Here is a 71,043-nt window from a genome sequence, read left to right as displayed (position 1 = left end):
CTTTTCACTCGTTGGCTTCAGTGTCACATTTGCATGGGCCGTACTACTGGAATTCGTGATTGGTTGACAGCAAATTTCAAATATTAAATGGAACGATAAAATAACGTTATTAACTGGTTAATGGCCATTTCAAATTTTCGATTATGTTCGGAACTATAACATTTTATTTCGTTTCTGTTTCTGTCAAAATTTCGTTAGTTTCCGGTTTTCGTTTTCGTTCCTTGAACCGGTTCAAAGCCCTGATTTACATTCATGTTACTATTTTGTTGCAAAGCAACTTTGCCGTGTAAGTGTCTCTTGAAACTTCCTAAACTGCATTAGCAGCATGACTGAAAGGATTTGAACCGATACAAGATCTTCTCTTGCAGGTCACACACAGCCTGATTTCTGTGTAAGTTTATCAGTGTGAAATCCAAGTGTGAGAAACTGAACTTTCCGTTGGTTTCACAATATATAGACCTGTTCATGCATGTAACAGCATTTTAATGGATTTAACTACAACAACCCTGGTACAAAGCATTTACACTTTCAGAACATAAGTTGAGGTCAAAAGTTTACATGCACCTTAAAGAATCTGAAAAATGTTAGATAATTATTTTACCAAAATAAGACGGGTCATACAAAATGCATGTTTTTTTTTAATTTAGTACTGACCTGAATAAGATATTTCAGATGTTTACATATAGTCCACAAAATAAAATAATAGTTGAATTTATAAAAAAATAACCCGTTCAAAAGTTTGCATACGCTTGATACTTAATACTGTGTTATTTGTATGATCCACAGCTGTTTTATTTTTCTATTGTTTTTTATGTTTTGTGATAGTTGTTCATGAGTCCCTTGTTTGTCCTGAACAGTTAAACTGACCGCTGTTCTCCAGAAAATCCTTCCGGTCCAACAAATTCTTTGGTTTTTCAACATTTTTGTTTATCTGAACCCTTTCCAACAATGATTGATTTTGAGATCCATCTTTTCACACTTAAGAAAAACGATGCATTAAGAGCCAGGGGTGAAAACTTTTAAACAGAATGATGATGTTTCTTATTTTGCCTAAATATCTTTTTTTTTTCAGAAAGCTTCAGAAGCTACAGAAGACACTTACATGTTTCCCAGAAGAAAAAAAAAGTTCAATTTACCCTGATCTTCAAATTCAAAACGTTTTGACCTGAAACACTTGACCTGAATGGTTCTCCTATTCAGAGTCTGATGATTAACACTAAGTCAACTGTGTTATTAAACAAGATTTTTGATGAAGCAAAATGGATAAATCATTTGTATTCACTATTATGGCTTCATAAAGAATTCAAACCATCAATGATTAGAAAAGTGCACAATGAGTCTGATAATGATTAAAACATACAGAGAAACAATGTCCAAACAACTCAAAGTCCAAAAAGTTGCCCTTAAAGGGGTCATATGATGCGATTTCAATTTTTCCTTGCTCTTTGGAGAGTTACAAGCTCTTGGTGCATGAAGAAGATCTGTGAAGTTGCAAAGACTAAAGTCTCAACTCCAAAGAGATATTCTTTATCAAAGTTAAGACTCTGCCACGCCCCCCTAAAACGTCTCATTCAAACATGCCCCCACATCTCTACGTCACTATGTGGAAACAATTTCATAAAGACACCCAAATTTTCAAACAAAAAAAAAAAGCACTTTATTCAGCAATCCGACTTAGTGTTGAAGCAGCCATGTCAGGGAGATGCTGTGTGTTTCTAGGCGAAAGCAAAAGCACTTTATTTGGCCTTCCGACAGTAGATGCATTTAGGAATCTTTAAGATTACTTACAACAGAATAGCAGAGGCATCACATTTCCGATCAGTGCTTGCAATGTTCGGCCAATCACAATGCACAGGTCAGTTTTGGCAATCAGAGCAGACTGCGCTTGTCGAAACGACGCGTTTGAGAGAGGTGGGGCATAGAGGACCTACAATAACGTACAGTATTTGAAAAATAATGTGTTTTTTGAACATTAATGTCAACATATTCTGTTACTCCAAATACACAAAATAATGATCTTTAAAATGCATCATATGACCCCTTTAAAATAATGTACTGTACAGAAAAGAGCAAAGGAAGAAATCAAGTCAATAGCACTTCCATTTTTTCTTAATGACTAATGGAATGATAGCTACGGTGAGCAGTACATTTCCTAGACTGAATGCGATAAGATGACAACTAATTGTTATTTCAAAAGTCACTGTACAGTTATGTTCTGATATCAGAAGTGGCATGGCGAATTCCTGTCGTCTGGCTTCTGAGGAAATAATGATGATGATATTTCCTGAAAAGTTATCCCTCAATTCTGACTGGTTTAATGGAATTTAGTTTGAGGATCAACAAGAATGTTGATCCTGGAACATGTTGTACTTGGTGAAATCACGATCACCATTTTATTAGCACCTGGCAAAAAATAAAAATTGTACTGTCATTACTCTATTAATCTAATAAAAATATATAAAGTACTTAATTGGTTTCATTCCTAAGGAATTTCTAAAAAGAAAACCTACACCAGCACAGAGACTCATATCATAGCATGTGCATGCCTTAAAAATAAATTAATTTGCCTTTATTGCTAAACTTGTATTTGCCTTTATTGCTACATTTAAAATGAGTCCACTACACAATTATCATTGCAATTAGGCAATATAACAAGATTCCATTGACAAACATTGCTTGAACGTTGCACTTCCCTAATTTGAAACAGCTACAGTCAAACTCAGGCCCTCAATGGCAGAAATAGCACACAAGTACAGCTCAGAAAAACATACAAGTTTAAAATTAAGAGGTTAAGGCCTTATTTGACATCTTTAAAAATAACCATCCTATATTGCACCATTAAATTAAATGCACTCCAACTCATGAGAGCAGCCTCCCCTTGATGACTTGGGTTACCAGCTATACATACGAGTAGGGGTGCACGATATATATTGGCCGATGATTAATGCGCATCTCATCAGTTAAGCCGGTTCTCTAATCAGCGGTGTAGAGATTTACCGCTGATTACGAATTTTGACAGCCACCATTTAAATTTTTATATTTAAAAAATACGAATTGAAGTAGAAATATTATTATGCAATTGTAACTTTATTATATTAAAAACTTCTTTTTGCAATTTTAACAGTTGTATGCTATATCTTATAAATAAGTCAGTTTTAACCTTTAGTATTATTATAATGTAGTACCAAATGACAAATATTTTACAGCATTAGTCGAGGCATTTTTTTTTCTTGAAAAAATTTGGCAAGTACTGTACCTGATATATATCCAATAATCCAAAATAATCGATATTGAATCAAATTGAATTGGTAATTAGATTAGATTAGATTAGATTAGATTCAACTTTATTGTCACTGCACATGTAAGGTACAAGGCAGCGAAATGCAGTTAGCATCTAACCAGAAGTGCAATAAGCAGTAAGTACAGAATATACAAGGTCTACAATATGTACAATAACTATACAGATAAGTATTATGGACAAAATTTACAGATTTTAAATACTATCAGCATGATATACAGATAGGTGTACTATGAACATATTATACAGATGAATATGTGAAGTGTATGTACACTATAGGCAGAAACTATGAACATATGAACAATTTTTAAACTATTGCAATGGAAAGTAAAGTGCATAGAAAATATTTCAGTGTGCAATGGATTATTCAGTGTTCCTGGATGAACAGACAGTAGTGCAAGTAATAGCAAGTTTGTTGTTTTTGCTTGTTGTAAATAAATAAATAAATAAATCAGTCAGATGTAGTGATGAAGTGGGGGAGGAGTCTGTGTGTATGGGTGGTGGTGTGTCAGAGGGCAGAGTTCAGCAAGGAGACAGCTGTAGGGAAAAAGCTGTTCCTGGATCTGCTGGTCCTTGTCCGGAGGCTCCTGAAGCGCCTCCCGGAGGGCAGGAGGTTAAACAGTCTATGGTCAGGGTGAGAGGAGTCCTTAAGAATGCTGCGAGCTCGACGTACACAGCGTTTCCTCTGGATGTCCTCAATAGCAGGAAGTGGTGTCCCTGTGATGCGTTGGGCAGTTTTCACCACCCTCTGCAGTGCTTTGCGGTCAGCCACCGTGCAGTTCCCATACCAGACTGTGATGCAGCTGGTCAGGATGCTCTCGATCGCACACCGGTAAAAGTTCACCACTATGGCTGAAGACAGCTGGTTCTTCTTCATTGTTCTGAGGAAGAAGAGGCGTTGGTGAGCCTTCTTGACCATGCTGGAGGTGTTTGTGGTCCAGGACAGGTCCTCCGTGATGGTGGTTCCCAGGAACTTGAAGCTGGAGACACGTTCAACAACCATCCCGTTAATGTGGATGGGGTCATGCGTGCTTCCTTTCTTCTTCCTGAAGTCCACAATGAGCTCCTTTGTTTTACTGGTGTTAAGGAGCAGGTTATTGTCAGCGCACCATGTGGCCAGGTGCTGTACCTCTTCCCTGTAGGCAGTCTCATCGTTGTCACTGATGAGGCCAATCACCGTGGTGTCGTCTGCAAACTTAATGATGGAGTTGCATCCATGCACAGGCTTGCAGTCATGGGTGTAGAGGGAGTAGAGAAATGGGCTCAGCACACAGCCCTGTGGTACGCCAATGTTAAGTGTGATGGTGGAGGAGCAGGTGTGGCCAGACCTAACATGCTGAGGCCTGTTGGTCAGAAAGTCCATGATCCAGTTGCAGAGGGAGGTGTTAATGTCCAGGTCTCCAAGTTTTGTGGTCAGCTTGGAGGGAATGACGGTGTTAAATGCTGAACTGAAGTCAACAAACAACATCCGTACATATGTGTTGTTACTGTCCAGGTGTGTGAGTGCAGAGTGCAGCACTGTGCATACTGCATCCTCTGTGCTCCTGTTTCTGCGGTAGGCAAATTGATGTGGGTCCAGTGTGGCGTGGGAGGCAGTCTTTGAGGTGTGCTAGGACCAATCGCTCAAAGCACTTCATAATGATGGGTGTGAGTGCTACAGGGCGGTAGTCATTTAAGCACATCAGGGAGGAGTGTTTCGGTACTGGCACAATGGATGTGGACTTAAAACATGTTGGCACAGTTGCTTGGGTGAGGGACAGGTTGAAAATGTCTGTGAAGACCCCTGCAAGCTGCTCTGCACATGCTCTAAGCACACGTCCAGGAATGCCATCCGGGCCGGCAGCCTTGTGTGCATTGATCCGGCTCAATGCAGTGTGGACATCTGAGGAGGTGAGTTTGAGAGGTTGGTGGTCTGCTGAGTGTGTGGTTTTGGTGGCCGTCTCCTTGCTGTCGCTGTTGAAGCGAGCATAATCTAATCTAATCAAAAGCTTGTGAATGAGAATCGAATCGAATTGTGAAATTTGTGTCAAAATCCAGCCCTAATGCAAACATGTCATTGGCGTGTACGTTTTTTACTGTGAGTGAAGAAGACTTTTCTATTCTATTTGCTATTTGTGAAACTTGTAAGGCTAAAATAAACCATGGGGGAACCACTTGCCATTAATGCAAGTATGCAGTATACATCTGCTGGCAACATTTATTACCCACTTATTGCACTATTATTATTTGAAAGAGTATTGTACACTTCAGTTTTGTTCATTCATAGGGTCTTTTGACTTTTGTAAGACAAGAAAAAAAGAGAAAAGGTCAATTTATAAAGTTGTTTTGTTTTATAAAGCAACTCATTTTCAGTTAATTGTTATTTCTATTTCTTTCCCGTCACAGAGCATTTTTCTTTTTTGAGAGTTGTTTAAGTGAGAGAAGATCCTGTAACTTGGGAAATTGTAATGTTTAATAATTTCCACAACAATAAAAATAAAAATAAACATAAAAAAAAAGTACAGTTTTGTTTGCATATGCTGTCAATTAAGGCCCGTTCACACCAAGAACGATAACTATAAAGATAACTATAAAGATAACGATATTAGCGTCCACACCAGCGAACGATATCTTCTGTTTATTCTAAGTGCACGCTCATCTGGCGCTTTAAATTCTCGAGCACGTTACAGCAGGATGGATTCTGATTGGCTGTCAATTTTTTAAATCGTTTTGAAAGTGATTCCAACGATATCGTTTTTCTTTGTCTTTATCGTTATAGTTGTGGTGTGGACTCTGCTGTTCTTTAATGCTGAAAACGATTTTTAGAACTATATCTTTATCGTTATCTTTATAGTTATCGTCCTTGGTGTGAACGGGCCTTTACAGTTCTTCGAAAGAAAATCAAAATCGACAAAAATCGGTATCGGCAGATCACACTTACAAACATTCGGAAATCGGAATCAGCCTAGAAAATTGCAATCGGTGCATCTTTAATTAATTACATATTAAAATTACCAGAAATATAGTGTGGTGGTATTTTTATTGCGCTATTGCGCGCCTCCCTGCATCTCCCCTCACACTGACAGAACTTCATGTGAAATGTTCACGCGATATTACCATAATTTTAGATTCCGAAAAGCATTCACGTCCTCATCCTTTTAATGAGCCGGTATCTGAAGCCTTCTTGCTTCACAAGAGGGTCACCAACAAATCACATAATCTCGCTCTTTAATTGTGCTCTGCGCTAGTATCATGTTAAAGGGATACTCCACGCCAAAATGAAAAGAAGAGCATACGCAGTTTGCGTTCAGCAGGTGTTTTCCAAAATGGCGTTAGGGTTATGTGGAGTGACACAGAAGAGACAAATTGTGTATAAAGTCATTATTTTTGTTTTATTTGGATACAAAAAGTATTCTTGTCACTTCATAACGTTACGGTTGAACCACTGATGGCAGATGGAGTATTCTGACAATGCTTTTCATACTTTCCTGGACCTTGACACTGTTATTTATTTGGCAGTCTATGGGACAGTCACAAGCCTCCCGGTTTTCATCCAAAATATCTTAAATTGTGTTCCAAAGACAAACGAAGCTTTTACAGGTTTGGAACGACATGGGGGTAAGTGATTAATGACAAAATTGTCATTTTGGGGTGGAGTATCCCTTTAATTCCTAAACTAAAATCACAAAAGCACAAATATATATTGGTTCTCACATAACTATGCCTTCATTCATTTGTATGTCCATCTACAGTATACAAGTGTTTGGGTTGTTTAATATTAGGATTTTGTCTAAAATCCCCCACCGTGGACCCGCCCTGCAACATCAAGCCCCCCCACTCCCAGAAAAAATATGTTCCCACAGCTGTGTTCATACCATAGACTGTATAAAAACATGGACCGTGATATTACCAATAGACTCCTGAAGAGTGTTTTTGAAGCTCAAAGTGTGCAGAGCGGGTCGTCGCCATCTCGGCAGCGTGTCACCGCAGATAATTGAAAATTGGCAAAAAGGCGGCAGCTGGTTGCTGAAGCCACGCCCACCTACCTCGACGGCATTGTCAGCAGCGGCAATCCACCTGTCACTCAAGTGGCCACGCCCTTAATTATGCAGAACTTTAAGGCTTAATATAATTTAAACGGATGAGTTATAAAAAAAAAAAAAATCACCCCCTCACAGTTGTCATGAAGGGCAAAAATAGCTATATAGACCAAAAGCATTTTTTGAACCAGGCTGTAAACATGTTTTTTTCTGCTGTAAAGTTGGGCACTTTAACATGGGAGTCTAAGAGACTGACTCCCTTTTGCAGCCAGCCTCTAGCGGCCAGTCGATGAATTACAGGTTTAGTCACTTCCATGTTGGCTTCATGAGAGAGAGCAGGAGGTTGCCGCTCGGTTCATACACAAAACAGCTGCGTAGTTTCATATATCCTAAGGCACAGCTTTGCTCGATTCTTTTGACATTTTTGCAACTATAAACAAACCAGCACACTATTAGTATAAATGAACACATTAATATTTCAGCCATAACATAATGTGATGGAAAGCCACATGCCCAGCATTTATTTGCCAAAAACCAAATTTACAATAAATAGAAACGAGTTAGCTACTTAAATTATGGTCAAAAATCACAATGATTACCACAATGTTCACCTTTTTATGTTTGTTTAGGAGTAAGAAAATCACATGACACGAGGTTCCTTACATAGAAATGCACTGACAAAGCAAATAACGGAAACTTAAGGCGTTGCCTTACTAACAAAACCACTGAACAACACAACACCACAGGCTTTCAGCTGATCTGGGTTATGTTGCTAGCGGCGGTGACATTAAAATAAATTTTCTAATTTCTGTTTGGAAGCGTTAAACACCTCAAACCACAAACTTTAACAACAAACACCAGCAAATGTTAACCAGGAATAAACGTACCGTATTTTGGCTTCTCTTCCATATCCATTTCAGCTTAGCGTGTATTTACCAACAGTGGTGAACTATACTGGGCACTTCAGTCCACAACAAACTGCAGACTGAGCACGCCACTGAATCCATAAGCATGAGAAACGAAACAGGGAGTGCTTTGATTGACAGGTCTTTTAACCAATCACTTTGGCATTCTCGTCTCTGGGAGGAGGACCAGCAGAACGCTGTTCTGTATCCTGCGTGTCACTAACTATTCAAAAATATTAAAGGAAAGAAACCGTTATAGAATTCCATAACAGCGTAAGACTGATTATGACGAATCGGTTCGGTCAGAGCTCGTTCTTGTGATTTTACAAACGCTTTGAGAATCGGTTTGAACAAATCAATACAACGGAAAAGATCCGGTTGAGGAGAAAAGTGAGAGATGGTAAAATCGTCCCTTTTTATTAAAGGATAAAGATTTTTATTTAAGGGTAAAGATTTTACTCCTACTGAGAAAAGTTCGAGGTAAATTAAATGTATGCCCGGTTGCTTAAAATGTCTTTACTCGGCCTAAGGGTGTAACGTTAACCACAGAGGGGTTAATATTTTCTGTTTTGTTGATGGACACAAACTATCCTGGTGTTTTTAAATTTCTCTTTTATTAAAATTTTATTTCCCCCCCTCGTTTTAGCCCAACCCCGTATACATTAAAAGCGCGTGCGCAAAAATAACAAGGTGAGGAATGCACGATTTTAGTAGTTGTTATGCTTATATATCTTTTTGTTGATTTTGTTAAGTAACAAAGAAAGTTGTCAGTATAGGATTTGTTTAAATAGTTGAGGGGATATTAATGTTGTTACTTACAAAAAATATTATCATTTATTCTAATACTTAATATAATAGGCTACTTAATGATTTAGGCTAATTGTGCCCTTCAGGAATTGTGACTAGTGAAGTGTATGTGAATACTGACATTTATTGTATAGACTTGCTGCATATTCTAATTATCGGTCTTCATTGTTTTTATCTTTTTCATTCGATTTTCTGTGCGTAAGACTTGCACACGGTGGCAAAACAGATTGCAATTCTGAAAACAAAATAACAAATTACAAACGCAAATGCAAATCTAAAAAACAAAATAACAATTCAGAAAACACAACAACAATTCAGAAAACATAATAACAAGTCAGAAAACACAATGACAAATTCGAAAACAAAAAATAACAAGTCAGAAAACATAAGGCAGGTTATTTGCACAAAGTGTAAATAGACACTCCGTATGTTTTATTCCATAGTAAGCGCAGTTCAAACAATACATTTAAACTGAGCTACTTTTAGACCATCTCCGAACTTTCTACCATGACTCTGCTGTTTTTCACCTGGTTCTTTCTGTATACGTTGATTGACAGATGTCTCGTCAAGTCAGCGGTGAGTAATCCCAAACCAATGGGGCTGTCTCAAACTATACCTCTTCTGGTTTATCTGATTTGTCGTTGTGTTTTTTTGACTTGTTATGATGTTTTCTTAATTGTTATTTTGTTTTTTTAGCATTTGCATTTGAAATGTGTTATTTTGTTTTCAGAATTGTAATCTGCTTTGCACTTCTTGGCCACCATACTCGCAGCATTTAAAGTGAAGTGAAGTGAAAGTCGTGACATTTGTCAAGTATGGTAACCCATACTCGAAATTGGTGCTCTGCATTTAACCCATCCAAGTGCATACACACAGCAGTGAGAAGTGAACACACACTGTGAACACACACCCGGAGCAGTGGGCAGCTATATCCAGCGCCCGGGGAGCAACTGGGGGTTCAGTGCCTTGCTCAAGAGCACTTCAGCCATGGGTAATGAGGGTGTTCGAGGCTGTTCATTCACTCCCCACCCACCTACAACTCCTGCCAGCACCGAGAGTCGAACCTGCAACCTTCTGGTTACACGTCCAATTCTCTAACCATTAGGCCACAGCTGCCCTCATTTAAAGGCGATGAACTAAATCAATGGAGCACCTGTGTAAGTTTTAAATGGACACCCCAAATCCCAGTTGAACCTGACTAAACCAAATAGCTTTAAAATGCTCTAAAAATATAGATCATAGACAACATTCTGTATTATTTCACCATGATGAGTACTCTCTTAATTGATGTTTAAAAGGATACTCCACCCCAAAAGGAAAATTTTGTCATTAATGACTTACTTATGTTGTTCCAAACCTGTAAAAGCTCCCTTCGTCTTTGGTACACAATTAAGATATTTTGGATGAAAACCGGGAGGCCTGTGACTGTCCCATAGACTGCCAAGTAAATAACAGTGTCAAGGTCCATAAAAGGTATGAAAGACCTCGTCAGAATACTCCATCTGCCATCAGACGTGCAATCTGTGTTATATGAAGCGACCGGAACACTTTTTGTAAGAGAAGAAAACAAAAATAATGACTTTTTTCAATAATTCCTTTGTCAGTAGTCTCCTCTGTCTCTCCATATCCCGGTATGCTCTTTTGTGTCATCCGCGCCACAAGGATGCGCTGTTTTATTTCAAATCAAAGCTAAATACACGTAGAAACAGTGCATTGTGGCACGGATGACACAGAAGAGCATACGCAGCATACGCTGATATGGAGAGACACAGAGGAGACCGTCTAATGGCAGATAGAGTACCGTATTTTTCGGACTATAAGTCGCACCTAAGTATAAGTCGCATCAGTCCAAAAATACGTCATGACGAGGAAAAAAAAAAATATATAAGTCGCACTGGACTATAAGTCGCCTTTATTTAGAACCAAGAACCAAGAGAAAACATTACCGTCTACAGCCATGAGAGGGCGCTGTATGTTGCTCAGTGCTCCTGTTACCTATCAGATCGGCTGCATATTTTACCATATTTTACAGTTTGTAATCTGCAGAATAGGATTTTCTTTTTAGGGGCGTTTTGTTTGCATTCAGTCTTTCTCAACTGTCTTTAAGTTAATATTTCAGTTAACAGTTTTCAGTTGTTTTCAGTTAATGTTTCCAGGGGTATGCTACAGGAGCACTGAGCAGCATAGAGCGCCCTCTCGCGGCTGTAGACGGTAATGTTTTCTCTTGGTTCATTTCTCTTGGTTCATGTCAAATTAATTTTGATAAATAAGTCGCACCTGACTATGGACCAGCCAAACTATGAAAAAAAGTGCGACTTATAGTCCGGAAAATACGGTATTCTGATGACAACTTTCCTACCTTTTATGGACCTTGACACTGTTATTTACTTGGCAGTCTATGGGACAGTCACAAGCCTCCAGGTTTTCATCCAAAATATCTTAATTTGTGTTCCGAAGATGAACGGAGCTTTTATGGGTTTGGAACGACATGGGGTAATTTTAAGTGATTAATGACAAAATTTTCATTTTGGGGTGGAGTATCCCTTTAATGAATGTCTTTTTTTTTTTTTTTTTTCAGATACAACACATACAGGACAAAACCCAACTGGCTATGGCACAGATTCTAGGTTCTAGACAGATTCTAATCGGATGTCCATACTTTTGTTTGTAGTTTTTAATTTTTCTGCTTACTGTGTTTATGCTACTTGTACTAAACTCTTGGATTAATTTGTGTGCTTACATAATTATAATTTCATTGTCAGAAAGTAATAAGATATTTAACTATGAGAAACATTGGAGAAGCACTAGAAATATTTGGAACATGCATAACCTTAACATAACATAACATAGTTTCTTATACTATATATTATAATTTTGTAGGAATTAAGCAGGGAATTGCAGGCTCATCTGCACAGACCTCATCACAAAAACTGGAAACTGAATCTCACCCTCAAAATGCTGAAACGATGTAGGTGCAAGCTATCCAACAGAGCACTGAGGACCAACAAATCACCAGGTGGAACAGAAACAGATGCTGTACAAGACTGTAATAGAGGAGCTGTTAAGAGAGACTGACAAAGAAGTGTGGAACCTCTACTTTTATAAAGATTAGAAGTACATGATTGGCTCTGGAGGAAGTGCCACACAAGTATATATTGGCGTGAGTGAAGATGGCCATTAAACTAATAACCAAGAACCCAAAGAACACCAAAGACTTCAGAGAAGATCATCTAACTAAAAGAGGCGTTTATTATCAGTTTTGTTCTTAGAAATCATGTTGATTCGTGCTCTAATCATATCCAGTGGTTAGTATTGTGCAGTTTTTCCTGTCAGATAACTTTGGTTTTGCACCATTTATTGTAGGTTGCAGGGATGTTAAAATATAACATCCTCTCTGTCTAAACATCCTTTTGGTAATGGCATCCACTGTGAGCTGAACATTTCAGAAGGGAAATATTTTCTTGGTGATATTCAAAATATAGCAGCAAAGGCTCTACAGTGTGCTTCTGTGCTGCATGTTTGTAAGAGTAATTTGTTAAATTTCCCTATTAATAAGAAGTAGACCATGCCGAGGAATAAAAGAAGAATTAGATCATTATAATATATAATTATTATATAATTGATCTGTGCAGAAATGACGTGGACTCACTCCTGAACTTGCTGTTTGCCTTCACAATATTGTTTTTCCTTCGGTTCTAGACTTCTGAAGATGGTTTCAAGGCCTGTTTTCGACTAAAGTCAATATAGATATTTTTGACTTGCTTGCTTGTTTATTTTCATTGAATCAGTGCTGTAATGCTAAATGAATGTTATTTGTATAATGTGAAATGGTTTGTAAAAGCAGACAAAGTGTGTCTTCTGAAGATCACATATACTATATGATAAAGGGATACTTCAACCAAAAATGATAAGCCTGTAATCATTTAATCATCCTCATGCCAGTCTAAACTGTAAAACAGTTTACATCATTTATTTTATTTTGTTTATCATTTCTGAGATGTAATTTCTTGCACTGAAATTTTAAAGGTTTTGAACTATTAAACTTTTTGGCCTGAATTATGACTCTTTATTATGTTTGAAATATGTTAATATTTCAAATGTTTCAGTAAACAAAAATGTGTGAGGGGGCTCAAAACACAGAAATGTGAATACAGAATAGACTTACATATCTCTGTTACGTCTTTCATATTTGTATTAACGACAATTTCAGAAAACTACACAAAAAATGAGTTTGTTGAACTGTGGGGGTGTGGATTTCTTCGAGACCCACAGATCTCGTGTTGTTGTATGCCATCGATGATTGGCTGCATGGTTTTCCTCTTCCGCACTCATCGCATTAATCTAAAGTCCTGAATTCTGCACGAATAATTCCGTTGTTATCATTAGTAATCTACAGGTAGGCTATGTGAAACGCACATCTGTATATACATGACAGCAAATATGAGTGTTTATTAGCTTCTAGATTATTATAGTCTGCTTGACAGACTGCGCTGTTGGTCAGTTGTGCCAAGTAATTTACTTTCGATTTCAAATTCTCTACTAAAGTCGACGTGTTCATATACTATAGTACAGTATAGTATAGTATAGCATAGTACAGATAGTATGTGATAGAAATGACATAATTACAACATCTGACAACTTGCCCCAATGTTATACTTAGAAGTGCCCTTGTTATCAAGGTTCAGCAGTTAAAATGTACTTTGATCTAAATGATGAATACAATATTTTTTATAAAAGCAGTATCTTAATGTTGTGTTGCATTTGTCTTCTTAGTAACTTTACAGGAACTGAAGAAAAACTATGGAACATCAGCGTAAGTTTTGTATTCACTCCAACTCAAATACTCAACATTTGAAATAATATTGGCACATATTAAATCACTCGACCTAAAGTGGCTGACTAGTTGATTTGATGGTTTGTTACCATGTACTGAAGGTGAGAAAATGTTGAAATCTGTCTTTTCTAACTGACTGATTTTTGATTTGAACTCAGATGCTGAGTTCGTGGACACACACTATGAAGCTCTGCTTCAGAGAGTTACAGCTGTGATGCCCATCACTGATAAGCTGTATGAAAGCAAAAAGCTTACCTGGGAAGCGTATTCGAAGATCACAAAGGCCACATCTAAAAAGACCCAAATGGGAGAGCTCCTTAACGCTGTGAAATCTGGAGGACCTGCAGTAAAATCTGCTTTTTACAAAGTACTGCAAGAAATCAAGCCTGATGTCATTCAAGAACTTGGAGGTAAAGCAAGATTGGGGGGAAAAAATGAACAAAGCGATATACTTAAACCTTATGTATTTTCAGCTTTTATCTTAAATGGATTTTGCAGGGTCATCCTCACAGACAGACGATGAAAAACAGGTCACTGAGAACAATATCATCAGGTGGAACCTATCCTCAATAAAGTACAAGGGTGAAATAAAGGAGCTCTGGAATGATTCCTCCAGGAAAAAAGTTGGGAACCTTTACTTTTCCAGAAGCAATAAATACATTATTGGCTCTGGGGGAAGTGGGACAGTATATCTTGGCCTGAAGGAAGATGGCACTGAGGTGGCCATTAAACGAATAACCAAGGACCAACACAATAGCAAATGCTTTGAAAATGAACTAAAACATCTACGAGATTTGAATCTTGAGAGCAAGAACATTGTCAGGTATGTGGACTTAGCAGAGGATGAAGACTTTTTTTATCTTGCACTACAGCTTTGTGAATATGATATGGAGGATTACATGGAAAATCTCCGTCAGGAAGAACAAAAAGACAAAGAGACCCCTAGGAGAAAAATTGTGAAGGAGGTTCTTCTTGGCCTTCAAGTTCTTCACCGTGCTGAAGTGATACATCGTGATATAAAGCCTGGAAATGTTTTGATAGGTATTAAAAATAGGTTTTATTTACTGCTTTTGTAGCTTTACAAGGTACGGAGCCTCACACATGACATGCAAGAAAAATTAAATAAACTGTGCGCATGATTTACTAATTTGTTCCCTCGATGTGCTAAAATGTGCACATGATTACTGTTTCGTTCCCACGATTCGCTAAATCGTGCATACAATTTACTAATTTGTTCTCTCGATTTATAAATCATGTGCACAATTTAGCAGATCGAGGGAATGAATTGGCAAATCGTGTGCCCAATTTATAAATCGAGGGAACGAAAAAGTAAATCGTGCACACGATTTAGCCAACTATTTTTTTCCTGCATGCCATGTGCGGGGCTCCGTTATAAGGGATTCATCAAAGTAATGTTACACTTTGTATTTAAGGTGACTTACAACTCTAACACTCTCACCAGATTCAGGAAAAAATGCAAGACTGGCCGACTTTGGCTTAAGTCGCAAACTAGAGGAGGGCAGAAGCACAGTGCATACTGCTAGAGCTGGTACACAAGGCTGGGAAGCTACGGAGATCCTGAATCAAGAGACAGGTTACAAGAAGAGCTCAGACATACAGGTTTGTGAAATATCATGAACATCAGCTACAGAGGTAATCCATAGGAAAGATTAAGAGTCTTTCAAACTCTTAATAAAAATGAACTCTTAATAAGTGACCAGATTATTATTCAAAAAACTAATTTTTTAATAAAAGAAAGTGTATGAAGATCAACAATGACATAATTGTTCCTCCAAATAAACAGCCATTTCTTCATTAAATATTACTGATAAAATGCACAGAGTTCAACTTCTTTACCAGCTCTTGGTATTGTGTCTCTCTCTCTCTCTCTCTCTGTCCAGCATGTGTTTGACTGTCTGCTCTGTTTATTACAGGTTGCTGGGATGCTGGTGTACTACATCCTCTCTGATGGGAAACATCCTTTTGGGGACGTAAAGGATCGTGAGGAGAACATCAAGAAAGGGCAGTACTCTCTTGAAGATTTAGATGATATCGTAGCAAAGGATCTCATAGAATGGATGATCAACAAGGAACCAGCAGAGAGACTGAACATTGATGAGGTCCTGCGACACCCTTATTTCTGGGATAATGACAGGTGAATAATAAATGACGTTTGCGGTTCTTTATCGTTTTTATCACTGTGAAGGTTCATTAATCTAGTGTGTATTTGTTCCATCTTTCTGAAGGAATATTTCACAGTCACCACCTACTTCTATGAGATCTATCTTATGCATGGTTCTCCACTGCAAACCCACAATTTCTTTACATCTTGCTTGCTTGAAAGAGTTTCTTCTGTTTATTTCCAGTTCTTCAGATGCTGTTCTTGCCTGCTACTCTGACAGAAATAACTCTTGACTCTCCTCTGAGTCACTGCCAGGATCTTGTTTCTAGATTTTGGACTCTTTAGGTTGGCATCTATCTTGAGATGTGAGTCGTAAAGGAATAGTTCACCCAAATATTACAATTCTTTCATGATTTACATGAAACTCTCATGCCATTCAATCATAAGAACCACTTTTATGATGCTATTTTGTCATTTTGAAGCTGGACAGCCCTCATTTAGTTTTAATGTATTGACAAGTGTGGCCAGAATATTTACGTTTTTTTTTTTTGTGTATGTTGTTTAATGTGCACTTTCTGAATGTACTCCCTTGCTCTGTTGCTGAACTGACCTGCTCAATGCCTGCATTTTTTCTTTCCTTCAGCAAAGACGCAGTCCTTAGGAAGCTGGGTGATAGGCCTGAAATCCAGAACTACGAGACTTTGGCAAAACTTCACAAACTCTACAAAGATAAAGGACACACCGAGGGAACAGACCCGACAACAGAACTGACCATTGTTGAGGCCTTCAGTGAACTGAAAATCGAGAATGAAAAGAAGTACGTTTTAAGTTTTTGAAAGAACTCTCTTCTGTTCACCAAGGCTGCATTTATTTGATCAAAAATACAGTAAAAGCAGTAATATTGTGAAATATTGCAATTTAAAATAACTGTTTACTATTTGAAATTTTTTGAAAATGTATTTAATTCCTGCGATGCGAAGCTGAATTTTCAGCATCATTACTCCAGTCTTCAGTGTCACATGATCCTTCAGAAATCATTCTGATTATTATTATTATTATCAATGTTGAAAACTTGTGCTGCTTTTATTGTAAAGGAAACCATAATAATCCACCATTCAAAAAGGCAAGTAAAACTTAAAAAGAGAGAAAGAAATACTTTTATTTATCAAGGATGCATTAAATTCATCAAAAGTGACATTAAAGACATTTATAATATTATAAAAGATTCCTATTTCATTTTTTTTTTTACTTTCTATTTATCAAAGAATCCTGGAAAAAAAAGTGTGTCATGCATTCCACAAAAATATTAAGCAGCACAACTGTTTTCAACATTAATAATAATAAGAAGAAATGTTTCTTGAGCAACAAATCGTCATATCAGAATGATTTCTGAAGGATCATGTGACACTGAAGACTGGAGTAATGATGCTGAAAATTCAGCTTCGCATCGCAGGAATAGAGTTTATTTTAAAATATATGAAAATAGAAAACAGTTATTTAAAATTGTATTTTTCCACAATTTTCCACTCTATTAAAGTTTTTATTGTATTTTTGTTCAAATAAATGCAGCCCTGTTAAGCATAAGAGACTTCTTTCAAAAACATTTTTAAAAATCTTAATTGTTCCAAACCTTTGACCTGTAGTGCACATATTATTACATTTATTTTGTTTACATGAAAGTTTACATGAAATGTGGATCATGTAAAATATTTTTTTTTCGTCCTTTAGGAGAAATGACATTCTTACAATAGTGGGTGAGGATTTAAAAAACCTTTGGAAGCTCTTCAACGCTGCGGAGGAGGTCACAAAGGGAAAAAGCTTTTCTAATTGGCAATCAGTGGTGAGTAAAACTGTAAAACAGCAAAACTCACCTCAACACATAACAGGAGCCTTCCTCTCCTTGCTTTTCTACATTATCTTGGTTTATTCAGCAGTGTTGGGACTGCAAACAATGTTGCACACTAGACAATCTGTGCTAGCCAAATGCCATAAACATTGTATTTTTTATTTGCAGCTTTCAGAAATATGGACAGACATTAACAAAAAGCTTCCAGAGGACATTTTTGGCCTGCTGCGTGTTTTGCGCAACAAACTGGTGCATGCGTGAGTGAGATAAAAATGTTCATCCAGATCTCAGTTAGAGCTCTATTTCTGTCATTTGACCCTTATACTCGTTTCAGTTCGCTTTCATTAATATGGAAATGTAGGTAGTCAAGTGTTGATGCATTTATTTTTGTGACTGCAATGCTTCTATTTTGACTTGCAATGAATACAGTCTCTTTTGTTTCCAACAGAAATGTCAGAAATGAGTTTGAAAAGAAGAAGATTTTTGACCTCTTCCCGGACTTTTTCATCAGCTTGCACAGAGTGGCTAAAGTCTTGAGCTGGAAATATTGAAGATGCTGAGAGAACATTACACCACAACATGGCATGATTACAGTTTTCACCATCGACATAAAACTTCTCATTTCTCATTATTTTAGACAGGGCAGTTATTATTGTCAACAAATTTAAGCACTGTTCTCAGAATTGATACTTTATAACTTCATTCCTACATCTATTAAACTTTTGTAGTTAAGTGGTTTTGTACAAAATTACATTTTCTCTTTAATTACAATCTTTTTTTTTATTTTTATTTTTTATGACTAAAATTGCAGCAGAAAGTCAGTGGGTGTATAGTAACAAAAACACATTTTTTTTTTACAGACTAAAATTGCAGCAGAAAGTCAGTGGGTGTATAGTAACAAAAACACATTTGTTAGACTTGTTTTATGATTTCACTGACCACTACACCACTCTCCTTCTCCTTTAGAGACCTCCCTGGACAACCCTGGGATATTATAGCTCACACCGCCCTAAAACAAGTCTCAGACACCAGTGTCTTTTCCACTTTTTTGTAATATTAATAATAAATATAATCAGATAAACAGTGTGTATTCCGAGAGTTTCATTTCCAGTGTTCAGTTTTATTGTGTTGTGTTATTCTCTTTTACAGTTTTGCATGCAATTATAGAATAGTTTGTATCACTCAGTTCTTTTGTTAGGATATTAGGTCTTAAATGAACTTCGTGTGGGCACCAGATTTTAACTGGATATATCTGCCACACTCAGTACTAGATGGACAACTGGCACACACACACACACACACACACACACACACACACACACACACACACAGGTCTGGTTCATTATCCTTGTGGGGACCATTGGTGTAATTGTGTTTATACTGTACAAACTGTATTTTCTATCTTCCTACACCTAAACCTACCCCTCACAACAGTAAACAGTAACTTCATGCCGGTCAAACCCATTTCATTAAAAATGTTTTATTTATTATTATACTATAGCTGCAACACCCAAAATCAAAATGGCCCCCTGAGACTCTCCATCTCTCACGCGTTCATGTTCCTCTTCCGCCCTCCATCACATCCCACCTGTCTTTTACTGTCTGTGGTCTAACGTCCTTAGCGCTGTGCGACTGTAGTGCATTATTATTATTACCGTGTGTAGACAATTCGTCTTGTTTACAGGTAGGTGAAGTTCTTATCTGTTTATATGAGAGTTAAACGGAGTATATTATTAGCTGGTGGATTGTACCTGAGCTTCTGGGTCAGCTGCTGTTTGTGTGCCAAGAACTGTGACGCTTTAATGTTTATGCATACAGAATGATTAGCTAACGTTACTTTACAGTGACTGACACTCTCTCACCTGAAGTAGTATTACCAAATCTGTCATTTAAAACACTGTTGTCTTAACTAGTGTTTTACAACATGTTTTGCCAAATACATGTATTCTGCTGATAATGTATCCCGTCATTTTGGACAGTTCTATCTTATCTGAAAGCACCAGCCTGGTAAAATCAAGATTTAATAGCAATGATGCATGGAAATGTTTTAAGGCATTGTCGTCTGTTTTGATGCATGCTTTGTAATGTACGATTGCTCTCTGTCATGCAGTATTTTCCAGAGCCCCACTCATCATGGCATTAAGGAGTGTGAGTCGCCTGCTTGTGAACAGCCAGAGATGTGTCCTCTTTACAGCTTCCAGATCACAGAAGACTGCTGCAGCTTCTCCATGGGGTCGGAACAGCAGATTGTTGGATATATGTCTCTAGATATACTGTATATAATGATATAATGTACACTCATGCAACCTTATGTTATTCTAGACCTGTGTTTGGTTATTTTTTCTGTGGAACATGACCAAAAAAAAAAAAAAAAAAAAACACCATAACTGTAATCCATACAATTTTTTGCAATTATATTCCAAGCCTTCTGAAGCCATTTACTGGATTCATGTGAAGAACAGACTGAAAGTGAAGTCTTTGTTTAAATCAAATATTGTATGCAAATCATTATGTAGCATGAAGATTCTGTAAATAAAAACGATTTACATTTTTGAATGAACTATCCATTTAAATGTGATTTGATTTGAGTTTTATGTAATCTTTATCAATGCATGTTTAATTTCAAAGCTCAAGTGTAGAATAATTTTTTTTTTAAAGAATTTTTTCATGCATTTCTATTTTCACATGCATTACATTGTAAAGATGCACAGGTGTATAATTCTTTTATTCTATCAGATGCAGAGAAGTCTGGCGAAAAGAAGCAAGTGAAAACACGTATGTTAACTTCTGCAATGTTTTCAGCTCTAAATGTGTGAAGGTGTGGTGATGTCTGTTTCTAACCTGTCTTATAAACCTCAGCTAAAGCGCAGTTTAACTGGCGTGATGCTTTAGATCTGGAAGGTCTCCTGACGGAGGAGGAGATCATGATTCGAGACAGCTTTCGCACCTACTGCCAGGAGAAACTCATGCCGCGCATCCTGATGGCCAACAGAGATGAAGGTGTGTGTATATTCATATCACATTGTCAGCTTATAGTTTACAGTAGGACTTCTAAAATAGTTTTCCATTGATTTAAAGCATTTTAAAAACTAACTGCCCTTTGTTCTCCACTAGTATTTCATCGTGAGATTGTGTCTGAGATGGGGGAACTTGGTGTTTTGGGACCCACTATTAAAGGTATGCACAATATATCAGTCCCATATCTGTTAGCAGTCGATATTAGAGTAGAGCTGCATGGTTCATTGAAATTAAATCAAAATCTACAGTTTAATTCAGTAAATACATGCGCTGCATGTTTCAGAGTAAAGCTTGCCACTGTGTTCATTTACATGAGAACCATAAACGAATTAATAAAATAATAAATGAAATGAATAAACTGAAGCAGCTCAGTTTCGGTTCGCAGTAAATGCTGATCCACACAAACTCTTCTCTGCATCTGCTCTGAGTTTGGGTCACTTGTAATGCATCATGATCACTTCTTTTTTATTTTTATTTTTTCAGCAAACATTTTCCCCAAATCATGCAGATTTCCCCAAATCATGCAGCAATCATCATCTAACTCACTCTTGCACACTTCTCTATCAGGTTACGGCTGTGCTGGCACAAGTTACGTGGCGTACGGTCTCATCGCGCGTGAGGTGGAGCGAGTGGACAGCGGCTATCGCTCGGTCATGAGTGTGCAGTCCTCACTGGTCATGCACCCCATCAATGCTTACGGCACAGAGGAACAGAAGGAGAAATACCTGCCCAGGCTGGGTACGTCCGCAAAAATCAGTAGCCATTCAGAAAACGTGTTTGCAAAAAATCCCATTGGATCTGAAGTATTGCATGTAAGATTCACCCACTATTGTTTCTGTGTCATGCAGCACGAGGAGAGATTCTAGGTTGTTTTGGACTGACAGAACCAAACCATGGTAGTGACCCGGGCGGCATGGAGACCAGGGCCAAATACAACCCATCCAGTCGTACCTTCACCCTCACCGGCTCCAAGACATGGTGGGTTCAGCGCCGCTCTTATATAACGCACAAGCTTTAGGACCACAGGAAAGACTAGCAAAGTTCACAAATGCGTGGAACTGCATGGATGAACTCAAATCACAATCCATTTGTACAAAATGAGGTTAAGTAACATTCACTGGCATTTACAAACTGTGTCCACATGGTGGTGTCATGAGTCTTTTTTAAAGACTGCATTCACTTAATGGACAGTTGGAAATGACCTATTTTTGTAGGCCACCCCTAAAGTTTGCTTCCCAGTTTAACTTGACAAAAAACCAGTAGGATTTTACATTGGCTTTTGGATTATTCATCAGGATAATCTTCAAAAATGAATTTTGAAGCCTAAATAAAATTATCAGAAAAAAAAAAGACTACAAATGAACTACAGATGCATCTCTTTAAATCTTTATTTAATAAACATATTCCCTGACAGTTTTAGTTAGAACTGAGTAATAAACACAGCAATGCTGCAGACTAGTAAAAGCTTCACAAAATCAAAAGGGGATGTTATTGATATATTTCATGTTGTAGAATAAAATGTGAAAATATCTTGAGCTTGGGTTAACCAGGTATTTAACCAAACACCCATTAAAAAAAAAAAAAAAAACATTACTTTAAGACAGTGGAACCATAAGTGCTAAAATGCTAACTGGCTTCTGGGTTTTCGGACTCATTCCTAAGACACTACACATTTTGAGAAAATATTTATATTGTTGACAGCAGGAGTGGCTGTCTCTTCTCTTCTGTAATCTTACACTCGCCCCCATCTCTTGCACAGGATTACTAACTCACCAGTGGCTGATATCTGTGTGGTTTGGGCCAAATGTGAGGATGGGAAGGTACGTGGCTTCCTCTTGGAGCGTGGCATGAAGGGTCTTTCCACTCCTAAGATCGAAGGCAAGTTCTCCCTGCGGGCTTCAGCCACCGGCATGATCATCATGGACGAGGTGGAAGTGCCAGAGGAAAACCTGCTGCCCAAAGTTTCAGGACTGGCGGTGAGTGAGAAAAACATTTATTGGCTTTGCATTATTATTAGGAGGCAAAAATCTGAAATCAATTCTAGATATATGATGTCTTTCACAATAAAGACGCCAGAGCTATAGTAATTTAGTCATTAGAAATTCAAACTATTGTTTTCATTTTCAATTGCCGGAAAAAAAACACCAAAAGAAAAAAAAAAACAAGACGATATTAAATGAATATAAATTTTTCCAGTTTTCTTACTCCTTGGCCGAGAATTGTAGTATTTCCTCAGCTAAGACTTTTTTTAAAAATTAATTTTATATCCCATATATCACTCAGACCAATTATTGACCATTTTGTCAGCCCTTATTTCAGTTCCAAACTCTGCTGACCACCTTGTCAATGCATAATAAGGTCATTTATTTGTTTATATTTCTTATTAACTTTAATTACATGCCAATATACTTGCGATTTTCTTCCTCGTTCACCAGGGTCCGTTCGGGTGTCTGAATAATGCTCGCTATGGCATTGCTTGGGGGGCTCTGGGAGCCGCAGAGTTTTGTTTCCACGCCGCGCGTCAGTACACACTGGACAGGTCAGAGCACATCTGTTATTTAATGACCATCTATACTCATAAATGAGTCACTGGACCATCTAAAAAGTGTGGAAGAATTTTAATACATAAATGTTAATGTCAGTAAATTTGCTTGCTTCCAGTTTATTGCTTGCTAAGATTGGCTGTCCTTGTGATTAAATTCTTCATGATTCTTGCAGATGTTGTTTTTCAGCATGTAACATAATCTGTCATGTTCCCATTAGAATCCAGTTTGGAGTTCCTCTAGCCAGAAACCAGCTGATCCAGAAGAAGATGGCAGACATGTTAACAGAGATCGCCATCGGCCTACAGTCGTGTGTTCAACTGGGCCGACTGATAGATGAGAAAAAGTGAGGTTCATCTTAATTCTGCTGCAGTTTTGACTGGATTTATAGATTTGGATATTATTTTTGTGAGGATGCTGGTTTTGAGTGTACAACCAAGAAAGGCAAATATTTGTTGCAATTAAAACCTGCCACAGGGTCATGAAAACCAGGAAATATTGGTATTTTTTAAAAATGTGAATTAATATGAGAAATTGTTTCAATTATTAGAAATATACTCCTAATGGAGCAGTTTCAAGCTGATGATCGTTGCTCTCTAAACTACAGAGCGGCACCAGAGATGATATCTATGCTGAAGAGGAACTCCTGCGGTAAAGCCCTGGATATCGCTAGACAGGCCCGAGATATGCTGGGAGGAAATGGCATCGCAGACGAGTATCACATCATCCGTCACGTCATGAACCTGGAAGCCGTCAACACTTATGAAGGTCAGAGAGAGTGAAGGAGATGTGAACAAAGTGACTAGATCAGGCATTTCAGAGAATTTCTGCATGTCACTGAACATTGATTAATGTCTTCTTTTGTAGGTACCCATGATATCCATGCCCTGATCCTGGGCAGAGCCATCACTGGACTGCAGTCTTTCACGGTCAACAAATAAACCACAACCAACTCCAAAATGTCAGTACAAAATTTCATTAAAATAATTTCTGAATCTGATGTTTAAGTGTAAAGGTGAAAAACATATGCTAGCAGTATTTTAATTAATGTATGTCATTTTCATTGTCTGTACTTTACCAAGTATGTCATTTTCATTGTCTGTACTTTATGTAGTCTTTGTCAGAGATCTATTTTTCTATGTTCTCACTAGATCACAACACTCTGAATGAGGGTCTGACTGCAGGTTTTTTTAAGTAGATTTGTAAAGAAATGCACCAAGGATCGCTGAGATGAAAAGTGCATGTTATTGTTTGTACATTGATGTATTATAGAAAGATCTCAGTGAAGTGTAAAACAAAATTTACTGCAGTTGAATAAAAGTTGAAATATTATAGTGTTTCCACATTGGTTTTCATTGTGCAGATTGTACTGAGGGGCTCTAAGGTCTGTTATCAAATCCTCATTTTATAATAGTGTTGTATCTTGCTATCTGTATCTGTTTAGAGCAGCTCATTTGTACTGAGAAAGCCATAAAGAGAATTGGCAGCAGATTAAATGAGTTTTCAATAACTAATGCTGTGGGGAAAAACCTTAATCCTACAAAGCTCAAACCTTAGTTATTGAAACACAAATAATCGGTTACCCAAACCACATTTGCAGGGGTTTAGAAGAAATGATAGTAAGAGACATTTAGGCAAACCATGTAATCCATCAAAAATTAATTTTAAAGAAACAGACATTACTTTCAAGACATGCAAATACAAATCAAATGAGCATATTAATGTGCATTTGAACTTTCTTTAACATACTATGGTATTAAAAAAAAAAAGTTTACATTTTAAAACAGTTCCTTTAAGTTAAATTACTTTAAAGTAACATACAAATCATATAATAGTACTCCGTCTCATGTTAAGTTGCAGTGTGATTAGTTTGGTTGTGTATCTAGTGCTCTGTGCTGTGCTGCAGGCCTTTATTGATGGCGGCCAGGGTTTGACTGGCTCCCTGTAGCTCCATACTCAGCTGACTGCTTCTCTCCAGCACCTCCGACAGCTCAGTGATGCTGGCCTCCATGCCCTGACTGTGCTGCTCATAATACTCAAACATCTGCTCCTTCACCTGCTGACACATCTCACTCACCTGCACAGATACAAACAACAATAGATCACCCAAAACTGTAAATATCAGCTGTTTGGACTCTCATTCTGACGGCACCCATTCACTGCAGAGGATTCATTGAGTGATGTAATGCTACATTTCTCCAAATCTGTTCTGATGAATAAACCCATCTACATCTTGGATGGTCTGAGGGACAGTACATTTTCAGCAAATGTCCAATTTGGGTGAACTATTCCTTTAAATGTCTAAATGTACAGTGTTTGCATTAAAATATATAGGAAAGTTTTCTATATTAGGCCAGTTGTTGCTGAGCCATGCTACATGATTATTTATTAACAATCACTGACTTTTTATGCATATATGCAATGAAAACAGAAAAAAACTCTTCGCTCCCGTGGAAACCATTTGGATCCAAAGTTCCCTCAAAAAAAAAAAAGATAAAACCAAGTTAACCCCAAGACCACACTTCACAGGTTTGAGAACCTGGAAGTGTGTACAACTTCTTAAAAAAAATATTAATCAACATAATGAATATTCAGGCATACATCAGATTGCACAGAATTTTTTTTTGAGAATAATAATAATAATAATAATAAATAAAAATATTTTTATTCTCTTTGAAAATAATAAACGATTATAATAAAAACAGTGAAAACAGTAGTAATATTGGCTGATATTTTGAGTAAATCCACATGTACCTGCTTGGCTTAACTAAATGCCAAATCCTGTTTCATTTTTAAGCACTGCATGTTTTATGATATACAGATATTCTGATGCTATGCTTGTATTATTTCAGCCAACTACATTGACTACTTAATACACATCAGTCAAGCACTTAAGTTTCTTCTGTCTTTATTTCTTTGAAACTTTTTAGTACCTTTTTAATGAGCTTTTCCTCAAAGCTGTTCATCACATGTTGGTCCATGGCCCGTCTCTCATTGATTCTCTCAATAAGGTCCTGTGCTTTCTTTCCAATCTCATCTATTTGTGAATTTGGGGGAGATAATACTGCCGCATCTTCCATAGTACTGTCGCCCAGCGAACTTCTAGTCGAGGTTTTTGAAACACTGATACCCGAGTCCTCACTGTTATTGAGTGAGAAATCGACAAAATGTGTGAAAACATTTTCACACAACAGTTAAAAGGCAAGAATAAGTTTTCTATTTCTGGCTCACCTTTGCTGCTCATTGCTGTCATTCAGGGTAACAAATGACAGAGTTTCGCCTGTTGAGTTAAATCCATCATCTGGCATCTGCATCGAAAAGAAATTCACTTTAGCAGCAATACTATTATCAGACATTTGACCACCAAGTATAAAATCATATGTACCTTTGAAGAATGGTGATGGCCAGATTTGGGTGTTGACTGCAATGTCATAGAGCCTGAATTTCCAAAGAAGTTCTGAGCCATGGCTTAAAACATAATATATGACACATATGAGCATATTAACATGACAGATGCTCTGTACAGTACATATATATACACACATTAACATGGTAATTAACCTGCGTCATTGTAAAAAAACCTAGTTATAGTAACATATTGCGCTTATTTCACGATATTTTTAACACCAAAGTAGGTCAAAGGATACCATGATACGATTATCGTACATGTAATTCATACGGTACGTAATAACGTATAATTTCACATAAAATCAGCTCAAACTTGACATACAGGTTTAAGCTTCGCGTTCATATTAGCATGTTAAATTCTCATATTGTAACTAGCTCGTTGCTTTGCAAATCTGAACGACTTAAACTTACTCTCTTCAATGTGTCACCGTCGAGTAATGTGTCTGTGTGCTTTTTCTGAACCGTAATAGTAACAAAGTAACAAATGGGTGGTAATTTTGCTAGTTTTTTTAGCGGAGTTGTTTACAATTTACGAAAAATCCACAGCGCGCAATGATGCACGTGACGTGCACGCGCCCTGTGATATTATTTACATATCGAGATTTACAATTTTTTAAAACTTTTTTTATAGGCCATTTTCAGAGTAACTTATTTCTGAATAAATAAGTATTAATAAGAGAACTAATAAAATTTCTATGTAGGCTATATGTGTGTAGGCCTATGTCCAGTAAGCCATGGCATTTTTGTATAAGACCAGTAAGACCAACGGGTTTTTTTTTTTTTTTTTTTTTAAATCCTCCTTCAGTTTACAATCAAACAACAGTGAGTTTTATAGAGAGACCTAACTTCATAATTTGCACTACTGTCTCAGGTCATCAACTCAGGAGCAACTATTAATCCGTAAATGGAAATACATTTGGGCCTGGCCTCACTGGCTCAGAACATAATGGACTGTTATAATGAGATGAATGAATGTCAGAGGACACAGATAATCCCTCCTGCTGCTGCTGAGCCCGCTGGGACAAACAGGAGCAAAGTACAAACATTTTTCAACTTACAAAAAATATTATTTAATGATTAGTTGACACTAACAATATATTTTACAGTATTTAGTAACAAATCCATCAAGTCTCTTAACTTCAAACCATCGCTTTCATCTAAGAGTCATATTAGAGTCATAAGAGTGATATTGCTTTCTTCTGTGAAAAAGTTGTCGTCTGAATCAGAAGACAAATATGCACAGATCATGTTTTCGTTTACAATCAAAACAATCCAAAACAGATCTAAACAAATATATGTTGGTGGACTTTGATGTGAGAGGACAATATTATTATAAGAGGAAGCGTTATTATGGATTGATTGATGGACTGGAGTAAATAACTTGAGGATTATTATGATATTTTTTATCAGTTGTTTGAAGTCTCATTCTAACACTTTCAGCAATTTTTCATTTTCGGGTGAACTATTCCTTAAATGTTAGTTAATAAAAATACAAATGTTCATTGTTCGTACATGTTAGTTCGAATGCATGATGAAAGGAGACCTTGTTTTAAAGTTTCACCATAAAATTTATGCATGGCAATATTTAACCATTTCTGAAGGTTCTAATTAAAGGCTAAAAGGTTTTCTCGTTTATATACACCACTAAATATGCCACATACCTATTTTACTCTGGTGCGTTTGGTTGTTTTTGAGATGTTAAATGACCCTTGTATTAAAAAAAAAGAAAGAAAGAAAAGTGCAAAACCACATAATTCAGAACATTTCCAGAACACTGACTTCTAGCAGGGACGAAAAAAATAGGTGGACAAATGTTCAAAGTCAAACCAGGTGCCAGATTTAATTTAAAAGCTCATCCTAAAATAGAAAACAGCGAGGGACACAAAGAAGAGAACAGGATGTTGTGAAGGCGTGATGTCAATCTACTGATGTTTAGAGAGACAATATCTGATATTAACCCATGTGCTGACACGTTATCACAGAAAGATCATATTCATCAGTGTCTTGCACTAAATATCATGACTGCTTAACTTTTGTTCACCTCAAACCAGGCACAGTTCCCAAGAAGGAGAGTCTGGGGCTAGTCAAATAGTCAAAATTTTAAGATAATGTGTATTAAAAAAAATAATAATAATAATAATTAGAAGTAAATAGACATTTCAAAAACAAACCTACCCAAATGAAATGTGTGACAACTTGCCCCAGAGTCAAGAACCACCTCCCACATAGTCACGTAAAATAAGTCCACGTAATAAACAGTTGCAGTGCATGCAATGGCCCTGAGATTTTTCTTAAGAATTTCCTGATATTGATATTTATATTTGCTCATATAAATATCAGCAACTGCACTAAATTGCATATTTGCTCAGTTTGGGCCTCTGAATAAAACTGAGGAGTTCCCCCCTCAAGTATGAGCTCCATATTCCCATACGAGCCATTAAAACATGATGTATCAAATATGATACTCAAAAAATCTTTGTTCATCTCCCATAAGTACTCTTGCGCAATTATTCTTATGATTCTTATTGCAGGGGTCTGAGAGCTGGAAATCCATCAGGAAATACGCAGAGGAGATAAAAAGCTTTTCATGTAGTCCAACAAAATAACTAACACAGGCTCACGGTCTTCTGTCAGGCTATGCTGATTTTGAAGAGGGCCATTATGAAATCAACAAATCCTGACCTGCACAAGCTCAAATGGTTATGTAAGACGAATGCTGCTTAGCTGTAGCTTAAAATTTATTTGACAATATCCTGACAGAACTTTCATCTTTCAAATGAATTTTCCAATGCCCCCTCATCCTGAATTTACTCTGAAAAGTGTGTATCAGTGAGCCCACTTTACTTTCATGTTACTCTGTGGCAATGTGCTTTGAAAATCTTCAACATAAAACTAGTGCTTTAAAAGCTCTAAATGAAGTGTGACAGACAAAAGGAAAGTCTATAATCTTCATTGTCATCCAGACTATTTACAACCAAAGACTCCATCAAGTCTAATAAGCATCCAAATAAAGGTCAAACTAAAAGTTTTCATGAAGAACAAAACAGTTCAGTTTTCTGTTTTTTTTTAACTGTAAACATTTACATATTTTGTTTACTACAAATATTTATTGTAAACATTCATGACAAGTTTCCAGTTTAAGCAATGTATTATGTCCACTAGCAATTGACTATCATCCTGTAAATCTGTATTACAAGAATAGCACCACTTATGTCATACAAGTGGTGCTTTATCAATATGAAATGTTAAATAAATATGAAATGCTTTATCAATATGAAATGCTACTTATGCTTCAGTATGAAAGTCATGACAGTACTAAAGAAAAAGAAAAAAAAAGGTTTTGTGTGTCTTACCTACTCTACTTGATCTTCACGAGCAGTAAAGTTCGAAATCTTCTCCAAAATAGAATCGTTTAGTAGTCAAATTTATTATTTTTATCTGCTAAAAAATTCGCTAAACAGAAGGCGGGTTCGCCTGAAGTGGTAACCATAGCAACGAAACACTGACGTTTTTATCGCTCCTGTTTATCACTTTTTATAGATTATCATGAACTTAATAACAGATACTTTAATTTAAAAAAAAAATAATAATAATATTTTCACGTCGCTAAAAATTTGGTTCACGTTAGATTTATTTATTTTTTCTGTTTCGGAACAGCTTTGTGAAAATTTGCGTCATATAAATAATTTGAAACTGAATTATCTCTGACTATGAGTGTCGGACTGGGCTGTTTGTCACGCACAATGATTTATTTTCGCACAAAACAAAGCCAAGATTAGTCTGATAAACTGGAATTAACAAGAGTCGAAGAGAAAACAGGTCTTTTCGGAGGGATCGCCCTGTTCGCGGAATCCCCGACTTAATTAAGCGAATTAGAGGACTTGGGACGCTGCCAGCGGCGGCATTATCTTCTTTTTGTTGGCGAGGTGAAAGGAAATCATCTACCTCTATCCAGTGACTCAAACCGGGCGGAAAGTGGGCGGTCTTGGAAATGTACTCAGGGCTGATTGATAACGAGAGTCGCTCGGCAGTGAGAGGCTTTAGCACCACGGACAGCGCGCGGACGCGCATGCGCAACACGCGCCTGTGAACCCTGGGCTTGTGTGAAGACGAGTTCAGCACGCTCTCAAAAGAGAGAATCTACAGGCACTGAAGAATAAATAGATAAAAACTCACCTTCAACAATGAAGACGAGGACACAAGGTCTAATATTTATTGTGACTAAATTAAACTCATTTGGATACTGAATGATCTTGGATATTAAGTGCTCAAATTATCTCACTTTTCCAGATTATTATACAGCGAAGAGCTTTTAATCAGAAAATCAATGCAACACTTAAAATTCGTGAAAGAAACATCAACATAATCGATATTTTTGGACGGATTGTTTGGCGAAAAAAACAAGGCTGGTAATGAATTCTCTCAACGTAACGAGTTTGAACTTTACGGATAAGACTGGGCATGCTTTTCAATACTCCTTTTCAAACGAGGACCCGATGTTCAAAGACTACAAGCCGGTGACCCGCGACCTCATTCCCTTACCAAAGGGGGTTTTGTACCTGTTAATGGCCGCGCTGGTGATTGTTGCAGTCGCCTATGCCATCGTGGGACATCTGATCAAAGACCTCGCTAATGATGTCGTGGGTAAGATCTCAAAAACTGAGAGCAGCCTATACTTGTGGTTAACCTGTTAGCTGCTCAAAACCTTTTCCAGTTTATTCTGAAGAATGGGAAAGCTTTGGCATTCTCTGAAGTGTTTCTGGATAATGAGAAAATACTATGGTATCTTTTAAAGTGCCATGGTATTACTCTCCAATACCATCCCTGTACCATGCTATTTCCATAGTATGTTTTTGAAGGAGTCTATACAATGTTTTTGTTGCAGAAGTTTTCAAAAGTTTGGGGTCAGTAAGATTTTTTAATACAGTAAAACACTAATATTATAAAATATATGATTGCAATTGAAAATCATATTTTATTATATACAATTTTTTAATTTCATATATTTAAATATATTTGTACATGTAATTCATTGCTGTCTTCAGTGTCACATAATTTGAATGTTGAAAACAGTTGTGCTGCTTAAAATATCTGGAAAGATTTCTTGATTAATAGAAAGCTCAAAAGAACACCATTTAGAAATGTTTTGTGGTATTATAAATGACACTCTTTAGAACGATAGATTTAATGCATTCGTACCGAATTAAAGTATTAATTCCTTTCAAACAAACAAATGAATGAATAAAAATACTGACCTAAAACATTTGAATGATAGTCCATTTAAGCCAATTAAATCCCTTTCAGTGTAAGTTGTTGTAAATGGCCACAACTATCATCATTTGCTTTGCTTGTGTGAAGAAATGCCTCAGAATTTCTCTTCTAACAGTTTGCAGGATATTGGTTTCAGCATAAAGATTATTAAGATTCAGCATGGATCCTCCAAGCCAGGACATATGTGACCACAGATTTATACATCTGAAAGCTGAATAAATAAGCTTTCTATTGATGTATGGTTTGTTAGGATCAGACAATATTTGGCCGAGATACAACTATTTGAAAATCTGGAACCTGTGGGGTGCAAAATAAATCTAAATATTGAGAAAACTGCCTTTAAAGTCATCCAAATGAAGTCCTTTGCAATGCATATTACTAATCAAGAATTAAGTTTTGATATATTTACGTTAGGAAATTTACAAAATATCTTCTTGAACATGATCTTTACTTAATATCCTAATGATTTTTGGCATACAAGAAAAATCTATCATTTTGACCCATACAGTGTATTTATGGCTATTGCTACAAATATACCCGTGCTACTCCAGGTTCACGTATAGAAAAAAAGTGAATAAATAAGTTACTTTGTGCAATGTGTATAACATTAAAAAGAAACTCTTGACTCCACTTAACAGTCGTCTCTATTTTAATTTCTAAAGCAAAGAGAAAAAAGACGTTACTGTTACTTTTAAATAGAATCTTTCATTCAGGTATAGTTTTGACTGGATATTTTTGCATTTTAATACAGTAAAACTTAAAAAAAAAAAAAAAAAAAAAAAAATACATTTTACACTCCTGATGAAATTTTTTTACCTTAAAATATTTGTTTTGTCTTTTCCTTGCGTCTCATGGTAGACTGTGTGCTTGGCCCTAATGAAGACGATGCAGAAAAAGACGACATTTCGAGCATCAGACCCACCCGTCTGCCCGCGGCTCTGACTCTGTCCCATTCCAATGCCTTTCACGTGTGGGACCAGGATGATGTGGTGATCCCCTTACCTTCGGACGACAGCCCCCAGATGAGCCCTCTGCTGCTGGCTGCCATCCCCTACATCCCCTCCTTTTTCCCCACATCCAGCTCCAACAACAGCCCCTCAGTGCCCAACAGTCCCGGGCCCACATCCACTATCCCACGCGACGTCTGAGAAAGAATGGAAGGTGAGAGGGTGAAGCTTTGCCACTTTATATGAGTATAGGATTGGTCAAGTCCACAGAAAACAGGAACATTCGAGGACAAAAGTCTTTGTGCATGTTCTTTTCATGCAGATCTGACTAAAACTGACTATCCTGTGCTAACTTATATTATGAATCTGATAACATTTACATTCATGCATTTCATTCAAAGCGACTTCCAGTGCATATATACATTTTACCATTACCATTGGAATCAAACCTATAACCACGGCGTCTTTGGAGAAATTCATTCTAAAAATCTCACTTTGGAAATACAAATTACTGACTTCTCTAGTCATATTACTTTTTCCTGTTGTGTATGGAAATGCTCGAGGATTTTTCCTGTGTGTCGATGAGCTCAGTTATGAGCAGTGTTGAACTCATTATAAACACAAGAAGAGGATTAATTTGAAAGGAGCTCAGAAGAAAAAATATTCAGTTGGTATTATGATTTTCTTGGAAACACAAGAATATCGGAAACAAAAAAAAAAAGGAACGAAAAAAAAAAAGAAACCAAAATCAAAATAAACCCAAAAAAAACACAACCCTGAAAGCAACTCACCAAATGCCCCTGAAAGGGTCGAGAAGTTTGTTGGATGATTGAAATTGCTGGATCTATATTAGTTTGTTGGATGATTGAAATTGCTGGATCTAGATGACATTGAATCTTAAGATTCACCATGCTAAGGATGCACTAAAACATTTAAAGATTTGTTTTTGTTCATTTGCATTTTGGAGACCACATGGGGTTGTCCACACAAGACATGTTCTTGCATTGTTGAATCAATTTTAAATGTTGGTTTTACATTCTTATGAGATATTCCTGGACTTATTGTGCACGAATCAGGGCATGATATTCAACAGCACATAAACCTGTTCTGACTTAGAAAGGCTTTCCTATTCCACTAACACAGGGGTAATTCGCCACTGGCAATATGGAGTTTTAATTGAAGTATACCCATAATGCACTGGGTTCAATCAAACTATCCATGAGTGGGGATATAAAATGCAATTTGTAGTTTTCACAAAAGCCCCGGGGCTGTCAAAAGTCCGTCTGATTTGGTGGACTTTTGCTGACAATTAAGGTGTAGATACGAAAATAATCCACATTGTTTATTTACTTATACTACTGCAAATATAATAATACAAAGCTGGTTGACAATAGGTGAAATTACCTCGTAATTTAAGGGCGCCCAATCCTGCTTCTGAAGGACCAACATTTTGCAAAGTTTAGCTCTTGCATTCCCTGGGACACGAACCTGTGACCTTGCTGTTGCTAGCCAGTTACGCAACAATTTAGGCTTTGTTTTAGCAAACATGCACTATGGTATGAATATTTTCATTTTTTTTTTTCACATTATGAATGTACCTGTAATACTCCAACTAGATTTTTTTTTGCAACACAAGAACGTGTGTTGTGTGAACGTCCTCGTATATTTATAATGCAATGTTTTTTTGCAAACCTTTTACAGTCCATGTTGGTTGACAAGCATTAATTAATGCTGTTAATAAAGAACTGTGCTAACCCTTAAGTTGTTCTTGGAAAAGTAAGTTCAGTAACCATGTATAAATCAATTGTATTGTGTCTACAGGAATAAGAGTGAAAACACAAATACTGCAAAAAATGAAAATACCACGTCTTGCGTATAACAGTGAATTTCTGATGTTAAAATCAGACAGCCATACAGGTAGTGAGTTAAGCATTGGCTAAAATAGGGCTGTTCTCAGACAGGTTATTTCTAAACGATAGGGGATTACTTTTGACCCGGCCACTTAAGATGTTGCGACATTTACGCAAGTAAACGAGATGTAATCCTTCACTGTCACAGAGGATTCCCTCGACCTCTCCTCCCTGAAAGGGCGATCAGCGGGGCCAGCAGATTTACCATGCGCTGCTGACGGCCCTCTCAAATCAGGATTGTGTTCAAATCATCTAAATTGTTTTTTTGATGGTAAATGTGTCTCGTCTAAACTTCATCGACATGCTTCTGTCCCAGATTCAGGGCCTGACAATCCAATCTTAAGATTCAACTCATATCCTCTCTACATGTGCTTTTATGTAATCTTATGTAATCTTATGTGTGCCGACTACACAAGATGCTGAGAAATCAAGAGATTACAAAGCCTGCAATCAAATCCAAATGTCCAATTCAATAAAAAAAAAAAAATTAAATACACTACTGTTCAGAAGTTTGGGGTCAGTACTTGTTTTAAATTACTACTTATATTCAGCAATAATATTAAGCAAGACAACTGTTTTCAACATTGAAGATAAGAAATGTTAGCAATTTGAAGCAGCTTTAACTCATTTCCAACCGTGAGTTTTGCTGGAGTGGAATTAGTGCCACTAATCTCATTTAGTTTGTTCATGGAACTTGGCATCAACGTACAAATGTCCCCCAGAGATACAAACATACTGCTTAACATTTACGTCAGTTTCAGCGAAAACAGAATCAATGCCAACAGGAAGTAATATTACTTAGAAAAGACTGAGAACATCAAAAGGAGAGAAAAAGGATGTCGACTGATGGCAGAAACATCAGTCCAATTTGACTCGAGGGGCCTCAGCAAACTTTAAATTATTTAAATGTAATTAATTAATATTAATATATTTAAATAATTATAAAGAACATACCATTCATGAAATTTATTTAATATATCAACACAGCTATAAAATAAAAAAATAAATAAATGAGCTGTTTTGTCTGGAAGAAATATCTTTGAAAATTGTAACAATAGGGGAGCTTTGATTCAAAAAGTTTGAGAACCACGTTGTGTTGCCTTGCGTAGCCACGCCCACAGGACGCCGTGAAACCTCATTGGTCCCTGCTCCCTATAGCTACACATTAAACATCTCATGCATTTTTGCTTTCAGCATGGACTGAAAAATTGCACAGTAAAAAAATCCTGGTTAAGACGCTACATTGCACTCTGTGGCCAAACATAGAAACAATAAGATCAAACGGCTTCTCCCATTTACACTAGAAGAAGCTTAGCCTCCTTCACTGGATTTACACAAATTACTCAAGAGCCTTATCCAGACCTCTCGAGCACTGCATTTACTATAATACACATGCACAATGAAGGTGAGTGTACGCTGTAAAAAAAAAAAAAAGAAGTTTTTTTATATAAATATAAACAATTAAAATGTTTTATTCTATTTCAATCTAATTTAAATTTCCACATTTTAATTCAATGTGATACTTGTTATATCCATGGAAAATGCTCAGCCAGAGCACCGTGGTTTAATCACATACACTTAATAAACAACCATTAAGTAAGTCCAACTGGAGATTTGAAACATTTTTAATTGAACATTTCTACAATTTGAGGACTTCAATAAATCAACACTAAATCTAACCATTAAGTAAGAAGATTTGAAACATTTTTTCTACAATTTGTGCTTGAAAACTGGGGTGGCTGGTAATGCATGCCATGGAAAATGCAATAAATCCAGATTGTTATACCGTGGTTTAATCACATATATATATATATATATTATATATATATATATATATATGTATGTACATATACATATACATATACATATACAATAAATATTATATTATACATTAAGTAAGTCCAATACATATACATATAGATTTGAATATACATATACATATATATACATTACATATAATTGAATATACATATATATTTCTACAATATATGAGGACATTCATATACATAGTTTCCATATGCATTATATACATATACATATGAGAACAAACTGGGTGGCTATATATATATATATACACATATACATGGATATATATATGTCATATATGTATAATATAGATATATATATATATATATATCTATATATATAATATATATATATATATATATAATGTTAAAACAGGCAGTGGTGAGTGAAATTATGCAAAGACCCCACTCTACTAATCCCAATCAACAAAAGCTAGTTCATGCAAAGACGTGACTCTTTGCTTCCTCTTTGACGTCAGCCTGTTCAACACGGCCCTCGTGACTAATGCCAAGCAGCAAAGTGTAGTTCAGGGTGTGTTATGGCTTAAATAGACAATAAAAATGCAGACGAGTCATGAGAGCACATATGAATCCATACGCTGAGCCTTGTGATGGTCATTTAAGAGTCAAGTCGACATATTGGGCTGTCGTACACCATCTGGAGGTTCACTTTGTGGCCCACGAGCTCTCGGATGTTGTTGATTCCGTACTTGATCATGGTGGGTCTGAAGATGGGTCAAAAGAAAACAGAAACAGTCAAAAACTCTGAGATTTAATATGCACCCGATGCTTTTTCATGTGTGCGTGTCGACGTACCTTTCCAAGGACAGACCCCAGGCGATGACTGACACCCCCTCAGGCAAACCCATGGGCAGCAGCATTTCAGGCCTGAAGACCCCAGAGTTACCCACCTCCACCCACTTCTTCAGACCTGAGACAGATTCAGCCAGACGGAAGGGTTATGATGCTACACTGGCTCAGACAGAGTGCATCAGAAAGCTTTTCCAGCACCCTTGTTTCCGGAAAAGCATTTTTTAATTCATTTTGTAGAAGCTTAGTTCAAGTTTCTTGCTGAATTATTTGTAGAAAAGGTACATCGTATCTTCACAGATCATAAATAAGAATTTCCCAGGAGGACACAAACACCATATTCTTCCTATTCATTTTTTCCAATAGAGATTTTTAGAAAAGTCTTCATTGAAGAATTAGAAACCAGGAAACAAACCAACCAGCTATGAGGGGAATCAAAAAATGACAACTTTGATTTGAATCTGAAAAGTATTTTGTGTATTTAATGTTGAAATAGCAAGGCTATGAAGAATTTTTTTGTCGACCGTGTTAACGTTTTAGATCAATTTTTATTATTTCTGCTGTGAGTTACAAACTATCAGAGCAAAAAAACAAAACAAAAAAGATAATGGCAAATAAATCTGATAAATATGACACAATTTTTCATCCAATTCTTTAGTCACCATGAAATCAAAATGGACAATTCTTATTTTTTATGGCATATTGTAGTGTTTATAATTAATGATTTATCCATCTGTGCACATGATCAATTTTGCACATCTGTGTGTAAAATACAAAATCAATATAAACGTTGCACAGTACATACAGGTATAACTTCATAAGGAGAGTTTTACCTTCATGATAGCTGAAGACCTCCATACTTGGCTCGGTGTAGGGGTTGTACGCAGGCTTGAAGCGCAATTTTGTGATTCCTGAAATAAAACATCATCAATCATCATGATCAAAGAAGTTAGGGATGGGAAGTCCAACACTGAGTAATTTACCATGTTTATTAAAAACATAATGAACATTCAGGGTTCCTCCTTCACTGTATTAGATAATGCTGATTTAAAAAAGGAGAATCTTTCACCCACCCTCATATATCTTATTCTTAAAAAGCAATGTATGTGGTACCTAGTTTGGTAAAGAACTGGTGCAGGATGCCCATGAGGTTTCCCAGCGTGAGGCCGTAGTCGGCCACCACTCCCTCGATCTGGTGAAACTCTGCCAAGTGTGTGGCGTCCAGAGTTTCATTACGGAAAACTCTATCGATGGAAAAGTACTTCACCGGTGTGAACTTCTCCTGAAACATACCACAGAGACGAGTGAGATCTGAACTAAACAGCAGTGAAGCTAGCAGTGAGTGTGTGTGTGAGTGTGTGTGTGAGTGTGAGTGTGTGTGTGTGTGTGTGTGTGTGAGTGTGAGTGTCTGAGTGTGTGTGTGTGTGTGTGTTCACCTGCTGTGCGAGTTTATACAGCATGCGAGCGCTGACCGCCGTGGTGTGCGTTCGCAGGAGGTTCTTCTGAGCTTCTTCAATCTTCCAGTCATATTTGTATCTTAAAATTGATTTAAGATGTTAAAATTACATCGATTTACAAATATAAACTATTGTTCAAAAGTTTGGGATTGATAAGATTTTAAGAACCAAGGCTGCATTTATTTGATCAAAAATACAGTACAAACAGTAATATTATGAAATATTATTACAGTTTAAAATAACTGTTTTCTATTGTAATATATTTAAAAAAAATTAATAGATAATTTATTCCTGTGATGCCAAGCTGAATAGATGATCCTTCAGAAACTAATCAATACTCATTATCACAAAACCCATCATAAATAATTCTAAAATGCTGATTTGATGGCTAATACACTGCTTGAGAAACATTTATTAATTATTATCAATGCTGATAACAGTTACGCCACTTAATATTTTTGTGGAAACTGTTATGCATTCATTTTTTTTCAGGATTGTTTGATGAATAGAAAGTTCAAAAGAACAGCATATGTTTGAAATAGAAATAATAAATAACATTATAAAACTATTTACTGCCACTCCTGATCATTTTAATGCAACTTTACTGAATAAAAGATGCATATATGAAAAAAGTGCATAAAGAATATGTTTGATATATATATATATATATATATTTATATATATATCATATATATACTGAATAATTATTTGAAAAAAAAAAATATGTGTCTTGTCTTACCCCTGAGATCCATAACCTCCTTCAGAATGAACCTTCTTCACTCTCTCCAAATAGTCCTGAGGAAACTCGTGAGCAAGGGCTGGGTCTGTGAAACACACAAAATATTATTTGAAAATTACGCTTTGAAAGTAAGCGGCGCAAACTCCTGCAGAGTGAGTAGCAGGTCGATGAAAGCACAGAGGGGGATATATCCCTCACCCGAGATGAAGAAGGTGTCGTGCTGGTCTCTAGCTGGGTGCTGCTGGGGCTGGAACAGAGAGTCGAAGTTCCAGAAGGAGCTCTCGATGAAGTTATTGGTGGGCATCTCTGTGAATCTGTGAATGAGAGACTTATTACTTAGGAACATGCTTGTAATGTAATGTTCTAAGATTAAAACACTGTTATGGAGTGAAATGTTTTGTATGGAGACATAACTGATTTAACTATTAGCTTCAGTTTAACAGTAATAATATTGTACTGATTGTAGTGATATTTATTTACAAATTGTGATGGTTCTACCACTGCAAATGTTGTATTGATTTTATAAAATAGTTCACTAAATAATAACATTAATATCAACATTCTGAATTATATTTTAGACGCAAAATTGTCAGTATTTTATATTTTTGCTTTATTTTGTCAAAGGACATTTCTAAATGAAACCACAGCAGAAGTGCCTCAAAGCAGCACAATAAAGCGTTGCTTCATTATTGAGTGAATCTGCTTTTTGAACGAATCAATTTAATGAATGAATCAATGGCGGAATGAATCAGCCGTTTGAACAAATCGTTTGAATGAATTAATGACTCACTCACTCATTAAGACAGTGACTTGCCGCCACCTACTGGTGGTTTTAGTTTCACATTGAAAGCAAATTTTAATTTTTTAACAACATTACTAAATATAATATATAAATATTAATTTGAACATTTATTTTTTTTAAAGGTTTTAATAAAAAACAATCTCACAGCATTTTTAAATTACATTTAAGCCACTTCTGAGCTACATTTAAGAGTCTGTGTAAATACGTCTAAATGCCACTTCTTTTTTTGATACTTATTTCATTTGATTGGTCTTTCATTTGATTATTCGAACTGAACTTACAGATTTTATGTAATAATTTGACATAAAAGATGATTATTACATCTAATAAGGTTTAAAAAGTCACCACACAGGTAAAAATCTCTGAGAAATCAATTTTAAGAGGCAAATACAGCCACATAGTGGATAGTGGAAGTTCGTTTCTGGCACTACTGTGAACATAGAACATGAATACACAAAAACAGCACAATATTGTCTTATTATAATTATCAACCAAATGTTTAGGTTAAAGGCATGAAAACAAAAACACTGACCAAGCATGTGTAAAAAAAAAAAAAAATCCAAAATATTATGTTATGTGATAACTGGTGGTTTATCAGCTGAGGCAGAAGAGTGTTCTGCAAAGATAAAGGACTGACCCCATCTCCAGGAAGATCTGCCTGAACTGCGTCCGGACCTTCATGAGCGGGTGCAGGTGACCGCAGTCTGGAGCGACACCCATCGCCTCGAAATTATACGGCTTGAACTTCTTTTCCTTCCAGCTGCCACTGAGAGAAAAAAACAGACTCATGAAAAAGTCGTCCGTTTCAGAATTGCATCATTGCTACACGAAGTTGTGTAATACGTCAAGGTCCTCCTTTTTTGTCTCTGTGAAACTGATTGGTCTCACCTGGCAATCATCTCCGGAGTGAGCTCTGTCTCTTGTTTGGTGATGGTGGTACTGAAGCTGCTGCCTTTAGTGATCCAGTACGACTTAACCGTCCTGAAATCAATCAATCATTTATATATATTTATATTTATAATAAAATATACAAATAAGGAATACATTATATAGTTTTCCCACTGGCACGAGATTGTTTTTGAGTTGTAGTGCCTCCTATATTAACCCGAATAACACCAAAATATCATTTTCAGACTAAACAAACACACCGAATACATCAAAATGAAGACCTTCAGCAAGTTAAAGCCAATAACACTGCACTCTCTCTTACACTTCAGATAGCAGTTTACGTTTCTTGAGTTCATTCTTTTCTTTGTCTTCCAGTTTTGCCGACTGTCCCTTCTGCACCAGCTGTAGTTTGTCCCTTACTGTGTCCTCGATAGCTTCCACCTGAAACACACAAACACACTTCATCAATAACACATTCATCGGGAGATTGGCGGTTAATTCATTATCTGCGCAGCGTGTAACTCACGGTTTTGAAGACTCTTGGTCCTCCCTCGTGAGCTTTATCCAGACGGATCCATTTGTTAGACATGGCTTTGCTGAAACCAACCTTCCCGCTCGGCATTTTCTAAAAGAATCAAAAGGACCATGAGATATCAGACGCAAAACATGCATACCAGTGTATGTGCATCTGTCTACGATTCACACGTTATCTTAGAAATATTATATTTCAACCAAAAAAAAAAAAAAAAAAAAACAGGATTATATTTTACATATAGAATATGAGAACCTGGTGTTTGGATCTCATTTTATTAAAATTTTTCTACCGTTATGCAAATAAAATGAATTAAAATGAATTTCATTTCTCTGTATAAATATACAAATATAATTTAATAACAAAATTTAAATAACTCTTTTTAACACACTAAAAAGGTTTTTGCATTGTAAGCTACTGGCTGCGAATGTTTAAATATTAAAAAAGTTCAAATAAACTTAGATTTGAAAATACTTTCTGTTTTCATGAGATTCAGAACAGATGTTTTCTCCAGTAGGAGACCACAGACGGCTCTTTCCTCTCTCAGTCTCACCATGAGTTGGTTCTGTGGCAGACCCTCGTCCGGGATGGCGTTGAACACCCGGGCCTCATGACTGCCCTGCTCTGCGATCTCACGGCCCTCTCCTGTCAGCTCCCAGTGTCTGGAGGACTTCTGCTCTGCCGAGATCACCTGAGGACAGGATTCAAACAGGTTAAGACACAGAAACAATACCATATTTATATGAAAACAACATATATACTAATACTTAAAACCTCAGAGAAACTAACAGTGGTCAAGAAAAACAGGAATGTTCTTCAATGTACAATAATATGCTACAAAACACAGGCCCTTTAACAGAGCTGCAGCTTGCTTAGGGGTGATTACAAGAAAGATACGACATAGATAGATAGATAGATAGATAGATAGATAGATAGATAGATAGATAGATAGATAGATAGATAGACAGACAGATAGATAGATAGATAGATAAATAGATGGATAGATGGATGGATAGCGGATAGATGGATAGATAGATAGATAGATAGATAGATAGACGATAGATGATAGATAGATAGATAGATAGACAGGATGGATAGATAGATATAGATAGATGGATAGATGGATAGATAGATAGATAGACAGATAGATGGATGGATGGATAGACGGATAGATAGACAGACAGACAGACAGATAGATAGATAGATAGATAGATAGATAGATAGATAGATAGATAGATAGACAGACGGATAGATAGACAGACGGATAGATAGATAGATAGATAAATAGATGGATAGATGGATGGATAGACGGATAGATGGATAGATAGATAGATAGATAGATAGATAGATAGATAGATAGATAAATAAATAGATGGATGGATAGACGGATAGATGGATAGATAGATAGATAGATGGATAGATGGATAGATAGATAGATAGACAGATAGATGGATGGATGGATAGACGGATAGATAGACAGACAGACAGACAGATAGATAGATAGATAGATAGATAGATAGATAGATAGATAGATAGATAGATAGATAGACAGACGGATAGATAGATAGATAGAGAGTATATTTCGTTTATGTGAGCGGGTGTGATGGTCTGTAAGGTGACTCATTGTGATGCGGGGCTCCGCTGGTTTGAGTGTTGTACACACAGATGATCCGGATTGAATGGCTCTGGTTTGCGCCGCTGTTGCATCAGTCAGAGCCGCAGACTGCGCGGCGGGATCTGCTCACCTCTCCCAGCGCCTGCAGGCTCTTCACCGCGCCGACGATCACCTGATGATCCACCCCGAGATCCGCGGCCACATCCTGGCTGTCAGTGCCGCCGTCCACCTTCTCCACCAGCCGTAAGACCGATTCCAAAAGCCCGTTATCAGCCATGCTGGACTCGCCTTGCGCTCGGATGGGGAAACGGATATGACGTCACGTCAACCGTAAGCTCAGTAATAAAAGCGCATGACAATACTTTACCGTAAACCACGAAGAGCGGCTCTGTATTTAATTATTACACTTCAAAACATATATATATATATATATCTATATATATATATATTTTTTACATTGTTGTTATTGTTATCATGGGGTCCATAAGCTTATAATAATAAATAATGTACTTTTAGAGCGGCTCTGTATTTATTACTACACCATTGAAAATAAAAGTCTTATATTTACATTATTGTGGTTTTCATCATTACAGTTTTTTTTTTTTTCAATTATGCCGTCAACAGACCTTTATTTATTAGAAAAATAGTCTGTATATTTAGAGCGGCTATTTATTATTTATTTTTACAAAATAATTATTGAAGTTTTCAATCGTGTGTTAATTCTTTTTTTAAAATGTTTTGTATATTTAGATCGTGTCTGTATTTATTATAACTCCTTCAAACATCAAAATATTTTTCTTTCCACTATTTTTATCTGCGTTTTCAATTGTCGCTTTCACATTTAGTAAGAAGCACATTTTAGGTCCTAAAATTAAATTATATTATCCAAGTATAAAATGCTTGATTACATTTTTAATGCCAGATTTTAATGTGACTTTTGGACCAAACTGTATATATTATATAAAGACAAGTAGAACCAAAACACCTGGAGAAGAGCATTCAAAAGTACAGCAGGAATCAGATATCCTCCAAAATAAAATCCTTTATTACAAACACCACACATTCTTTAAACGTCGCTCGGAAAAAATAAAGGTCCCCCACCCAAAACAACCAATTACAGAACGACCTGACACATCACAACTTTCACAATCACATAACCATTTAAAACAATGTCACATGTGCATTCATAATTTAAAAGAAAAGCCTACGATCACTGGAAAGATCATGAAATGTTGCTGGTCAAACAGAAGAAAATAAAAATCATAAAACTAAAGATTTACAGCTTGAGACGGATGCATCTTATATTTGTACATGTCTGAAGGGTTAAAATCACTCGAGGACTGAGCGTCCCGTCACTGCATATTAACAAATGATCAGGTCCTCACATGCGTCGCTTTGGGTTTGTTTCACTTCTCCCTTGTGAGGGCAGTAGTTTGAACTTCAAAAGAAACATGAAAATGCACTATTTTGCACAAAGTTTAGAGACTGCTATTTGTTTTTTTTGTAGCTCAGGTGTTGGTGATAGAAACCAAAAATCAATAACAACAGAATCAAAACGGATGATGCTCCTTGTTTGGAAATGATGCAGGACCGCACACACGAAGGCGGGTTTATCGATACTGGTAGTTCATACTGGGATCGCCCCGGCCGTACCCGGCTGGTCCACTGTTATAGGAGGTGGAGCTACCACCGAAATTCTGGTTGGCTCCGCCCTGTGAACCGTAGTTTGACTGGTTGCTGTAACCTGTGAGAGACCAATCAGAATTAGTTATAAAAAGACTACAACATTAAAGGATGACAACTATAATGATAAAGTTTTGATAGTCATTCTAAAACCACAACAATAACGATAATGACAATATTTTTTCCCCAGCTGATTTATGAAAAAAAAAAAATCACTGACAGCCAATAAGTTTAAAGATTTTCAGCATTTAAAGCAATACACGGTGTAATAATGATAATTAAATTAACATTACATTCAAATTAAAATTAGCTGAAAATGAAATAAAGGAACATTACATTCAAATTAAAATTAGCTGAAAATGAAATGGAGAAATTTGTAATTACATCACTTGTTCATCAATGGATGCTCTGCAGTGAATGGGTGCCGTCAGAATGAGAGTCCAAACAGCTGATAAAAACATCACAATAATCCACAAGTAATGCACGTCTCCAGTCCATCAATTAATGTCTTGTGAAATAAAAAGCTGCGTGTTTGTGAATAAATTCATCATTAAGGGGTTTTATCTTCAAACTTTTAGCCAAGAAGTGTTTGTAATCCATAACGCATCCACCAGGGAAAAAGTTCATCCCGTTGTTTTCTCACATCAAAATCCACCCACATATTTGTTCAGAACAGTTTTGGACTGCTTTTGCATGATATGTGCGTATTTGTCTCCCCATTCATTAATTTTTTATTTTTTATTTTTTTTTTACTGGAGAAAGCAATATTGTGGATAGAGCATATTTTAGCTGGAAGCAAGAGTTTAACGTTAAAAAGTCTTAATGCAATTGTTTCTTACAAACAGCTTTTTGCTCACAAGACATTAATTGATGGACTGGAGACATGTGCATTACTTGTGGATTATTGTGATGTTTTTATCAGCTGTTTGGACTCTCATTCTGACGGCACCCATTCACTGCAGAGGATCCATTGGTGAGCAAGTGATCTAATGATACATTTCTTCAAATCTGTACATCTTGGATGGCCTGATGGTGAGTGCATTTCTGGCAAGTCTCAATTTTTGGGTGCACTATTCTTGTAACTCAGTGTTTTCATCACCTTCATAGCTGTAGTCCTGTCCTCCGGTCACCTGTGAGGGATAAGCAGTGCTGTAGTTGAAGTTTCCACCTCCTCCTCCTACACCACCTTGAGCCGGACCGAAGTTCTTTTTCGGTCCAAAGCCCTGGCCGTACGGACCAAAGGAACCCCCTTGGCCAACTCCGGATCCTTGAGGCTTGGTGTTTTGGTGCATGGGTGGCTTCTTAGCGGCCGGTTTGGGGGTTCCGGTAGGGGACGAGTAGCCGCCGTCACTCTGATAATACGAGCCGAAACCAGTCGCCCCTGCTGCTCCCCCAGAAGACAGGTTTGTGCCTGGACCTGATGATCCAGGACCTGAGGCCACCGGTCCACCATTAGACCCTCCATTATTAAAGAAATCTGAAGAGGAACGATGCAGTAAATGTTAACAGATGGAGATTTAATTCTAAATGATTTAAATCTGATTATAAATCTGAATCAACATATTACTGGCTTTTAAGTAGTGAACCTAACAAAATTGTTCGGTACACAAACTTGAGACAAAATATACTTTAATAAAACCACTGACTAATCCACATTTTCTCGCTTTTAAATAGTAAATCTCTCACACTACACTTTCCATTCCATTCACTTCCATTTAAACGCATGCAAATGCAAGCTCTTGTTAAGACGTTTCACATTTCGCTGCTCTACAAAGATCAAGTTTGGATCTGAGAATTTGCATCACATCAAGACGTGACCAATAGAAGACCAATATGTCATAGCCGATTTAGAAGAACTCAAACTTTGCAGCACTGCAGGAAAGTGGGGTAGATTGTATATTTCTACATTTTGGATTCGTTATACATTGAGAAAGAGACTGACATCATATCATGACCATTGCACTGTTCAAGACAATTTTGCATGCTCAAAATCAGCTTAATACTAATATAGTTTTGTAAATCAAGCTATCTTTGCATATATGTAAATAAAGACTTTTCTTCAAAGACTGAATATAAGAGGCTAAAAGGTGTTAATAAAGAGAGCTTTTAAAAAATAAAATAAACAGAAGAGTGAAAATGGTTTCAATCGTAATACTAGCTAAAATACTGAATATAAAAACATACATTTACACATAAAAAAAAATCTTCACAAAACCTGACCAAATCGGTTTAATTTTCAAAAAAAATAAAATTTTACAGAGATATCACAGGTTTGTAAACTATTGCAAAATTATTGCAAAAGGAGACGTTATCCACAAACAAAAAAAACAAAACAAAAACGCAGCAAATAAACCCCATTTGTTCAATAGATAAAATTCTGATATTAAAAACCTGTTCCTACTATTTACAAACCCAATTTCTCACAATCAATGGCATTCACCACAATTAAAAAAAAGAAGAAAAATAAATGAACTTTAAAACATTAAAGACATGGCAATTTATTGAAGTGACAATTAAAAATCCATCTGGAACATTATTCCAGGAAAAACAACTGTTGGCAAAATGGCTTATACAGTGACTTGAGAGCTACAGTGAAGATACAGTCATTATGAAATGTCAGTCCGCTACTTTATGACCATCCACCAGCCAATCACATTGCTCGACTGCAATAATAATACGTCAAGAGTGTCTTGCTTTTCTTGATTTCCGTAGGCAGAAACTCCCGTTCACATCCACAGTGTTAGGTGATCGTTGGTGCAGGTTTTTTGAGGTGAGATTGTGGATGATACATCACGAGGAAACAGTGTGGGTAACCAGTGTTTTCCCCCCCCCTCTGTCTCTATTTTTCATGTGTGCTTATTGAAAACATTGGGCGGTTTATGTCGCAAACTCGTGGTAGCCATAGGAGTCTGAGACAAAGTCACCTAAAGGGTGAGACAGAGCAGAGAAGCACAGAATTAGACGTCTTCTGTGTTTGCATGCCATGACAAACGTCACCGGGCATGAGTCAAGGATGTCAATCAGTTATCATCAAGGTCAAAGATAATTTGTGTTTTTTTTTTTTTTTTTTTTTAGATTTCTCTGCTCCGGTCACCCTCAAGAAGGTCTTTCCTCAGAAAGTGGCGTTGGCATGTTGGAAACATTTCTCGTTTTTCGCCGAGGAAAGTTTGCGTCCCATGGTACAACAAAGCAGAGAAATGTAAAATCAAAAGGAAAATACAATAGCGGACACTCACAATAAAGACATCATTAACATGTCCCCAAAACTACCAGAGCAGCATTTAAATAGACCCAGAGCAAAGTGCACAGACTCTTTAACTTCAGATGAAGTCAAAAATGGCAACAACTTATGCCGTAAAAGTCTTGTGGTTAAAAAACTAATTAACAAGGATAGAAATGCTAAAAGGTATTAAAAAAAGAAAAGAGTAGAATCAATGGCACCAGTGAGAAATAGGAAAATACTCACTGTAGCCAGAGTTATTGCCGCCATATCCATACGTCCCATATCCACCTAAAGGAGACGAGAATATAGATAAGATTACCTTTATTCAAAAGAAAATATAAAAAAATTCATAACAAAACAACTAAAATAAATACTCACAAATAAATGAGAATTATGAAATAATTGAAAAAAGCCCCTAATACTCATTTGCATTTAGCCATAGTTATAAAAATGATATTTTAATGCAAAGCGATGCTTTCAGACAGCAATAGAACGGATAATGCAAAGCGATGCTTTCAGACAGCAATAGAACGGTACCTTGATTGAATCCTCCACCATTATTAAATCCGCGACCTCGGCCTCTGCCACGTCCTCTTCCTCTGCCCCTGGGATTGATTGACATGTCAGCAGGCGGCCCACTCACCATCCCAAATCCAGCGGGGTGCTAAAATGAGCAAATCAGACAATTATACACAGAGTATATATGTGGAGATAATGAGACTGAAAACAGGAAGAAACAGGCATACCATTGGAGGCATTTTCTTCTTCTTGTTTGCTTCTGAGTTGGAGCCTTCTGGGAAGAGCTTCTCCAGGGCTGCAAGTGCTGCGTAGGCCTTTGCCACCTTTTTATTGGATCCGCTACCCTGAAACTTTTGTCCGTCGATCTCCACCTGAAGTCAGGAAGGAAAAATAAGAGAAAAGCAGCAGCTTTTATTATTCGATCTGCCTAGAAAATAGAACATGAATTTGTGAGGAGAATTCAACATTACAAAAACGCAATATGAAACGCTAGAATGCGTCTCTGAGTTCATGTCCTCACCTCCATGACGAAGCGCTTGTCGTGGCTTCCACCCGTCTCAGAGATGAGCTCGTACTTCAGTCCTCTGCGTTTTTCGTTGAGCTCCATGACGGGGTTTTTTCCATGTTTGGTTAGGATGGGCCCCTGCTGTCGAGCACTCTGAGAAAGCAAAAAAGGAGGAACATGCTCTTATAAGACTGAATAACACGCATTATTAGAGGTTTGGTGCAACTACTCAGTCAAAATTAAACCATAATGAATTTAATTTGCACTTTTTTGCATGTATAACATTACAGTTAAAGTTAGTTATTCAGTGATGCTGTAAAATACTGTTTAAAAATTTGGGGTCTGTAAGATGTTTCTGAAAAAATTATCTTATGCTATACAAGGCTGCATTTATTTGCTTTAAAAAAAAAACATTATTACTATTTAAAATAACCGTTGTTATCTTGTCATATCTTAAAATGTTTTTTTTTTAATGGCAAAGCTGAATTTTCAGCATCATTACTCTTTAATGGCAAAGCTGAATTTTCAGCATCATTACTCCAGCCTAAAAGCTCAAACAACACTCAAGAAATAATTATAATAAAAACTTACAAATAACATACTTTCACAAATGTTGAAAACAGTTGTGCTGCTTATTTTTGTGGAAACTTTTTTCTTTCAAAGAATTCTTTGATGAATAGTAAATACAGCATTTAATTAAAATAAAAATGTTTTGTAACATTATACATATGTTTTACTCTCACTTTTGATCAACTTTAACACAGAACAAGTGCATTCATTTTTATTATTTTATTTAACCATTTTTTATTTTTATTATAAAACTGCCACAGGATGCTCTTTAATTATAAGCCACTATATGGATACTTGTTGTAAAATAAATAAATCTTTGGTACCTCGTCAGTGGGGCTGTCTGCAGTTGGTGCTGGTTCTGGCTCCATTTGGGTCACAGCAGGCAAAGTCTCCTGTGTGGTCACCGGCTCTTCCTGTTTCACCAGTTCAGCTACCTTTTGCTCCAATCCCGTTGGCAGACCCATATCTTGCAACACCTGGAGAAGGAATTAAAAAAATCAGTTTCTAGTTTCAGACTCATTCAGTAAGCCAAATAATTGATCTTCTGCATCACGCTCTCTTACTTTGACAGCTACGTGTAGTTTCGCAGTGCGTTTGGAGGGACCAGAAGCCTCAAAGTTCTTTCCGTCCACCTCTACAGCCATAGTAAACACCGGCACATGGACGGGCCCAGTCTGAGAGATGAGTTTGTACTGTAGACCCGGCTTCAGCTGGTTCAGACGCATCAGGGCATTCATGGCCTGCGGCGGCTCTGCCTTCTCCTCTGGAGCTGAAGGCCAGAAGACAAGTTATGTTTTGTGTGTAATGCTATGCGTAACTCCACTATAAGCAGATTGTGAACATAGCATTTACATTTCTTTTGCAATTTCTTCTTCTTCTTGTTTGGATTCTTCTCATCAGTAGCCTCCTCCTCCTCTATGGGGCGTTTCATTGGTGGCACGTAGGTTGTGCTGGGTGGGATCTGAACTATGGAGATGAAAGACGACAAAAGTCAAGTTTCTCCTTTAAAATAGATGCATGTGTTACACAACAAAACATCCATCAAATAAAGAAAAATGTCCACTCCCACTCAGTTTTACCTGTGTAGTCAATAGGTGTCTCACTCCTTGGTTTTCTGGGCATTTTTGAAGGAAGCGGGTCCATGCCAAGCACTTTGTGCAGCTGTCCAAAAGCTGAAAGCCTTAAGGCATGCTGTTAATCAAAAAGATGACAATGTCAGTCATAATGTTCAAATGCAAGCAATCCAATGCAAAACTGTAATAAAGACAGTAAATTGTGGACAAACCTGGGCACTCTGGGTGATGTCCTCCCGCTGCTGGCGATCCATGTGACCAATGGCATCTGTTGGCTCCTTTTCGCAAGGGTCACAAATGCCTGAACCATCTAAAGCAGATAGATTCACATTCAAATTCTGTACGTCAATACAATACTGATTGGTCAATACAACACAAAACTAACTACTTGTATTTTTTAAAGAGCACTTTATTGCAAGAGTGCTATAATGTGAATACAGTGCACTCAAAATGGTCTCTCACACTGTATACTGATATACTGACAGACAGTCATTTTGTAAATTATTTTAGATATGAAATATGGAGCTGACTTACCAGCCATGAGGATCCCAGATGCGAGACACTCAAGAACTCTACGGAGAGCTTCTCCAGCTCCCATTGGCCGAATCCCAGTGCCAATCGCCTTCTCGCAGAGCAGTTCTAAGGGTTCAAGAAACAAGAGCTACATCACATGGATGCCAACATATAAACGTTTGCTAATATTATTCATATCTAAAAATAATTAACAGAAAAAAAAAAGGAGAACGGTTGTAAAAATAAAAAAAAATATGTATTATAATCACAATTCTCAAATGGTCATGAGGAATCAACATTTTATATGAAAAAAATATTGTAAAACTACTTAAACATTACTTTTTCCTCCTTGAATATTCATATAAATTGTAATGAAATAAATTAATTTAAAATTAGAGTCAGTATTTTTTTGAAGACTATATAAACTGCATGATGTGCCGATTAATCAATCACAAAACACTCTGCTGTGGCTTTTCTTGGAACTATTTTCATTGGCAAAATAGAGCAAAAACACAAGACAGACAATATTTTGTCTAAAACACAATATTAACTTCTTGTTTAATAAACTTGTATAAGATCAGTAATACATTTGAAATCGCGCAGATACTGAAGAAAATGTGTTAAGTTAATTTTAACATTATTTTCCCCCATAATTATTATACCAAACGACAAAAATAGGGCAACTCTTGCATGGTGAGCCAAATCAAAGGTCACAGGACAACTTTTGGCATCTCTGAAGTAGGCATTATATATATGTATATGTATATATGGCTTAGTGCACCAGCTGTTAATTTTCTGTGATTAGAATGAACGGCCATTCTCTATTAATGCAGTGCTGTTTTGCACCACAATGTAAAAGATACGTAATATTACACCAGCTTTTGTTGCAATTTAAAAATACACCACCCCTATAATCTCGGGTTGTTTTTGTACTTACCCATCCTCGCAGAGGGGCCCAGGTAGGAACTCGAGCACAGAGGTCCCTCAAGATACGGATGACAATCACACAGGAGCGTAGTCCATTAGCCCTGGCCTAGAGACAAAAGCAGGAGGGATACAAACCACCGGTTTATCTCATGCACTCATAATGTGGCACAACACCAATAAACAAACAAAGGGGGGAGATTTGCCGATACTGAATAATGTGTGTCGAGAAGCATTAGCAATGTAGAGAGGGCGGCAAATGGTTAAGAGTTACTAAAAATAAAAAAAGCATATTACTCAGTTGAGAAGCTACATATATGACAGATATTAAGAGAGCAGATTAAAAACGTCAAGCTCAAGAAGATGAGGAACACAACAGGGCTTGTGTTTGCGCCTGGCCTTCCGATTAGACATTAAATAACAGAACTCAGTTGATACAAGCAAGAATGTGCTAGAAGATAGTAGATATGGATTCAATCTGGGAAATGCAGCTGCATTTTTAAAGCACTGCAGGGCATCAATGAAACCATAAATACACTATGGCAGAAAGGTGCAATATTCCTTTTTGGCATGAATAAATGCTGAAAAAGAGATTTTCTACAGGTACTTGAATTAAATACTTATAACAATGTTCTGTGTTCAACAAGTTTGAGGCAGCATATATGGCTTTTTTTTGGCAGTAAAAAAAAAGTAGTACTGTGAAATATTATTACAATTTAAGATAATATATTTCATTTATAATATGCAAGTTTATATTATATATATCTTATATAACTTTATATTATTTCTGTAATTAATTATTACCTATGATAAAAACTTTTTGCTTATTTTTGTGGAAACTGATCTTTTGTAACATTAAACATGTCTTTACTGTCACTTCTAATCACTTTGTATCCTTGATGAATAAGTTATTAATTTATCATTTTTCCTGTCTGCATTCCATTATAACACTATAAGAAGTAAAAATGAATTGCGGCAAACAATATTATGTCAAAAAAAGAACTGAAGTTAAATTGCACTGAACCCAGAACATTTGTTATATTAAAATGATATTAAAATATTCTCCATTGAAGTGCGCCAAATGGTATGGCTGGATGCAGAAATATTGCACCTGCCATTTGTGTTGATGCATTTAAATTTAAAATCAAGGCGTTCAAAAACATCGTTCAAGCGGCAGCTGGTACTGGCAATGACATCTCAAAAAGGTAATAAAACAGCTATCGATGCGAAAATACACCTAGTTAAATTAGCCAGGCAGAGGTCAGACAGCACTGACAAAGATGTCCTTGGCAACGCAATTCAAAACCATCCAGCAAGAATATGACATTCTACCGGAGGCAAATACACTCCCACAAATAAAATCTACACAGAAAAACATCCACACAAACAACTGAAAAATTTTTAAATAAACAGTACAGATATAAATAATACAGATTGAAATAAGGTTAACACAGAAACAAAATAAAAACAAACTCAACTACTAAAAGACAAATAAAGACAAGATGCAAACCTGGAACCACTTGGCGTGGCGGAGGGACGCCAAGGCAGTCAGGCATTTCTGCCTGTCCAGTACATCCGGGGGATCGATGACTGATAGCGTTTCTATTGGCAGGTGGAATAAGAAGACAAGGTACAGTTTGACCAAGGGGTTTTTCTGTCTCACGGCCGGGGGGGAGGAGGCAGATAACCCCTACCAACGGTAGTGGAGGGGAGAGGAGGGGGAACCCCCCTAAACAGCAGCAACCCTTCCTGTGCCAGTACACAACAGCAGTACAGAAATCTACAAGTGGGCGGAGCATCCGGCTCTGTTCCAAACCCAAGTGAGGCTACACTCGACAATAAAAACCATAAATCGAGTCGTTTCCTACTTCCAACACAAATGTATTGAACTTGACTTTGAATGAGCCTTTTTATAAAATAATTAAAATTGCTTTAACTTAAATTTTAATCAGTAGGCTAGAGGTTATTCATGGTTCAATCCAATATGTGCAAGTAATAAAATATATAGTACACAGAACTACTGAGTAAAAGTCTATTTTTAAAAAGACAGAACCATTTATAACGCTACTTTTGAATTAACTGATAAAAAGATTTACATAAAATACCACTTTACATGGAAGTACACCATTTTAGATAAAATTTCGCCAAAAAACCATCATAACGCTTTGGTTGGTTGGTGTTTTAATGCAATGCCAAATTCCTTGGCTATTATCATGGCAAGTCACAATATTATTATTGAAATGTTATAAAAGAGTAGTTTAAAAGCCTATTTATAGTTTGCTTTATATATAAAAAAAAAAAAATCTGCCAAAATGCACAAATGTAATTTATGCGCAATGCATTCAGGACTAACTATATGTGATCCCGTCTTAGATTTTGCCAACAATTTTCTGCCACTGTCTTCACCTATGATGCCTCAAGATGGCGACTAGGTAGGCAGCTCACTATGATTTGGAACAGAGCCCTTGTGGCTGTATTTTGTGGCATGAAGGTGTACAGTGAGTGAATGTTAAAGGGAGGTTCTTCTATGACTAAAAATGTGTGTATCAGTGAGATCTGAGTGCATTTGTGCGTTCGAGTGACATGGGGGAACCCCTCCCCCTCGCCCCCTTGTTTTTTTTTTTCTGGGTGCACTGCCTTGCCCCTTCCGAGACAGAGAGCGTCCAGTTGGTCAAAGGTCCAGCGTCCCTAAAATTGACAAACTAGAAGGCTTGACAGAGAGAATCAGATCTTGAACCACAGGCAGCAGTAGTCAGATACACAAGAGGTATGATCAAAACGAGTCCACACTGCAGCAAAACTGATGGCTTGTGATGGTCTAAGGCAGGCGTCACTAACCGAGGGGTCACAGATAGGGCTAGGCTTTGAGTTTGCTCTCGATTGACCCTTCGCTAAGCCCCGCCACCCTTGGTTACTGTTGCATTGCTTATACAAGTTTTGCTGGCACCAACCACAGGTGTGTTAATCGTTATTTTTTTAGTAAAATGTGCACAAAAAGTGGTAAAACTTGATTGCATATTATTTTATATCAATTGGATTAAATTGTGACAATGCAAAATATCATAATCTGTCATTTTAGAGTATAGAAAAAATAAACATAAAAAAAAATAAAAAAAAAAAACAAAGAAATAATATTTATTTAAAAACTAAGATGGCCAAAAAATTGTTCCTCTATAATCAATACATAAATAACATGTCACACAATTATTAACAATAATGTAGGAACAAATGTTGTCATTACTGATGTTTTAGGTTTTCAATTGGGGAAAAAGCAAGTCCACTGCAAAATTTACAACTTTAAAGATTTAGTATCAACATTTTACCATATTTTGGGTTAAAAACTTACTGAAATTATGCAAACAGACAGAACTTCCATTGACAAAGAAAAAGATAAACTGATAAACTGGAGAATGGCAAACGCTGCCAAGATCGTAAAAATGGGGTTTAGCCAAAGGTCAATTGTTTTCTCTCACCCAAACAAGTTTTTATTTCAGTGTTTCCCATATCCAACACTCTAGCCCTAAAAAAGCTCTTTACTAAACTTAAAAGCTTGCCCACACTTCTCTAAACTACAGATCCACTGAGTTACTGTGACCATATATTATCAGACTGGGTCTAATCTATTCTTTACACGGTGTCCTAATGTCTAGCATTATCTATAACCCTCCTGCCCTCCGTCCAGCTTCTTTGTGAAAGGCTCTGTCAACAAGTCCTGGCGAACAAAACCAGAGCTCGACAATACATCTGCTTCTCATTTTTGCTGCAATGCAAACCGTTCCATTTCTTCTCCATTATACGAACACATGCAAACAACAAGGTTTGTGATTTTGTTTCTTAATTCTCAGTAAGCCTTCAGTAAACTCTCCTTTTAAATACTTCAAAGGGAACTGGGTCTTATTTACCCATCACTTATATTACTGTATATTGGGCCATCAACACTCTAACATCACACTGCATGGAACTGTGAGACTTCAGGTGACAGTAAACATAATAACCTGTGTTACATGACTAGTCTGAACAAAATATCCCCAAGCTCCATTGAAGGCCCAATAAACAATATCCCTGCCTGAGTCCATCCCATCTTGCTGTCTCTGGGGTTGTGGGGTGGTAAGAGGAACCATAAGGCAGGTGATTTCAAACCTACCTCCGGCAGCCTGCTTCTCAGCCTCCTCCCTCACGAGAGGTGACGTCAGGTTAATGGTGAGGGTCAGTGGTGGCTCCTTGGAGTTCTTGATGACAATGGTGGCATCGCGGATGCATGGATTAACGTCATATTTTTCTTCTGTGACGACCTGTAGGACAGATCATTGAGGTTCATGCATGTTTTTTATCCTGCTTTGTAAATAATGATTAAAATGATGCAGACATACCTTAAGCTGCACAGCGAGGTTCTCAGACACTTTCTTCAGCAGGGTGATGGTGGGTTTGTCTTTGCACAACAGCACAAGCTCTAGGTCAAGATCTCCCTTCAGCAGGAGACCTTTAGCTACCAGCCCCACACGCATGACTCCACGCAGGGAACGTGTGGGGTGCTCCATTGACTTTACTTCACTGGAGGACAACATATGATGGGCAGTTACATGAGAGATACTACACACACACCAATAACTAGCCCCCAGTCTTACATAATCAACAGAAGTCACAATTAAATATTCTCACATTTCTTTCTCGCCATCTCCATCGGACTCCAAAGCATTCGGTTTGGGATTTCCTTTCTCCTGCTCATCCAGCCAATCAGAGACGGCCTTGAGGGCACGTTCGGTGTGGGACACCATGTTCTGCACCCCCTCCAGCTCCTCCTGGGTGGGATAGATGGAGGAGTGCTTGGCCATCACATGGCGGTCATCGTTCACAAAGATGCGCATGGAGCGATGACGAATGGGAGGCGGCTTCACAGAAACAAAGAGAAAAAAAAAACCTTTAATTTACATGACAAGTTAAACCAAAAGGTTGTGTTGTCCAAAAGCCTAGGGTCAGTAAAATTTTTATTTTAAGAAATAACTTTCTATTCATCAAAGAATTCTGAAAAAAATGAAAAGCATATAACGGTTTTTAACACTGATAATATTAATAAATGTTCTTGAGCAGCAAATCAGCATAGTAGAATGATTTCTGAAGGATTATGTGACACTGAAGACTAGAGTAATGATACTGAAAATTCAGCTTTGGTCATAGAAATAAATTACATTCTAAAATATATTACAATAATATATAATGTTATATTTTACAAAATCACTGATCTTACTGTATTGTTTATCAAATAAATGCAGCCTTGGTGAGCATAAGCGTATAAGAAAATTCTAATTTTCCTTATCAGTGTGACTGCTCTGTGTAATTATTGCCATATTAGTATAATTAATTAGTACTATGTGGTACTATATCAGGGCTCCAGACTAAGATTTGAGAGCAGTGTCACCAGCACCACTAAGTTCTACAGATGGTGGCGCCAGGAGCAGATTTGGTAGCGCTGGGGGTGGTGTGTGGGGGTATTCAAAACGAAGAATTTAATCATTAAATGACTATTGTTTTGCATTAATAAGTGCAATTACTAATAATATTTCATGTTCATTTCTTGTTTATTGTTCTTTTGTTTGTTGTTTATACAGATTTGACAGTAAAGCACTAAGCTTGAGTTAAGATGCATGAAAAAATTCACATTAACAACAGTAACCGGTGCAAAATCTACATTTTATATACAGAAAATGTATATATTCCATTTTTATTAAATGTACCAATATTTTTCTAGCATATGGAACTGACCTACTTCAGTGATTGTGTGAGATTTTGTAGCAAATTGAAGAAAAGTTTGGGACTTTTCTTACTTCATACACACACACAAAAAAAAGTGTACAATTCTGACAAAATCTGATTTTTTTTAATAGTGATTTTATAATTTCAAAATATAGAGAAAAAGTAGAAATGAATGACTAAACGTGCTCCTCTGCTGCTGTCTACTGTTTATAATTGTGATTTGATGTATTTTTTTAATTTTACACAAGTGTTTGTTTACCACAAAGTATACTTTGTTCATCCCATCAAAAATAACATTCAAACTGGATCATCTTAGAGTTTTAAAGTGCTGGAAATAGATGTGTGAAATGCTTGAAAGTCATTGAAAAGTGCTTGAATTTCTCTCTCAAAAGGTTGTACAAACCCTGAAATGAATGATGTAATGCAGTGGTTCTCAACCTTGTTCCTGGAGGCCACCCAACACTGCACATTTTGCATCTCTCCTTTGTCTGACACACCCATTTAAGGTCTAGGAGTCTCTACTAATGAGCTGATGATTTGAATCAGGTGTGTTTGATTAAGGAGACATGGAAAACCTGCAGTGTTTTGGGGGCCTCCAGGAACGTGGTTGGGAGCCACTGGCTGCATCCGAAAACTGAAAAATGCTGCCTTCGGAGGACGCATTCCAAGGTAGGAAGGCATGAAGGCACGTCCGAATTCAATGTTAGCTTCAGTTCCTGTCTCCTGAGATGCCTTCATCTGGCTGATTTTTGAAGGCAGCATAGATGTATCCTTCGCTGCCTTTGAAATCCCACAATCCTGTGCGTTCCATTCTGTGACCGTTAAGCCAAAAAATAAAGATGGCGTCTGAAAGTTGCAGTCGGTGGTCAGTTTGTGTGTAAATGTTTGTTTTTGATCAAAGTTTTCCACTTTTGATGTAATTTCTAGCGAGAAATTGATATTGCAGTAATGAAATATCCATGTATACAAAGCTCTCTTTATTTAGCTGTAGATAATTTAACCGTTACAATGCCTCAGAAGCCTGTCCAAAATCATTTTGGTGAGGTGCCTTCATGCAAAAACGCTGCCTGCAAAGTCATTGCCTGATACGGCAGCGAGGCAGCAAGTCACCTGCCTAAGTTTTCGGATGCAGCCACTGATGTAATGCATTCGACTATTTTAACCACAACACCATGGTTATAGTTAGCGTTACCGCTTCTGGTTTCCTGACGTATGTCAGAGCTGTTTATAACAGATGTCTGTGCAGAATTTGAATGCTTCTCAGTAAATCTCACTGCAAGCTTGCCATTGTGCGGCGAATTCAAACTCTTCTCACTTGATCTCGCAGCACTGTTGCATCTGTGCAGTAACAGTGTCGCGAAATCAACTTTAGCACCCGAGGAAAGCTGTTCTGAGCTCGGACAATTTTGTTTGCGTCACAGTCGGAGATGATAAACAGCTCGCGCTGCACAGCTGAACTGTAGCGCGCTTTAATTTCGCTTTCGTTTCGCCCACCGTTTGAGGTTTCTCAAATGCAACAGACATAGCAGAGCTTATGAGTTGGGCAACGCGGTGGTCACACCAGTGCAACCTCTCACAAAAATTAGTTGCACTGGGAGAAAAAAATGGTTGCAAAATCTGGAGCCCTGTATATGGAAGAAACCAGACTGTGGTATTGAGCAGCATTGCTGTATGTATACTTTACCATAATGGCTACAAAGTGGTTCTTCAGTTTGGCAGTGTTGGTCTATATGTGGCAGAGGAATGCTGCTCCAGTTAGTCTGTAATGAAAAAACAACCAGTTTTATGTATAATAATCAGTCAAAGCCTATAATGCTGCAAAAACATAATTCTTTCAAAGCTGTTTTAAAGATGAAGTCAACCAAAATGTAGTATAAGTTATGGCTATATTTATTCATTCAGCAGGCACAAATGGAAGTTGATGCACAAAAGCATTGTCTTGGTGTTTAACATGAAGGCTAAAAAAAGGATTTGAAGTAAAAACCCAGGTAAAGCAATTCTGACTGAGCTTCAGATTGCACACAAATCAAGGCCCAGTCCATATAATCCTTCTACATGCACCATGGGAAATGTTCACAGATCACAGGAGCATCACATATTCGGATCTCCATGGAAACAGTGACACAATACAAACCATAATATTATTCCGAGATGCAGAACAAGCAGGTCAGAACACATGAAAGCTCCTTTACGCTTTTATTTACCAGATTGAAATCTTAAATAGATATAAATTTAAAACTTGACTGGCACGATTTTTTAATTTCCTGAACCCTCAAACTCATTTCTTGCTATAGTCTCCATGTTTGCCACGTAAGTGCTAAAGCAGATGTTCACCAGTGCCGTTCTGACCTTTTCTGTCTGGGCAAAACGTGTTTTTCATTCACAGCATATCTCCTAGAATTGGCAGGAAATGTGAACCGTCTCACATCTGCTCTACAGCTGTGAGGCATGTCTTTCTAACATTACTATTGCTATAAAAAGCTACAAACATCACAACTGAAGCTCAGGCAAGAACAATTAAAAAAAACAACTGGAAAAAAATAAGAGGCAGGACAGACAGGCTGTGTTGTATTATATCAGGGTTTTACCAAACTTTTAGACCCCACAGACACTTAGTATTAAATGCAAGCAACAACTACATGTATTAAAGGCCCAATTTATATTATTAAAAAGTAATGTATAAAATATGACGTTGTTATATTATATAACATGCCTATTCATTGTAGCACACTACACAGTTTGCAAGTTTGAATCATTTTCATTATTTACGTTAATATTTCTTTTTTTTTTTTTTCACAGCCCCCCAAGCACGCCCTGGGGGTCCCAAACATGCATTATGAAAATATCTGTATTATATTTTAGAAATCAAACACATACATAATATATATAAATAATAATTTTGCAAATAATAAACATTTTTGGCTCTAGTGGGACTGTTCTCCTCAAATATTACCATGTAGCATAAGTACTTCAGCACTGACGCAAATACATTTTGGAGAAACAAAAATGTGCAACTATTAAACTTCATTATTGTAATCTTTTTTTTTCTGTGCAACTTTATATCATTGTGTTATGCAATTTAACCATCAGGACGAAACCGCCACTGTAACTCTAAAATCTCAGTAAAACATGAATAATAACAATGCATCTCTTTCATAATCAACAAACACTAAAGTTAGCTGATGCTGAACCTAAAGTAACACACTGCTGGAAGTAAACAAGAGAAGCGCAGTATACATCACAGCTGCGCGGCCATTTTAATGTAGCCAAACAATGAGAGCAGTTCACCGGGCTGCAAAAACATCTAGCTTCATTTAACAACACACTTGGTTCTTAAGATGGTCAAATAAAGTTTGCACACGTAAACCTGGGTAATGATGCCCAAAAACGCTTTCTAACCAAGATAACGTTACGCATTTGGTTTTGAGACACGGGCAGAAATAACGTTACCGAATGAGATAAAATGGTCGCGACCCTCCCTCAAAACAACTAAAAACTGGGTCAGAATGTTTATTTAACTAGAACACGAGGCAGAATAAAAGCCCATCTCGTTCTTACAGGTATAAAAGTAAGAGAAAATCATCAAATAATGCTCAATTCTCGCTGTTTTTGTGAGATACACAAGGAGCTAGCTGCTAATCGCTAGCCATAGCCGTTTGGAATACAAATATTTAATTTCTACTGCATTTAAGTGTTTAAATGCCACCTTTTGGAGTAGATAAAAAGTACTCAATCGATACATTTGCAGCTTAAAACACTTAAACCACGTAATAATAAAGGATATGTGTGTTTTTATCATGTACTCACCAGCGCAGCAACAAAGATGCAGCCGTCCGCCGTTCTGCCGCTGTGGAGAATCAGCGTGCGCGAGGCTGGAACAGTGACACGTGACATCAGTTGACCAATAGGATCATTGGTGCGCCGGAGGCAGGCAGCCGTCAATGAATGGGGAGGGCGTGGCTTTGTCATTCAGACGAGCTACTGCAAGATCAAACACCTTTCTTTCTTTCTTTCTTTCTTTCTTTCTTTCTTTCTTTCTTTCTTTCTTTCTTTCTTTCTTTCGCTTGGCAATGAAGGTGTCAGCTGAGAAAATAATGTAAAATGCTATGCAAATGAAGACACCGTATTTAAATTAAACAAATGAATGACTATTTAGATATTAATTTAATTATTTTCTCTTTTTTCTCTGCATTTTTCTATGTCAAAATGAGTCATAGACAGCGGTAGGACACGATCCAACACAAAGAAAAAGGCGAGTTATTTTACAGAAATAACTGTGTCCCCACCCCCACCAAAAAATAAATAAATAAAAAACCAAGGAGAACTGTTTTGATGCTTACTTGTATTATTTAGTTTCATTTTGCAACTGGAGAAATTTGTCACTTACTTCACCAGTGACAGATGTATTTTTTTTTTCTCAGAGTGCCGGTTTTGAAAAGAAAGATAGGCCTAATAGGTAATGCAACATCCTGACATAGAGACAAAAAGATAGATTCTTCCAGAAGTGAACCTTTATTGGTCAAAATAATATTCCATAGCTTTTCAAGATCACAAATAACAGGGCAAGACACAAATATACAGATACGAGAACACTGAAACTGTCATGCACATGTAAAAGTCCTGCCTTTAGGTTGAAGTGATATATTTACACTATTTCTTCATTATTTGACTTTTATATACGGTATGCAATACTGTATATGGGTTATAGAGAATCCTCTGCAATGGCTCTGAAGCCAAACAAAGCTTCATGTTCGAAGACATTGTGATGAATTCACTATAAGCATAATTTTACAATGAATCCTATGATGAATCACCAAAAGAGAACTAGCTTATTAAATCCCAGACCCAAACAACATTTATTTTCTTTGCTCCTGTGACTCCTCTGAGTCCTTTTTATATTTCCTTTGCTTGTAGTTTACATGGGAACTAATAAAAAACAATAATTGAGGTGGCACGCGGAGGGCATGTTTGCAGTCCATTTCACATTGTCATTTATCAGACTCACTCTACAGAGTGAAACAGTGACTGCCAACATTTTCAGCAGCCTTGGTTCCAGAACTATCTTCCCATTCATTTTCTCCATAGGCATTCTAGAAAATTCTTCAATAGAGTTTTTCAATTTCAATCAACAATACAAACTGAGGCAAAACAGTATTTGAAATTTTGAAACAAAGGTATAAGACTGTGTACTTAAATTATTTAATAACGCAATGAGTTACTCATTCATGCTATATATAAAGTTATTCAAATACATATTTTTATACATATTTATTGCATGGAAACAGGAATTTATAAACGAAAACCACAAATTTGGCAATTAAATGTCAAAAATGGAAGGTATGTCTTGAAACATGTATACATTGTATACAATGGAGAAAATGAATGGGATTTTAACTTCCAGAGCCCACTGTGCTCAGTTCTAACGCTTAGTGAAGTCACTGCAGTTCCAGGGCATCACTTGCATTACAACTTCCAGTATGATGCTGCTTCATCCACCATTCAAGCAATAGGAACTAACATCTGCCTTCAGTAATGCTGCCAAATAGGATGGTTAATAACATCCTATTTTTTCCCAGTCTCTTCCACATGGTAGAACTCATATTCTGGAATCCCTCCATTAGCTCCGATTAATTACACTCTTCATGGAGTTCTGGAAGGAGCTGATCTCCCACCGCCGGAATGTACTCCCTTTAAGGTCACTGCGGCCGGTGGTTATGCGGTAAATCTTTTTGAGGACGGCCCGGCGTAGAAGGATATAGACCCAGGGGTCCAGAATCTGGTTCCAGGAGGCCAGACGAACTCCCGTGACCATTAAAGTCCTGTAGGTTTCCAAATCATCCCCCATAGGGCCGCTGTACGAGCGGATGACAGAAATCAGACCGAAGATCTGTCCGAAAAACAGAGAAAGTTAGTTGAAGTCAGTGGATGAAGCATTATAAAGTCATGGAATAACAGCAACAGAATAGTCAGGATTAGTCAGAACCCAGATCAAACACTAGACTAGAGGAAAACTGCATTGATCAGAGGTTGCTCATACATAGCTCGTGAGACAACGTAAATCCTCATCTGTGTTTCATCCTCACAATTCAATTTAATGATACCAACTTTGTTTTGGGTCGTACGGCTCACAGATTTGTTCTTTGATTAAATGTTCATATTGAAATTCTTTGAATTATGTCAAATCTACGCACAGTTTGAGACAGCTGACATATTGTGGAGGAAATACATGGAATTAATAGTTTTTTTTCTCTCTCAAAATTCTAAGGAAAGTTTGTTTTCTATTTAATCTTATTGCGAAACAATTATGACAGTACAGAAATCTCATTTGTGATTTGTCTTTCAGTGGTATTCCTACACAGACAAACTTACAAAGCCTTTAAAATAATAAAATAGTTTTATTTTATTATTCAGATGTGTATACAATTAGATCTTATGTCTGTCCATAGAAATGTTGAGCATAGAATTCTGTATTTTTTTTAAGTATACTTTGTCACTTGACTTCTAATATTAATATAAATATATCTAATTTAAATGGTATTTTCAACATTTTTTGATATGCATATTAATTTTATATTCTTTTATTACAATTATATGCTTGGATCCTTTAATCTTATGATTATTATTTGTTTGCGTGTGAGGTACTTCAAGCTTATTGCAATGCTTTTTTTATTGTGCGGTCCTTAATAGACAGACAGACAAAGACAGTCATGGTCAATGGCGCTACAACGGTTAGGTTGTAATGGTCATACTCACCAGCAGAGGGCTCCAGCAGATGCAAGAAGCGATCATAATGCCCAGCAGCTGTGCCACCATCTCAATGTCATGTGATTTAGCGGATCTTCGGGGGCACTTGTTCTTGCGCAGACGGGCGATCACCAGCGTCACCCCGCTGATGGTGTTGCAGACCAATGCCACGGCCAGTGCGGCCAGTCCCAGTCCGGAAAACAGCAGCACAAATATCACGTCTGTGATGCTGGTATTGTCCAACACATTAATGAAGCACCAGGTCCCTGGGGACTGGTAGGTGTATGTGCCCAGGTGAAAGAAGGGCAGCAGTGCTACAGATAAAGCCAACAGCCATATCATCACCAGCACTATCTTGGTGTGGACCGTGCAAATCATACGGGCGTGCAGGAGGGGCCGCGTCACGCCCATGCACCGCTCTGCCGCCATGATGCATCCGAGAAACAGCGGGCACAGGCCGAAGAACACCATGCTCCCACCCAGGAATTGGCAGGTGGCGTCGGATTGGCTATTAAGTCCTCCGGTGGTGCCAGAAATGTAGAGCCGCAGAACCAGAGCACCTGCAATACCATGACCAGCGAGGTCCGTAGCCACCAGAGAACTGGCGAACAGCAGGAACGTGGCTTTCGAGCGCTTCCGGAGGCGAGCATAGGCTTTAGCCAGGATGATCAGTGCTATGATGTTGGAAATGATCCCCAGGGTCATGGACAGGCCCGCTGCCGTGGGGTTGGTTGTGGTGTTCTGGTTTTCCCTATAGGGCACCAGTGCCATTCCAGGCACCTGCTGGGTCTGATTGCTGAACCTTTCATCCACATCCAGGGCTGAACTGTTCCAGTGTTGGACGGCTAACATCTCCAGGCTATGGGACGAGCACCATTGAGCTTAGAGACACATATCTATAGAGAAAAGAGCATTAAGAAAATAGGGCATTAAAGCTGAGATAAAGAATCTTTCATTAGCAAACAACCTGCAATCAAATATGTAAAAATAGGAATGTACTGCTTATTTTGGCCACAAAATTCATCCATTTGGGACAATTTAATCAGTTAACAAGCAAGTGATTACAATCCTTCCTGTGTTTTTTCCTTGTTTATGCACAAACATTCATTGAGGGACCTTATGTCCAGAGGTCTGTTAGTGAATAGGAACATTGTTTTTGCACAATTTCCTCTAAATGAGAAAGAATATTCATCTCTTTACGAGGATATGTTTTCACTTCTGACCATTCACCACTGTATTAAGAAGAACTAAAAAAAAAATTTTTGCACAATTTCCTCTAAATGAGAAAGCAAAAAAAGTGCAGTACAAATTTCAACACTTCTGACCATTCACCACTGTATTAAGAAGAACTAAACATTTGTTTGGAGATACAGAAAGAAAAAAGAACAGATAAAAAAGCAAAAGGGTACAAGTAATGTATAAATATATAACAGATGTAAAACGCTTTGCAAGCAAACCTAACAATGTCTAAATGTACATATAACTTTATATATATATATAATCACATTGCATTGCAGTTGAAAACGTTTCAGATTTAAAATCGCAGCAATTTGAATAACTTTATTTTTGACTTTTTTTCCTGCTACTTTAATATTTTATTTGTTCTGTCACCTATCAAATATAAATAAATACGACAAATCTAGGCTATGTCTATTTAAATGCAAAATGAAAAAGAAAATAAAGAGAAATATTTATAATTTGAGGCACGTAATATACAATACAAGACCACATCACCTTAAAATCAAAACTTCATATATATAAACAAAAAAAAAAAAAAAAAAAAATCTTGACACTCTCTGACACTTTCTATAATAAAAAAAAGACAACATAATACCACCATCATCCTATTACTAATAACATCCTACTTTTTCCTGAGAAGAAAACGTATTCCAGTACGAATAAAAGTGTCTTTGTAGTCTAAATATTAGTGTTCAGTAGTATTAGAAAAATAAGTATTAGATTAAAAACATCACGTAAATGTGAATACAACAGAACGAACACGTGGAGCGCGCGGCGGACTGTGGAGTGACTCGCGCGCTGCTGTATTTATAGAGTCTCCGCGTCTGCACTGTCAATAATGACGCGTCACAGCAAGTGAGTGCGTCTGACTACCAGTGGTGAGGTCCTGAAGAAAAAAAAACTGGTTTACTGTTACCCAGCCGCTCAAGTAGATATAACTGCTAGTGCATGGGGCGTCAGGGACGTGTCCAAGACATGCTTTTTAGGTAGGTACCAGACTACTTTTAATCATCATTGGCGCTGTAGCAGTTGTGAACATCATGGATTTCAGCCATGGTATTTTGTAGTAATCTGCACACACTTATGATGCCAGGAAATGATGTTATCTGGGTAGGCAACACAGGTGTTGAGGCACATTATGCTTGGCAAGTGAATGGAGAGGGCGCCGTGGACCTGTCAGCTGAAAATATAATGTCAAATGTGAAATCAATAATAAGCAGCATTTCAGTGACTCATTCTAATTTACAGCTCAGTCTTTCGGTTTCACGTCATAGGATTTCTGGCCTCTCTCAAGGTGAAGACAAATATGCAAAGCAGATTTTAAAAGCATTTTTTTACAGTTTTTCATGAAATGAATCAAGGCTTTAACCATAAGCAGATTAAGTCCAATATTGCCAAATGGATGCGAGTTTCTTAATGTTTTTGCATTTTAAGTCCAGGATTTGACAAATTCTTTAGAACTTCTTTTTAACCACTATATTCTTATTTTCTAACATTAGAATAAGGTAAAAATTTTTTTTTACAAAAATTCTACTTAACCTCTTATGTCACTCGTCCCCTCTGTGGGACGCCTAAGTTTACTTCACTATATTACAATTAATTCCTAATCTAATCATGATAAACTATATATCGTTGGAAAAGTCTAAGACTTCTAAATAGATATTTTACCACTGTTTTTTAGGCTATATATCAATTGAAAACTTAAAATCTCAAAATTCATTCTTTGAAAACCATTTTAAAATCAGACACTGCATTACCATGAAAAAGGTACATCAATATCATGTTACAAAATGTTTTCATTCTTGAATTATAAAAATGTAAGTTTGGAGTTTCACGCCTATGTTCAAAATTGTGAGTGACAATTAAGTTGATTCAATTATTTTTTTTTCTGAAGATTGTTCTTAAGACAAAACTTTAGCATTCAAATGCTTTAAAAGAATCTTCTTAAATAGCATTGTAAATAAATTCTTAAAGTTAAACTGAAAAAAATTGGTGGAGAAAAAAAATCTCTCAGAAATTGCTAGTAAATTCCACAATTAATTATTTAAAAAAAAGGCAAGTAACTCATTGAATTAAATATGAAAATTTTAAGTAGAAAGACATAAAGACATACTTTATCATTGTTTTATTTACAATAATAATAATAATAATAATAATAATAATAATAAATAATAGTGAAGGATAGCTTCCAACTTGTCTTAAAACCCTAAAGGTAAGACATTAAACAAATTTATTGGGTTGTTTCAAATTAACTGACCATCAGTTAAAATTCAGCATAAACAGCCATACAAACACTGAGGTGTGCATGTTCTTCAGAAAATATATGAGAGCTTCCAAAGAACTTTTCAAGAACAGCACTTAGAACATTCAAACAAATGTCACGGAATTTATCTTTTTGACATTTCTTAACTTCTGTGACTGTCTTAGGAAGATTTTTGAGACTCCGGCACCACTGGTTTCAAGGACATGGAGAGGAGAGAAAGAGAGAGTGTGTCAGAGCTAGACCCTACCTTTTAAACATTTCTTCCATGACCATAAAAGAACAATTCCTTACAGATTAAAAAAGTCTCTAATTATTGAAGAGTGCAGCAGCTGGCCATAACTGGATGAGGGCAATCAAGTGAATCTAACAAAAGACTTTTTGATGTTACTCTTCCTGTTACTGACAATTTTTTTCCAACCAGCCTAATTTGGCACTTAACGGAAAGACGCAACAAATACCGGCCCGTTACGACTGAAAGGGTTGGTTGATCTTGCGTCCTCTCCTTTAAACACTCTGAGGAAGAAATAACCACATGATATATATATAATATAAAACATCTTACATCAAATGAAAGAAATGAACATATACAGCCCACACCAGGATCTTCAATAGTGTTTGTTTTTCCACATTCCTTCACAGTGTTGCTTCCATGAGACTTGTGTTTGCAGGACATAAACTACAGTTTATGAAGAACGTGACCCTGAGACGCAGTTTCAACGTTTCAAATGCAGGCAAAAAATTTTCATCTGGTCATATTTTTTACTGTCAGCTCAACACGAGTTCAAGTCATCTGGCGCACATCAGGCAATCATGCGTTTTTTTCTCCATAGGCATTATTGTGGTCTCATGGAAAGGATTTCAGGAACACCTTGGACTGTGATAATGGAACATGCAGCAAAATTTGATTTCCCTCCATTCCCGGAGGCTTTCCGGAGCAAGAAATGCGTAAAGATACAGTTTAGATAAGAATATAGGTCTAATGTTCTGTAATGCAATATTGTAATGCATTAAACGTAGACTAACTTTCCTCAACACTGTGTAAAACACAAAACAAGGAAGTGCAAAGTTAAAACACCTGTAAAACATGACAACAATCAATAGAGAAAATTCATATTAAAACAGTACATTGTGCGCTATTTTCTGGACATTTTCACAGTATGTTCTACTGGTTGAGCTAGAGGAAGACAAATAAATAAATCTCTTAAACAGAACTGAAATTCCTGGGAACCTGATCAAATGTCTTCAATGCAATGTAAGTTGCTTTGGATAAAAGAATCTGGCAAATGCATAAAGAAAAATTTATATTAATTGGGAGCAAATAGGAATTTTCCCCACGCCTCCTGCTTCTCAGATGTTTTTTTTTTCTTTGGAAAATATTTCTTCCACAGTTACCAAAGAGATCTCACATTATAGCAATATCAACAAGCTGATTGACTGCACCACATCTTCATACAGTACCACAAAATTGCAGGCCGTCACCCAAGCACTTTCCTCGGCTCATTAAGCATGTGAAATCTATCTCTGAGTCAACTTTATCCAAAGTGGATCTGGAGAGGAAATGAAAGTGGATGAGCAGGATGAATGTGCCGGAATTAAGTGCTTTGGAACCTAAAGCACAGTCAGTCACAAGTTTCATACATATAAGGTCATTTAGCTGGCACTTTGGTCCAAAGCAAGTGTCACAGCATTTATTATAGGAGCGAATCCCACTGGAGCAACATGAGATGAGGTGTTTTTCTCAGTGGTGACGAGTGATGGCTAATCCCCCGTGGAGATCGAACTGTCATTCTTCTGACTTCCAGCCCAGGGCTTTAACCAATATGCCACATCTTCAGGTTTTTTTGCTAATAGCTGTAAATGGACTAAGTACTGCAGTGACTAATGACTTCACTGGTCTCTAGTGAGGAGAGTAAGATAAACGATCAACTATCACGATGTCATCGGCTTTTAGGCCCACAAAATACACCACGGGTGAAATTTCACTCATCCATTTGCCTTATGAGAAGAAATAATCGGATATTAAAGGGAAGCAAACACGCACACGCAGAAAATGCATTTTAAAAACAAACTAGACTTTATATTTTCTAAAGACAATCTGAGTGCAAGTTTCAAATCTGATAACTGTATATGACTCTGTACCTGTTTTATCATCTACCAGAAAGAATTTGTAAAAGTATCAGAAGCATTGTTTTAAATGTGAAGTTGAATCAATCTTTGACATATTAATGACAGTGATGCTGACAAAATATTTTCGATTTTGATTTACATGGTGAAAATAATCATCCTATACTCTCAGAAAAAAACTTTCAAAAGCTTTGTATATAAGCTCACTGGGGCAATACCTTTATATAACACCTAATATTGTACATATTAGTTAAATGGTAACATTTGTACCTACTGCCCCAAAGACAGCTACGTTCCCCTTTTTTCTTTTTGGTGGATTTTCTCTGCCCAAAAAAC

General features: G+C 36.9%; 6 protein-coding genes across 12 annotated transcripts; 2 read left to right on the top strand and 4 right to left on the bottom strand.

The window, feature by feature from the left end:
- Positions 1–13,305: 13,305 nt before the first annotated feature.
- On the top strand, positions 13,306–18,912 carry LOC122136210 (serine/threonine-protein kinase/endoribonuclease ire-1-like). The gene is made up of 11 exons (XM_042718454.1): positions 13,306–13,425; positions 13,803–13,842; positions 14,022–14,273; positions 14,362–14,904; positions 15,326–15,483; positions 15,798–16,018; positions 16,629–16,802; positions 17,714–17,825; positions 18,000–18,088; positions 18,280–18,413; positions 18,798–18,912. Exons 2-10 carry the CDS (start codon positions 13,830–13,832, stop codon positions 18,380–18,382), a joined length of 1,665 nt encoding a protein of 554 aa, XP_042574388.1. The 5' UTR covers positions 13,306–13,425; positions 13,803–13,829; the 3' UTR covers positions 18,383–18,413; positions 18,798–18,912.
- Positions 18,913–19,366: 454 nt separating this feature from the next.
- Positions 19,367–24,333, top strand: gcdhb (glutaryl-CoA dehydrogenase b). 4 transcript variants are annotated; one of them, XM_042718405.1, is made up of 12 exons: positions 19,367–19,515; positions 19,942–20,064; positions 20,574–20,606; positions 20,691–20,831; positions 20,946–21,008; positions 21,417–21,587; positions 21,698–21,827; positions 22,609–22,825; positions 23,285–23,388; positions 23,613–23,738; positions 24,000–24,160; positions 24,260–24,333. In XM_042718405.1, the coding sequence occupies exons 2-12, from the start codon at positions 19,965–19,967 to the stop codon at positions 24,331–24,333; spliced, it is 1,320 nt and encodes a 439-aa protein (XP_042574339.1). In that variant the 5' UTR covers positions 19,367–19,515; positions 19,942–19,964. The 4 variants fall into 4 exon arrangements, with proteins under 4 accessions (XP_042574339.1, XP_042574327.1, XP_042574345.1 ...); XM_042718393.1 differs by having other exon boundaries at positions 20,568–20,606; XM_042718411.1 differs by having other exon boundaries at positions 19,371–19,515; positions 19,952–20,064.
- Positions 24,334–24,563: 230 nt separating this feature from the next.
- LOC109047149 (synaptonemal complex central element protein 2-like) lies at positions 24,564–30,956 on the bottom strand. 3 transcript variants are annotated; one of them, XM_042718418.1, is made up of 5 exons: positions 30,746–30,956; positions 26,778–26,861; positions 26,624–26,700; positions 26,326–26,533; positions 24,564–25,469 (listed from the first exon to the last, which is right to left on the bottom strand). In XM_042718418.1, exons 1-5 carry the CDS (start codon positions 30,869–30,871, stop codon positions 25,275–25,277), a joined length of 690 nt encoding a protein of 229 aa, XP_042574352.1. In that variant the 5' UTR covers positions 30,872–30,956; the 3' UTR covers positions 24,564–25,274. The 3 variants fall into 3 exon arrangements, with proteins under 3 accessions (XP_042574352.1, XP_042574366.1, XP_042574358.1); XM_042718432.1 differs by lacking the exon at positions 30,746–30,956 and adding an exon at positions 30,154–30,302; XM_042718424.1 differs by lacking the exon at positions 30,746–30,956 and adding an exon at positions 27,212–27,365.
- Positions 30,957–37,183: 6,227 nt separating this feature from the next.
- Positions 37,184–43,904, bottom strand: LOC109047443 (phenylalanyl-tRNA synthetase subunit alpha). Its single transcript, XM_042718388.1, has 13 exons — positions 43,707–43,904; positions 42,515–42,652; positions 41,956–42,054; positions 41,752–41,870; positions 41,430–41,522; positions 41,179–41,307; positions 39,938–40,053; positions 39,740–39,824; positions 38,980–39,079; positions 38,657–38,825; positions 38,377–38,454; positions 37,550–37,664; positions 37,184–37,458 (listed from the first exon to the last, which is right to left on the bottom strand). The coding sequence occupies exons 1-13, from the start codon at positions 43,851–43,853 to the stop codon at positions 37,353–37,355; spliced, it is 1,494 nt and encodes a 497-aa protein (XP_042574322.1). The 5' UTR covers positions 43,854–43,904; the 3' UTR covers positions 37,184–37,352.
- Positions 43,905–44,600: 696 nt separating this feature from the next.
- On the bottom strand, positions 44,601–62,286 carry ilf3b (interleukin enhancer binding factor 3b). 2 transcript variants are annotated; one of them, XM_042718369.1, is made up of 19 exons: positions 62,145–62,286; positions 60,022–60,097; positions 57,246–57,475; positions 56,957–57,137; positions 56,731–56,878; positions 54,097–54,188; positions 52,600–52,695; positions 51,684–51,795; positions 51,362–51,459; positions 51,156–51,267; positions 50,929–51,042; positions 50,640–50,845; positions 50,400–50,552; positions 49,522–49,659; positions 49,229–49,372; positions 49,020–49,146; positions 48,726–48,770; positions 46,359–46,736; positions 44,601–45,320 (listed from the first exon to the last, which is right to left on the bottom strand). In XM_042718369.1, the coding sequence occupies exons 2-19, from the start codon at positions 60,022–60,024 to the stop codon at positions 45,187–45,189; spliced, it is 2,511 nt and encodes an 836-aa protein (XP_042574303.1). In that variant the 5' UTR covers positions 60,025–60,097; positions 62,145–62,286; the 3' UTR covers positions 44,601–45,186. The 2 variants fall into 2 exon arrangements, with proteins under 2 accessions (XP_042574303.1, XP_042574310.1); XM_042718376.1 differs by lacking the exons at positions 44,601–45,320; positions 46,359–46,736 and adding an exon at positions 48,085–48,183 and having other exon boundaries at positions 62,145–62,285.
- Positions 62,287–62,826: 540 nt separating this feature from the next.
- LOC109047136 (prostaglandin E2 receptor EP1 subtype-like) lies at positions 62,827–66,187 on the bottom strand. The gene is made up of 2 exons (XM_042718357.1): positions 65,091–66,187; positions 62,827–64,224 (listed from the first exon to the last, which is right to left on the bottom strand). Exons 1-2 carry the CDS (start codon positions 65,931–65,933, stop codon positions 63,955–63,957), a joined length of 1,113 nt encoding a protein of 370 aa, XP_042574291.1. The 5' UTR covers positions 65,934–66,187; the 3' UTR covers positions 62,827–63,954.
- Positions 66,188–71,043: the final 4,856 nt, after the last annotated feature.

This window comes from Cyprinus carpio, chromosome A3 (genome assembly GCF_018340385.1).
Source record: "Cyprinus carpio isolate SPL01 chromosome A3, ASM1834038v1, whole genome shotgun sequence".
Lineage (NCBI taxonomy): Eukaryota > Metazoa > Chordata > Actinopteri > Cypriniformes > Cyprinidae > Cyprinus > Cyprinus carpio.
This window is presented reverse-complemented; position numbering and strand designations above follow the sequence as displayed.

Coding starts and splice junctions, on each gene's coding strand:
- LOC122136210 (XM_042718454.1), top strand. Junction 14,274..14,361: donor TGTCATTCAAGAACTTGGAG/GTAAAGCAAGAT, acceptor TGGATTTTGCAG/GGTCATCCTCACAGACAGAC. Junction 14,905..15,325: donor GCCTGGAAATGTTTTGATAG/GTATTAAAAATA, acceptor CACTCTCACCAG/ATTCAGGAAAAAATGCAAGA.
- gcdhb (XM_042718393.1), top strand. CDS start 19,965: ATGGCATTAAGGAGTGTGAGTCGCCTGCTTGTGAACAGCCAGAGATGT. Junction 20,607..20,690: donor AAAGAAGCAAGTGAAAACAC/GTATGTTAACTT, acceptor TATAAACCTCAG/CTAAAGCGCAGTTTAACTGG. Junction 22,826..23,284: donor CCAAAGTTTCAGGACTGGCG/GTGAGTGAGAAA, acceptor CTCGTTCACCAG/GGTCCGTTCGGGTGTCTGAA.
- LOC109047149 (XM_042718418.1), bottom strand. CDS start 30,871: ATGCGCGTCCGCGCGCTGTCCGTGGTGCTAAAGCCTCTCACTGCCGAG. Junction 26,701..26,777: donor GCCATCACCATTCTTCAAAG/GTACATATGATT, acceptor TTTTCGATGCAG/ATGCCAGATGATGGATTTAA. Junction 26,534..26,623: donor GACAGCAATGAGCAGCAAAG/GTGAGCCAGAAA, acceptor ACTCAATAACAG/TGAGGACTCGGGTATCAGTG.
- LOC109047443 (XM_042718388.1), bottom strand. CDS start 43,853: ATGGCTGATAACGGGCTTTTGGAATCGGTCTTACGGCTGGTGGAGAAG. Junction 42,653..43,706: donor GCCTGCAGGCGCTGGGAGAG/GTGAGCAGATCC, acceptor TCCTGTCCTCAG/GTGATCTCGGCAGAGCAGAA. Junction 41,523..41,751: donor CGTAAACTGCTATCTGAAGT/GTAAGAGAGAGT, acceptor GATTGATTTCAG/GACGGTTAAGTCGTACTGGA.
- ilf3b (XM_042718369.1), bottom strand. Junction 56,879..56,956: donor ACCTCGCTGTGCAGCTTAAG/GTATGTCTGCAT, acceptor TCTGTCCTACAG/GTCGTCACAGAAGAAAAATA. Junction 51,268..51,361: donor ACATCACCCAGAGTGCCCAG/GTTTGTCCACAA, acceptor TTTGATTAACAG/CATGCCTTAAGGCTTTCAGC.
- LOC109047136 (XM_042718357.1), bottom strand. CDS start 65,933: ATGTTAGCCGTCCAACACTGGAACAGTTCAGCCCTGGATGTGGATGAA. Junction 64,225..65,090: donor TCTGCTGGAGCCCTCTGCTG/GTGAGTATGACC, acceptor TTTTTCGGACAG/ATCTTCGGTCTGATTTCTGT.